This window comes from Mytilus trossulus, chromosome 10 (genome assembly GCF_036588685.1).
Source record: "Mytilus trossulus isolate FHL-02 chromosome 10, PNRI_Mtr1.1.1.hap1, whole genome shotgun sequence".
Lineage (NCBI taxonomy): Eukaryota > Metazoa > Mollusca > Bivalvia > Mytilida > Mytilidae > Mytilus > Mytilus trossulus.
The window spans coordinates 70,258,937-70,319,884 of record NC_086382.1 but is presented as its reverse complement, the minus strand read 5'-3'; the positions used below and the strand labels follow the sequence as shown (position 1 = coordinate 70,319,884).

The window sequence follows — 60,948 nt, the reverse complement described above, 5'->3', positions numbered from 1 at the left end:
ATGTATCTCCCTCGTGCAAAGCTCTGATTCCTTTCACGGATTTGGCTATACTTTTTGGACCTTTTGGATTATAGCTCTTCATCTTTTATATAAGCTTTGGATTTCAAATATTTTGGCAACGAGCATCACTGAAGAGACATGTATTGTCGAAATGCGCATCTGGTGCAAGAAAATTGGTACCGTTAATCTTATTACTACCACTGGGTCGATGCCTCTGCTGGTGGACTATTAGTCCCCGAGGGTATCACCAGCCCAGTAGCCAGTACTTCGGTACTGGCATGAAAATACGGATTTGTTGTGTTATTAAAATTTGCTGTAACAAAATGATAGAAATTATTATAAATTAAGGAATGTATCTCCCTCGTGCAAAGCTCTGATTCCTTTCACGGATTTGGCTATACTTTTTGGACCTTTTGGATTATAGCTCTTCATCTTTTATATAAGCTTTGGATTTCAAATATTTTGGCAACGAGCATCACTGAAGAGACATGTATTGTCGAAATGCGCATCTGGTGCAAGAAAATTGGTACCGTTGATCTTATTACTACCACTGGGTCGATGCCTCTGCTGGTGGACTATTAGTCCCCGAGGGTATCACCAGCCCAGTAGCCAGTACTTCGGTACTGGCATGAAAATACGGATTTGTTGTGTTATTAAAATTTGCTGTAACAAAATGATAGAAATTATTATAAATTAAGGAATGTATCTCCCTCGTGCAAAGCTCTGATTCCTTTCACGGATTTGGCTATACTTTTTGGACCTTTTGGATTATAGCTCTTCATCTTTTAAATAAGCTTTGGATTTCAAATATTTTGGCAACGAGCATCACTGAAGAGACATGTATTGTCGAAATGCGCATCTGGTGCAAGAAAATTGGTACCGTTAATCTTATTACTACCCCTGGGTCGATGCCTCTGCTGGTGGACTATTAGTCCCCGAGGGTATCACCAGCCCAGTAGCCAGTACTTCGGTACTGGCATGAAAATACGGATTTGTTGTGTTATTAAAATTTGCTGTAACAAAATGATAGAAATTATTATAAATTAAGGAATGTATCTCCCTCGTGCAAAGCTCTGATTCCTTTCACGGATTTGGCTATACTTTTTGGACCTTTTGGATTATAGCTCTTCATCTTTTATATAAGCTTTGGATTTCAAATATTTTGGCAACGAGCATCACTGAAGAGACATGTATTGTCGAAATGCGCATCTGGTGCAAGAAAATTGGTACCGTTAATCTTATTACTACCACTGGGTCGATGCCTCTGCTGGTGGACTATTAGTCCCCGAGGGTATCACCAGCCCAGTAGCCAGTACTTCGGTACTGGCATGAAAATACGGATTTGTTGTGTTATTAAAATTTGCTGTAACAAAATGATAGAAATTATTATAAATTAAGGAATGTATCTCCCTCGTGCAAAGCTCTGATTCCTTTCACGGATTTGGCTATACTTTTTGGACCTTTTGGATTATAGCTCTTCATCTTTTATATAAGCTTTGGATTTCAAATATTTTGGCAACGAGCATCACTGAAGAGACATGTATTGTCGAAATGCGCATCTGGTGCAAGAAAATTGGTACCGTTAATCTTATTACTACCACTGGGTCGATGCCTCTGCTGGTGGACTATTAGTCCCCGAGGGTATCACCAGCCCAGTAGCCAGTACTTCGGTACTGGCATGAAAATACGGATGTGTTGTGTTATTAAAATTTGCTGTAACAAAATGATAGAAATTATTATAAATTAAGGAATGTATCTCCCTCGTGCAAAGCTCTGATTCCTTTCACGGATTTGGCTATACATTTTGGACCTTTTGGATTATAGCTCTTCATCTTTTATATAAGCTTTGGATTTCAAATATTTTGGCAACGAGCATCACTGAAGAGACATGTATTGTCGAAATGCGCATCTGGTGCAAGAAAATTGGTACCGTTAATCTTATTATAGCATTTGATAGGAAACCAAATTATAGGGTGCACAGTTAATTGCATGCTCTTGGGCATCTTTTGCATGAATGTTATATCTATATAGGTACTTTTTTGATTTTGAAGATACAAAAAAAAAAATGCATATGAAGCCCGGATTTTTGGATATGATGTTGCGTTAATAAAGGATAAAGTTATGATATGATTTCCGTGTGTAAATATGGTTATAAAATGTTTGATTCGAGCGTCACTGGTGAGTGTTTTGTAGACAAAACGCTCGTCTGGCGTAAATATTAATTTTTTTTCCAGGTATTTATGATGAATTTATTTGTTTGTATTATTGAAGATATTTTAGTATCGATCGATACATTTATATGAATTTAACACAGCACGTAATTACTGAAATGTACTATAAAATAGTAATACATTTTCGCAGTAGAAATAAGCATTTGCTTTAGAAATGATACTTATATTTGATTTTTAATTCATATAAAGCTGTGCGAAAAGTCCAACAGATTGCCCAGACAGAACCCTTCCAAGAAATGGGTGCAACTCTGAACAGACTTGACCATGAAGGTGTGTGCGATAAGGAAGAGTTTGACACTGATGCCTACTGGGAATGCTTGATACGTCACTATGCAGTAACAGCATACCATCCAACGTGTACATGTCGCATCGGCAGCATCAATGACAAAAACGCAGTTGTTGATACAAAACTTAGGTATTGTCTGTTAATTGATATTCTAACATTCACATTAGTGCTTTTAAACTAATGTTCGTTTTCTTTCAAAGTATCTATAATTGATACGCTATACGTGGTGTTAATAAAACCTAATTTTTAGAATTCAGAAAACGCATTGACACAATTTTGGGTTTAAAGAAATATTTCAATACAACGAATCAATCAAACATGTCTTTTGATTCCAGTATATGAATTGTATATGGTTTCCAAAGTCATTGATAATAGACACGGATTAGTTGACAATAATCATAATCATTCTTAATAACAATTTATTTTGTGTTAGTATTTAAAACATTGTTGTTCATAGAATTGCATTTTCGGCTGCTTAACTCACACTTGCATGTTTCAGAAACATGTTGTTTTACATGCTGGAGCGTATTACCTCTGATTTACATTTTGTCGCTGGCCTACGTTCTGTTTCTTTAAATACATATAGATGTGCATATTCAAATGTAAATCAGATCAGGGTTTGCCAACATTCTAGTCCCCCCTTAAAATACTACACATTGGTAGCAGGTTGATGATTACAAACATATTTTCCTTGCATCGCACAATTTGGTTTGTATATCGTCATGACAGATAGTACGGTTACCAGCAGAAAAGGATAATTAAAAAATCAGAAACGATTAGTTTGATTATTTAAATATATCTGGTTTTTTTTTTCTAGAGTGAAAGGTATACAAAATTTACGAATTGCAGACGCATCAGTGATGAGGCATGTGACGTCTGGTAATACAAATGCACCAACAATCATGATCGGTGAAAAGGCTGCTGATCTTATACGTGGCAAGGATACGGTCGTCAAATTTAGAAAACAGATTAAACAGCTTAGACTATAGTTATTTATATTAATTATGATATAAAATTGAGAAAGGAAATGGTGAATATGTCAAAGCGACAACCACCCGACCATAGAGCAGATAACAGCCGAAGGCAACCAATGGGTCTTCAATGTAGCGAGAATTCCCGCACCCGTAGGTGTCCTTCAGCTGGCCCCTAAAAATATGCATAATAGTACAGTGATAATGGACGTCATACTAAACTCCGAATTATACACAAGAAACTAAAATTTAAAATCATACAAGACTAACAAAGGCCAGAGGCTCCTGACTTGGGACAGGCGTAAAATTGCGGCGGGGTTAAACAAGTTTATGAGATCTCAACCCTCCCCTATACCTCTAGCCAATGTAGAAAAGTAAAAGAATAACAATACGCACATTAAAATTCAGTTCAAGAGAAGTCCGAGTCCGATGTCAAAAGATGTAACAAAAGAAAATAAATAAAATGAAAAATAATACATAAATAATAACAGACTACTAGCAGTTAACTGACATGCCAGCTCCAGACCTCAATTAAACTGATTGAAAGATTATGTCTTCATGATATGAATATCAGGTACAATCCCTCCCATTAGGGGTTTAGTATCATACTATCATAAAATATATGAGAAGAACATATGCATACACATAAAAGAACGATGCTATTATTGGCTGAAATATGTCGGTGTTTGAATGATTCTAGTTTATGTAGTGAATGTTGAATATGAGATTCATGAAATAACCATGCATATCTTACTTTTCAATAATTTTAACATTATAAAAAGAAATAAACGACACATTCTGTTTGGAATTATGTCTTTAAAGTTGATATACGAGTAGTGTTAAAGAATATATGCTTTAACGACCATCGTGTGTGTCTTATGAAGAATGAGCGATATAGCTTTTATCTTATATAAGGGTTCGCAGGAGGGGTTGGGGTATACATGCACTATTATAGGAACGTTTTTATAAATAATTATGATGAGGGAGGTTTAAAATTCCCACTTATAGAAACATTTTTATTTCCTCAAAATGTCATGGCTTTATAAATTGCTCTTTCCCTTGAATGTTTCCCACTGGAAAATTCTATTATTGAGTTATATAGAAAAATATGGAGGGGTTAAAATATTGTACCAAAAGAGGGGATGGAAAAAATTGCAAAAAAGATGTTTTTTGGTCTGTGCGTCTGTTCGTCCCGCTTCAGGTTAAAGATTTTGGTCGAGGTGGTTTTTGATGAATTTGAAGTTTTATCCTATTTGCACGGTCCACTGAACATTTAAAATGATAATGCGGATGGGGCATCCGTGTACTGGGGACACATTGAAAGCTCTTTTGTTGAATATAATGGTCTTGTTAGTGCAATTCCATGTATTTGGAAGAAAAAAAAATTCAGACCATGGTAGATTAGATATTGTTGACAATGATATTGTAGAAAAACTCAAAAATGATAAAAAGAAACAATGTAAATATTCTTAAAGATCACAAAACAAATGGTCTGTTGATTTATGTGTTAAGATTGATGATTTTGGAAAATCTATTTGATGGCATTTCAAGCAACAAAAAACACTAAACTACAAAATGTTCAATTCAAGTTATTACATAGAATTGCATACACAAACTCATTTCTTGATAAAGATGGTTTAACAGAAGTACAGAAATGTGCACTTTTTGCACTAATACCATAGAAAGCTTATTAAATATATTTTGAGAATGTATGAACATCAAAAATATTTGGACAGTACTTCAAGATATATTAATAAAATGTGGATTTAGACTTAAACATATAGCGGCAACAGGTGTTATTGTTGGTATTGGGGACATTTATGACGCATATAATGTAGTACAACATATAATGTTCATTTGAAAATTTTATATTGATAGCTGTAAAAATTCAGGAGAAAAACCTTCTATGAAAGGTAGAATTGCATATTTGAAATACTGCATAGGAATAGAACAACATACAGTAAATTCCTTATCGCCTACATAAAAAAATATATAGATAAAAAATAGTTGCCATTACAATCTCTCCTATTTTATAACTGGTACGAAAATTATAGTTATATTTTGTTGTATGTCCTGCTGTTTAGAGTTGTTTTCATATAATAATAATATCTTCATGACCATACTTGAAACTGTACATGTGTGTAATTCTGCTTGATTGTTTTCTTTCTTTTTGTCAAAAATAAACCAATTACAAAAAAAATAAATGCACTTTTAGTTGAGATTGAGATAATAAGTTTATAATGTATAAAGATAACAATGCAGAATGAGTTATCAAATTGAGCAATGTCGATTGCTACGTCTGATACAAATTGAAAAAAAGGTAGCATGGATTTTGACATCTGTTGTTCATGTTGTTATTGTGTATTTCTTAACTGTTTGTTTAAGTCATAAGAAACGAGTGATCGATGAAAAATAATGTTCTTCCAATTCTTGAACCAACGTATACAAACATCATAAACTTAGTCTTCTGTACTCGAATTTATCATGTTTTTCGTGTAAATTTCGTAAAATCGTCATTTTTTTTTCAATCGGTCAGTGTTGTTGTGAAAATATGGCAGGTAATTAAAGTTCGTGTTTTGAAGCCGAAGTTTAACGATTGTCACCTGTTTGTCAACAATTGACGAAAAATAAACAAAAAATCATGGAAATTGAGCACGTGTTTAACATGTAAATACAGATAATAGTTAATTTAAAGGACATCCATGCGTATTGTGGTCACCGGATTTTTACGAGATGGGTCACACTGAGGTCACCTTGCATAAGGAAAATATGTCGGGGGAATTGCTTGCTGGAAGGAAGCAATTCAAATAAAGTAAACTTCTTCTAAATATGAATAAATTAAAGAATTTTCTTCAGAAAAAAGTATATGTACATAAATTTTATAATGAAAACTATCCATTGAGTTATAAAAAAACATATGCATTATTTTTTTTTGACTTGAGGTTTCTTATGACTTTAACCTTAATAAAACATCCAGATAAATTAATGGAATAGTAATGGACACACCGAACTAGTCTTTCACCGGATTTTGTAGTTGTAGCTTAATAGAACAGCCAGATTGATGGATTAAACAGTACTTAACACACCGAATTTTGTAGTTGTATTAACAACACCACAAGCTACGAATGTCCAGTAGAATATGATGTACGATAGAATATCTATAAGAAACGTTATTGCATAAAAAAACATAGTGAATGTAAAAGTACGACAAATTCTATAATAGTGAATCAGGTGAACATACTGGCTATCTGAATCAGATTTAAATGCTCCCCTCTTCCATATTGTATCCGAATTCGACATGTTTTCCCCTCAGTAAAACAGGACCAAAAATAAATTAATCGACAAAAAAAAATGACGTTAAAAAGTAAAATAATAAAAATATCGAATTCCGAGAAAAATTAAAAACAAAAAGTCCATAGTCAAATGGCAAAATGAAAGCTCAAACACATAAAATAAATAGATACCATAAGTCATGTTCCTGACAAAGTACAAGCATTTTCGAATTTCGAAAATTGGGGATTAAACGTGGTTTAATTGCTAGCCAAACCCCACAGTTTTTTGACAGTTACAAAGATTGATCTGGAAGGCGTCAACACTGTTCTTTTATCGATTTTCAAAATATTTTCTGCATTATAATTATGAAAAATAACTGTCTTACACCATGTCCATTCTTATGTTTGTCATTGCACAATATCATATCCCACACTGTGTGTAGTGCCAATAACTTAATCCATTGGATATATGATAGTGTAGTCCAGTAAACATTATTTACTTGTTTGTTCACATTTTAATCGTATTTGAATCAGCAAATCAAGTATCATGATTGTACATTTATTCTGAAGCCCCTTTTGTTTTTCCAATAATTTGTATTGATTAAACTAGCGATACACTATTTTACTTAATTTAACAATGAATTGGTTTTTTTTTTTATGTTAAATCACGGTCCCATGTTAGGAAAAAAATATGATTATGGTTTTAGTAAAGAGTCTGTAATTCAGTTGTTGTAGTTGTTGCTGTTTGGCATGATTAGATTTCGTGTATACCTGTGACGTTTCGTTTGAATTATATTGATTGTATTTTCAGGGTGTTTTAGTACGTTATAAGTTTTGTTTATTATTGTTGGCCCATCTGTGATATTTAAGTCTCTGAAATGTTATCGTTTAATTGGCATAAATATCCCAACTTCTTATTTATATATTACAACATCGACTTTGAAACCAGATGTTCGTGTTCGGTAGTTGAATATAACTAAGATATGTTTACTACAAGATAAAGACCATTGAATAAATTAAATAATACATACAAAGACAAGCCAAACAATTACTGATAATATATGTCTTTACTATATCAGTATCAAAGTACAATAGAACATTAGGATGTCATTCAAAACTACTTTTTACACTAAAATGTTAAAACAACATGCTATATTTTGTTTTGTTAAACGTTTTTGTTTTTCTACATAATATATCAAGTGGTTTGTTTTATGATTTTCACATCATAATTTTGAGACGCTGTTCTATCAAAATGATGCTTTTGTTATTTGCAATGATATGTATTTATATGCGTCTGTCCCGAATCAGGAGCAATCGTAAATATAACCGCACAGTACATAAAATCACACCAATCACTGACACCCAGAACATTTACCATAGTTGCGCCTGTCCCAAGGCAGGAGCCTCTGGCCTTTGTTAGTCTTGAGTATTTTCTAACTTTTGTTTATTTATATTTTTTTGAGGTCAGTGTGACGCATATTTTCACTGAACTAGTACACAATTCCGTTCTCAATTTTAGAAGGTGCGTTTAAGAATCAGATTTTGCATTAGATAAAGGCAACAGTAGTATACCGCTGTTCGAAAGTCGAAAATAGATTAAGAAAAACAAATTCTGGTTATCAACTAAAACTGAGGGAAACACATGTTAAAAGGAAGACAACGAAACAATAGAAACACTGCAACTAAAACCAAAAGACAGTGCAACACACTCAGAGACGAACTTTAAGACAAAAACTGCCTTTTTCTTGACTTGGTACTGAACATTTTTAAGAAAATATTGATTTCGTTTTTTCGAAAACACGTAGGACGTTTGTGACCAATAAAGTTTAAGGAAAACAGGGATTGTAAATATTTCTTCACAATACAACAAATAACACCAACATTGACACCTTGAACATAAACCATATATACACCTGTCCCAAATCAGAAGCCTTTGACCTTAAGTCTTGTATGATATCTAACTTAAGATCATTTATATGTTTTGGAGTTTTTTAAGATGACTCTAAGAATCAAACTTCGCATAAAACCAGTTGAACGTACAACTGTGCTAGGTGCAGCTACAGTTTGATGATTTCATTTTATAAATAAAAAAAAAAGCGTAGGGCGTATGTCACAACTATAGTTTATGAAAAAAATGTAATCGTAAATATAACTGCAGAGTACAACAAATCACACCAACCACTGACACTGTGAACATGAACCAGACAAGCAATGACAGATATAACAGCTAACAACAAATGATCCAGACAACATGATCTAGTACCTACACAAAAGACAGCAGTTTATATGAAAACATCACCATCAAACCTATAATTTATATTGTTTCCTTAAAAGAGTTCTTAAAAATCTCCGACTTTTTCTGTAGGTTTTTTTTTGCATTGTTATGTTTAAATTTGTTTCATTTGAATACTAGTATTTGAAAATGATATTTCAATAAGACTTAACGATGCGTACATTAACAAGAATAACATCATTTCGTGTCGAAATATGCAAAGTTCCATTGTCTAAATAATCCTACCGAGTTTAAAACTAAATATAACTTCTACCACTTTTTTAGTTGTCACAACGACATATTTTGTTTTGTGAAAATCAGACCATCAATTAAAACAATGCTATTCTTTTTTTTTTATTTGAATCCTATAATAAAATATGTCTTCACTGTTCTTTCCTCTTTGAATAACTGAAAACAAAACAAAAACAAAAAAACAAATTTACTATGCATGATGTTTTCGATTGTTTGTCTTTTTCTAAAACGAAATGTCGATAGTTCTAATTTATCATTTTACCTTTTTTAACAGACATGATTGATAATGTTTAAGAACTGATTAAACAATGTCAAACCAACTAATGATGTTTTATAATAGTTATTTTTGGCTTTGAACTATCTTTCAGTAACTGCGTGTACTCTCAGATATGTACATGTACTAAGTGTTTTTTTGTTGTTGGGATGAACAAGTACTTGAACCCTGTCACGTCCACATATAGCATGTATGTCCATGAGTGTCAATCTGATGAGTTATGCATTTTTAACTGGTTTTTATAGTTCGTTCTTGTGTTAGAATGTTACACCACTGTCCAATGTTTATGGGTTGATTGGGCACCCACTAATTTGTTAAAACCGCCACATTCTGTAGGTTTGTGACTGTCTAAAGTCAGTGGTTATCGTTTGTTGCTGTATAAGATATTTGTTTTTCGTCCATGAGTTGTCTTATTGGCAATCATACCACATCTTCTTTTTCTTATAATTTGGTTATCAAAATGCGAGTTTGTACAAAAGACAATGGAAAAATTTCATTTAACAGAATGAGGAAGTACCTACCGCTGACAGACAAATTTGAAGTTAGACTTGCAGGAACCATCATGCCAAAAATATCCGTTACTGTTATACCAAATCATACAATTCTGCGCCAATCCTCCGGATGGTTCATGACTACTTGTATACCAGTGGTTGTATGAGATTGGCTCTAAATTCTCTACCCATACCCATCTTCCTTCCGCAAACATGTCTGTACCGCCCAACCAAACCGTGTTAGGATGTACTGTGGATGGATTTTTTGTTGAAAATAAATGAATAAATGTATGTTCAAACATGGAACTTAGAGAAGTGTAAACAATGTTTACAATGTTTAAGCCAAAAAAAAAGATACAACGAAAATGAAAATACTAAATCCGAAACTATAATATTTATTACATGTAGGTGATATTAATATATAAGGGCTATCTATACACATGACTGAATAACTGAATTCGCTTTTAAGAGTAAAACAAAAGTGATGCAAAATGTTCCATTAATCACCAAATCCAGACATGTACTGTTTCCATCGATCTAAACCACTTGGTCACCTATACTTAACTAATAATTCAGATTTCGGTGGTTTAATGTAACAGTATATTCTCAGTTTAAAAAATATAACCAAGAAAGAGGTCGGCTAATAAATGCAAAGGTAGAATCCAATACGAAAATAAAGAATTGAACTTACCGTTTGTCATTGACTTGATAAACATCATTTCATCAGAATTTGATACAGTTGCAAGAAAACCGCCAAGTGAATAACATACACTCTAAAATTGTAAAGCTATGATAATTAACGTGTTGGTATTTAGTTTCACATAATAATCTTATCTATGCTATTTCTGAAATGACAGAATAAAACCAAACTGATGGAAAAGCTAATTCACGATCGCCATTACAAGTAGAGTTCAGTCGTAAAAAAAATCAACATAGAGCATAAGTTAAATGTTTGTATTATTGCCACTTGTATTTTCATATTTTGAATAGAGTTTTATCCCAGCATACTGAATGAACACAAAAGTATATCAAAGCTTATCAATCACAATAGTGGTTACGAAAAAAATAAGTGTACTCCGAATACATACACCTGTCATTGACTAAGTCACTATTGATTAATATTATACCTGAGCTTCCATCCATGTCATTTGTTGATGGACTAGCATAAAGTCCTTGTTTCTATACTTCACCCACATGTGGTCATTATGCCCGTCTGTAATAAAATATCATGATAAAAAATGTACGACAAAAACAAATAACTTCAATGGGCGACCTTTAGAGAAACATTTAGCAGCATCTTAAATTGATGGCTTAGATATATCTGTCTCCTAGACATCTGAAACTAAAAAAAGTAACTTTTGTTTATTACTCAAAAGAATTTTCCATATGCTTTTTTGCAAAATTGCATTGACAAGTATGGTTGCCTCTATTTGGATTATATATATAAAGGCCTCAATAAAAACTCATGTCGCTCATCAAATTTCTCTCACGACTTGAAATAATTCAAATCTCTAAAGAAGCAATATACTGTAAACCAACTTATTTTCGCGGATACGTTATTTCGCGTTTAGTCCTATTTAGTCCATTTCGCAGATGTTAATATCGCAAATTCCCAATTTACTAGAGGTGTTTAGATAAGTTAAGATCCAAGTTATGAAGATTCGCGACGATTTAAATTCGCGTCATTTTTCTTTTCGAGAAAGGCGCGAAAATAAATCGCTCGCGAAATTAAGTTGGTTTACAGTATTGCTGATATTTCCTGAATATCTTGAATAATAATATATAATTTGACACAAAACTAGAAATCATATTTTAAAATAGTCTTAGAGATTCACAACAAAGTATTATAAAAAGTTGTGCATACCTATTAAACAAATGTTCAGCAGGTAAACAGCAAATATCCATTGGCAAAAATAAACAACCATCGTAGTATCAATGTTGAAAATTAATAATTCAAATAAAAATATTGTAGTCGTATCGATATTCAAAACATTAAAACGAAATCTGATATCTTCTATCATAGCATGTGTTGATTTAGGATAACAGTGGTTGACATTTAAAAGATTTTAGTAGAAAACAATTATAAAACATTTCGGCTAGTATAGCAGACGCGCATCACGTCGACATCAGCCTTTTTTAAAACTTGGATAGGCATGCGACATGTGAGCTAACTGGTCATTTGTATGGAGAAAAAAAAAACGTTTGAGTTCCAATGTATTGGGCTATTCGAGTGAAAATAGAAATGAGCATAGGAAATGAATGTAAACTATTAAGACTATGACGAAGGAGTACCTTGTCTTTTCGACACCTATAATATGTTACCTTCCTCTTCACGGAGAAGCGGACGTAAGATTTCGAGTAGGAAATAAACATTAAAGAGATTATAACGAACAAATGAATATTATAACATAAGATTTTTAAGGCGAAAGTTTTTCTCGTACATTTCAAGGGGATATCTTCTTCTTTTAGTTTGTTGTCAACTCTATAAGTAAATGGCAACTGTCACAAAAAGACTTTATTTCTCCCTCATTAGTATCGCCTAAATTTATTTTCATTTTAAAATGTACATATATTTGTTTTAAGATCCCAAGTGGCAAGAGACATAAGATATAAAAGTATCGCCGGAAACTTCGCTCAAACTTGTTTTTTTCAAAATCAGGGTAAGCTCAATATTACGGCGCTAAAATGTCAGGTTTGATGTCTGCGACCAAATTATACTTATAACCATACTTGGATCTTTTTTTTAGGTCTTCAAATTGTTCGGAATACTAAGTATATTAAACCTAGTATAGATTACCTACACAAAGAAACCCTGAAAGATGGCACATAGCTTGAAAAGGTTTCCTTCATTCGTGTGCACCCTAAAATACGGCACATGGTGTGAAAATTTGTATATACTTTTGTTCAATCATAAAGACTGCACATATTGTGGAAAGATTACTATTCGTAGTGTGCAGTTACAGAATTTAGTTGCAATTAGTTGGAAACCGGTATTGGTCACTACAACATTCCCGTACAGATATGAAAATATGCAGCATCGAAATACAAATACAAAAAACAACTACACCCCTATTCATAAACTCATAAATGACAGGACTTGGTTTACATTCTTCGGCAAATCTTAATTTTAGTATCGGCAATATATTGCCCTTACTTGTAGGTTTTATATATGAAAAGGTATCTTTAAAAGACTGTCTCAATTCTCGACCGACATAATGAATCATTCCGTTTGCTTGAACCACGAAATAATGAGAATTCTTTTGAAAACTTTGTAAACCGGCATATTTGCAGAATTTGCTATTTTGTTTTCATTTTATTTATTTTTCTAGAAATTGGATTGTAAAATTTTAATCATTTGAAGATAGCTTTAAATCTTGATATGAAGACCCCGTTGTCAATCCAACTTTTAACAAAAACGTATATTTGCTTTGACATTTTATTTAGTACGGTAACTAAAATGACCTTCAAACTGGACACTGGACGAGTCAATATTATGTTTTATTAATGAAAGTTAAGGTATAAAAGGTAAGAGTTCCCACTTCTTCTATTTTCACATAATTTTCCGAATACAGGGATGATAGATTATTTTTAAAAAGCCTATTGTGGAGATAAAGGAGAAAGTCAACCAATAAGACGTTTTGTTCTATTAAAAAGTAATTTTCTTAAGAGAAATGCCGAAATACATTTTACGCACGGGTTCGGCAGGTCATAACAAAAAAACATGTTTCAATCTCATTAGAATATGTTAAAATAACAATTAATTCTAAACTTAAGTAAATATGTCCGATCTGCCTATTTTTTGACATCAAATGTCAATATGATTCTGTAACGCTGTTGTTGTAATTTGTTGCTGCTTAGCATGTTTTGTTTTATTTATGCGTTTGAATTCTACTATTTGTCCACCTTGTGTCTTTTTGTACGATATAGATTATGCCCATTGTTAAAGGTTGTTTTGTGATCATTAAGTCTATAGTGTGCATTCGTCTAAATGACATCAATACCACATCTTTTATATATATATTGCAATATCGACGTTGAGACCGCATTTTTGAATTTTGCAGTGATTTTGTTTTATGTTTATACAAGATATAGGTTATTACAAGATTGAGGTCATTCAAGGGAAATTCCGCGATTTTTTACTTATCATCTAATTATGTTCATCTTAACATAAAAAACACATTTGCAAAGTTTTAAATTTATATTCCTTCTAATAACGGAGAAAATCAAGTATTTGTAACTTTTTTGGTTGAATTCTCGAGTGGGTCGTGACGTATTAGCCCGATTTGTTGAATTCTGGGAAAAAATAAAATCTGTTTAACTCTTATAGCTTATCGACAATATACGTAATTAAAAGCGCACAGCTGACAAATGGTCGTAGTTATTAACCACAATATGAGAATGAACGAAAATGAATATGCATATACCGTTTTGTATTGATTGAATAAAACTCCTATAAAATTATCTCTAGTAAATGTTTTCGAAAAAATTTCATTAATTATTGTTGAGATTTTTTTCATAAAATATTTATTAAACATTTTTACTGATATTGAACTGAAAATATTTCAGTTTTATTTACCGTTATTGTTTTGATTATCATTTCAATGCAACTAATGTGTGAGCAGCGTGTGTATATTATTTTGTAAAGGTCACTGTATATTTCTCGGCTTGTATTGAGGTCAATTCGTTTACCTTGTAGCTATTTAGCCGCAGGTGTGAGTTCAAGCGTACACAGGTATGAATGTTGTTATTTGGAAAGGATAAACAGAAAGGATTAGAAAGAGTATGATGTGGTAATCCACTAAGATTTAATACACGATGAGAATAAAGATACAATAATTAAATTGTGTAAATTAATTGAAAATAAAATTCAGATTCGTAATTCCGAAAGTGTATAAAAATAACAGGAAACAATTTTGATTACTTTATGAAGTAAAAAATAGTAGTTTTAATCTTTAATAAAACTGAATGCAATATTACCCAATTTGATATACCATTGCACATCTGTTTGATATCATTGACTTTACCGGAATTTCTTAACTTGTTTTCAAATCTTAAGCTAAGGCAATTATTTTGCGGATTTTTGTACATTTTTAAAAAATTCTATGATTATACTTGTGCATTGTTGAACATGATAGCCGTCATTAATCCAAATAAGTAATACAGTAGTTGTAATAAAACTTATATTTTAGACATGCATAACTGATATTGACGAATTTAGAATAGTTCTTCCCTACATCGTTGTTCTTAAAACAATCATTATTAGTATACATGTAAGTTTCCTGACGTATAAGCGCCATTGAGGATGAGCTCCAGAGAAAGCAGACTAGTAGCGTTTCGTTAGTTTGTTTGCTTGCTTGTATAGATAAACGATAGAATTATCATACAAACATTTATAGTCAACACAACCAGAAAGAGTTCCCATCGTTGGACGGGGAAATATGCAGGCTTCCAAAAAGGAACAAGTGACATGTCTAACTCTGAATAGTTAGAAAACGGACTATCGACATCGACCGCATGTTCTGAAACTTCATGCATATATACGTATACGTTTATGATAGTGATGAGTTCTTGCGTCTGACAAACACAATTCATTTTTTTACATAAATAAGGCCGTTAGTTTTCTCGCTTGAATTGTTTTACATTGTCTTATCGGGGCCTTTTATAGCTGACTATATGCGGTATGGGCTTTGCTCATTGTTGAAGGCCGTACGGTGACCTATAATTGTTAATGTTTGTGTCATTTTGGTCTTTTGTGGATAGTTGTCTCATTGGCAATCATACCACATCTCCTTTTTTTTTTATAAATTCCTTCATGGTTATATCTTGCCTTACGTTTATATTCATTTGTAAGGAAATTACTCAAAATAGTTATTTGAAAATTCTGATTGTAAGATGTACATTCATTTTAATACAGAAATTTCGTCTATATATTAAGTTTCACAAGTGTATAACACGGATAAGCTCTGAAGGTACATTACTCCCATTTTGTTTGGGTGTGAACCATCGATGTTAATTTACAGCAATATCAAAGAATAAGATGATGATGGTAGAAAGAACTATGGGCGTCATGTGGCAAATATTACATGCATATCGGACTATGAGTTGTCAATCTGTATGAAAAGATTTCCAATACAACCATATTATTGAGAAGGAATGTTTACATGCTACACTCTCGTACTAGTATTACAGGGTTCTTGTGGCGTTCACCTTACACACACAACTTTTTAAGGATTTAAAAAAAACAAAAACAGAACCAATTAAATGTCATATTTTTTTTTTTAATATAACCAAAAGTCTTTTATCTGACAAGAATACCCCTTTTTAGCGGACAAGTAATTTATTCTTTTTTCTGTTATTGAATACCAAGAAAGAAAATAAATCCCAAAATTAATTCGAAACTTTGATACTCAATAGTTTCCCAGCAAAATATTCCCATCCTTTGGTTATAATTAGTGTTCGTCCAGTGGCATATACAACAAATGTGATGACGAATTCATTCCTTTGTTCGAGAACAATCTTATTGAAATATAAATCTGTGATTTTACTATGTCCACAACTTCGATGAACCAAAGCAAGTTATACATCGACCTGTATTTAAATCAAATTGGTTCTCTTCTTCTTCTTCTTCTTCTTCTGGTATACAATAGTCTATCGACATTCGATGATTACATACTGTTGGCATACGTGGACTAGTCTATTTACAAAACTTTTACCCCAATTTATTCGAAATAATTTTTTTTCTTGTGTTCAATGTATACATGTATATATTTTAAATTGCGCTATAATTTTCTACCCAGTCGTATAAACGAACCGTCGACAAGTGCGTACATTTTTTTAAATCATTTTTCTGGTATGTTCCAATCTGTTCTTCACTATTGACAATGAGTATATTTTACATTTTCCAAAATTCACCCTTGGAAAAAATATTTATTAGATTTTAATTTCATCAAATGTTATTTTTTTGGTATTATTTTTATTTTTATGAACAATATTCTTTACACCAGATATTTTATTTATAAACAAGCGTATGAGTTTAGTAATGACAAGTATGACAGTTGTATATTATACATCTGATAATTCAAAATGGAAAGTTATAAGTTATCGGCCGTGTACACTGATCAATACCTTCAGAAGTGAAACAATGCATGAACTTGCAAGTCCGACAGGAAATCGCTTCAATACCTGGACGTGTCAACTCACATCCCTCACAATACCTTTGGAAGTAATAGCTTTAGTCATGCTGGTGATCAGATCTGAGGGAAGATCCGAATTTATTTGAATAAAAATTATTACTTTAAAGAATTATGAACAAATAAGATTTTCGAAAACAATTTTCACGTAACATTTATTTATGATTTCAACTTTGACTTTATACCTAATTCCAATATTAACAGTTTAAAAACAACAGACCACGGTAATTTAAAAAAAAAAATAAGAATATGTTCCGTATCAAGTTAGTTAGTCAGATAAAACAACCGTACGATTGACAAGATATCGACACGCAATTACGACTACATCGGTTACTGTAGTTTTGTTTCTTTGTGGTTTATAGACATATCGATGTTAAAAATCGGGAAAGAAAACAAAATGGCTGAACGAAGAGAATTGATACTCTAAATTTAAAATCGATGGTGATCGCTTATCTAGCGGAATAAAACTTTAATATCTATGAATTTGAGCATTTTTATACAGAATGAACATAATATCAATTTTTGATTTTTTTTCGAAGTTTCCCTTTCAACAGACCAGATGAAGGTCATTGAACAGACAAGATAAAGGGACAGTCAACAGCTACTGATACAATTTCACCTTACTTTGTCAGTTCCGAAGGTACAATAGGACAGATCAAGATGTTTAATTTTTCAAAACAAGAGTTTTCAAACTAAAATGTCGAAAATGTTTTATATTTTGTTGATTTAAGATGCACATATTGTTTTGTTTGTTTTATACCTCTCTTAAAAAAGAAATTAAGTAAACTTTTTTACGTCTGAATTTTTCAGACGCTGTTCAATTTGCAGTTCAAGGTCATATTAAAGTTTTATTAAATAAAAGTTCTATTTATTTCATCCACAAAGTTTATTGACAATAAAGAGCAAAGAATAACAGCAATCGTGAAAATTACTACACATTACAACATCAAGTTTAACCCTCCGAACAGAAATGAGACAAACAAAGAAAGAAATAACAACACATAATCCAGCTTGCAGAAAATGTAGCAGTGTTACTGGGAATACATTTATGTCTTCCCGGCTATTATCATTACTTTTCACAGAATTTGTATTTGCAGTGACTTACCTGATCATGAGTTCGTATATGCTTTGAACTCATCCGTTTGTTCATTTTTTTATGTTTTGAATATGTTTAAGTTGAATATTTGACTTGGATATTTGAAGTAGACACTACTTTGCATAAATCAACAAGAAAACAATCGTTTAGTGTTTAGACAAATTTGTCGTTTAATTGGTCAAAATTCTACTGGCTGTGTTTTCCTACCAAATTTCAAACTCACCGCGATGTGTCACAAAACTGACTTCAGTCACTTTCAGTTTCTAACAAAATGTTTTGATTTTCATAAATCATATCACAGTTTCGACACTTGGATCTACTTCAGTTAAATATTGAACAAAAAAACTATTAAAGTTTTTCTGGACCACTGATTTACGATGTTTATGATACAAAACACGTTCAGCAACGACATAGCTTATTGTTTAAACCGTACCCTAATTCAAACATTGTTGTTCTTATATTTTATTTGCATCACGTAATTTAATCTTTAATCACTGTTTACTGATCTTTTTTCTTTGTATGACTGAAAAAAATATTAAACAGATGTATTATTAAAATAAATTATGGTCTCGATTATGTGTCCTTTTTATTTTTTTACCGGAAGGTCAAACTTTCAAATTCATTGCCAAACCGTTTTTAACAGATATGAAAAATGCGAAATAAAGAACGTTAACAAGAGCTCTTTTCCTGTGCTTTGTGTTTGTAGTTTTTTGCTGCTTATGTACAGATATTATGCCTTTGGTGGATATTTCATTTTTCTATTATCTTAAAATGTATTGAACAAATTAATATTTGGATAACAAACTGGAAGCCAGTTATTTCATAAAAATAATGTAAATATAAATTCAAGACGATGAGTTAGTACCTACCGCTGACAAATAAATTTGTAGTTAGCCTTGCAGTTAACATCTTGCCAAAAATATCCATTATGGTTGTGCCAAATCAAACAGTTATCGGCTGATCCCCCGCTAGGTTCATGACTTCCCATATACCAATAGTTATATGATATTGGCTCTAAATTCTCTATCCAAACCCATCTTCCTTCCGCAAACATGTCTGTACCGCCCAACCAAACCGTGTTAGGGTATACTGTGCATAGTGAAAATTATAAAAACATAATAATATATAATCAATGTTGAAACTTAGAAATGTGATGAGTGTATACTTGAAAATGATCCCATTATAAAACAGAAAGCTTTAATTGTTTGTTGTTCCTTGCTTTAAACAATTTTAAGCCATTAAAAAAGATAATCAGATACAAAGAAGTTTTAAATATTCAATCCAAAAATAAGATAGTTATTACATGCATATGATATATTAAGTGCCATACACATGATTGAATAACTGAATTCGGACTTCTTAAACAAAGGTTCCTGATTCGATCACCGTTCTTGGTTGAAAATGTTACTACCTCGACACCATTTGCGAGTATTGCCTTGAAAAACGATGATAGTCGGTCGGAAAGGGACGATAAATGGCTGACTCGTGTTAAGAGAGAGAGAGAGCAATATCATTTGCACGTTAAAGATAAGGCTAATGCCGGTACAAGACAGCACTCGCACCTGCAAAGTGGAGAGGGATTCATATAAGTTGCTCAAATCCATATATGTCTAAACTTACTGCTTTTAAGAGTAAAACTAAAGTGTTGCAAAATGTTCAATTTACAGAAATATTCACCAAATTCTGCCTCTTCTTAAATTTAGAATTTTAACTGTTGTAAATGTATTTAAACTTAGTATATATACCATTTTCACGATCGCCAATACATTTTGTCTGTATTCCTGTACCAAGTCAGGAATATGACAGTTGTTATCCATTCGTTTGATGTGTTTGGACTTTTAATTTTGCCTTTTGATTTTTGATTTTCCTTTTTGAATTTTCCTCGGAGTTCAGTATTTTTGTGTTTTTAATTTTTAAAGGGGGCGTAGTTCTATATTCATATCAGGAGATTCTTACATACAGCTGATGAATGTATTGAATAATCGCACGAAAAGTAAATATTGGTACTGGGGGAAATAAAAGCAGCCTGATATTTATATCTTATTTGTGATAAAGTATTGTGTCTTGACTTTTTGTTGAATCATTTTTCAGACGATCCGATAATTTTTGATATTCTTGTTTGGTGGAATTGTTTACGCAATACATAAATATCACTGTGGTATACCTCCATTTGATGAAATGTCAGCAAAACGAACACTGATGTACACGCTTGCTGTTACAGTTAAGATTTAGGAAAAAAACGACATGGTTAGAAAAAGGAAACAATTACACCATTATAAATTTAAACTCAATTTTATACACTTGTACGTGTTTATTTCAAAACAAATGTATTCTATTTATAAAATAAATAAACGTCGTAAAAATAATGCACTATATATTTTATTGTTCTTCCCTAGCTAGTCGGGATTCGAACTAATGATTAACATGATACTTGGATATCGAGACAACTCCGCCTGCACTAAAATCATCGCTCTAGAACACGCTGCCACCTATACTGAACTTATAATTCAGCTTTTGGTGGCCTAGTCTTACCTTTTTTCGTCAACAGAATCTAGATTTTTAACACAGACTTATCTTAAACTGACTTTTAATATGCGTTTTGTTATGCGTTAACTTTTCTTCATTGGCTAGAGTGATAGGGGGAGGGTTGAGATCTCATAAACATTTTTAACCTCGCCGCATTTTTGAGCCGGTCCTAAGTCAGGAGCCTCTGGCTTTATTAGCCTTGTATTATTTTTACTTTTAGTTTCTTGTGTATAATTATGAGATAAGATAAACATTTAAGTTAAAGAAAAGTAAGATACATTAACAGAAATAATCATTTTGATTGGTGATATTAAACTGTGCAACACATCCATTTTTGGGGTCACCAGTGAAGGTGAGACACAGTTGAAACACAATTTAGATTCAGAACTAGTCTAAATATCAGCACAACAATGTTAAATCTAAAACATTGCGGAAGCAAATTCGGATTCTTCCGTCGCTGGGATTCAAACTCGTGATATTGGGATATTGAGGCAACACTGCAACACTACATTGTTTCCATCAATCTAAACAACTCGGTCACACATACTGAATTTATAATTCAGATTTCGGTGGTTTAATGTTACCTAACCTTCTCAGTTTAAAAGAGTATAAAAAAGATAGAGATCGGCTTACAAATTTAAAGGTAAAAACTAATATGAAAAAGGAGAAAATAACTTACCGCTTGTCATTGACTTGATAAACTTCATGTCATCAGAATTTGATACAGTTGCTAGACAATCGCCAAGTGAATTATATACGCCCTACAATTATAAAGCTATAACAAGTAACGTGTTGGCATTTAGTTAAACATTATTATCTTATCTATGTGCTTTCGAAACTGATAGAATATAAACTATAATTTTCAAAATATACTGCTTTTTTGACACCATAAAAATGTAAGGAAAAGCTATTTTTTTTTATCGTGTCACGATATCAAAATATAGCCCATACAAATAAGTTTCATTCGTAAAAACAAATCAACATAGAAAATAAGCAAAATGTTGGTATATTGTAATATGGGTTTACAAATTTTGACAAAAGTTAAATATGGCATCCCCACCATACTGAGAGAACACAAAATCATATTTAAGTTTATTTATCTAAGTAGTGGAATAAGGAATATAATAATGTTAACAAATAAGTTTATTCCGATCGGGGTCATATGCTGTAAATTCATTATTATTTTTTGGGTACCAATTTTCGTGGATTTCGAACCACGAAATAAAATGTTCAACAATAACAAATTTTTCATAGGCTTGTATGCATCTTTCGGCAAGACTTCGAAATTGAATATCCACGAGCCTGTAAGTTTTACTCAATTCACGAAAAAGTTTTCCCAAGAAATGATATGAACCCACAGTAGCACCTTTTCCACAGATTCCAATAACTATTGAACATTATTATACCTGAGCTTCCATCCATGTCATTTTTTGATGGACTAGCATGAAGTCTTTGTTTCGATATTTCACCCACATGTAGTCATTATGACCAGCTGCAATAAAATATCATAATGCAATTTACGACAAATATACAAATAACTTCATCGGGCGATCTTTCTAGGAACATTTATTAACTATTATTTTAAGATTTGAGATGACCTAGATATAAACTTGTTGTTAGACATCTGATACTACAAAAAGTAACTTTTGTTCATTACTCAAAAGAATTATTCCAGATGCCTTCTTTCAAAATGGCTACATTTGTATGGTTACCTTAAGTATGATTTTATATATGAAGGACTTTATTACATTTACATAAAATTGAGAATAGAAATGGGGAATGTGACAAAGAGACAACAACCCGACCATATAAAAAAAACATCAGCAGAAGGTCACCAACAGGTCTTCAATGTAGCGAGAAATTCCCGCACCCGGAGGCGTCCTTCAGCTAGCCCACAAACAAATATATACTAGTTCAGTGATAATGAACGCCATACTAATTTCTAAATTGTACACAAGAAACTAAATTAAATTACACAAGACTAACAGAGGCCAGAGACTCCTGACTTGAGACAGGCGCAAAAATACGGCGGGATTAAACATTTGTACGAGATCTAAACCCTCCACATATATCTCTAGCCAATGTAGAAAAGTAAACGCATAATAATACGTACATTTAAAATTCAATTCAAGAGAAATCCGAGTCTGATGTCAAAAGATGTAACCAAAGAAAATAAACAAAATGACAGTTATACATAAATAATAACAGACTACTAGCAGTTAACTGACATGCCAGCTCAAGACTTCAATTAAACTGATTGAATGATTATGATTTCATCATATGAATATCAGGCACAATCCTTCCCGTGAGGGGTTTAGTATCATATCATCATAACATATAATATATGAGAGAGGAATATAACCCGTGTCATGCCAACAACAGGTTTTTGAATAAATGTGTTTAGTTCCGATGCAAAGACCCTATAAGTGAATCAATATTAACGCCAAAATATGCAATCTTTGATGACCTGACAACGGTATCGTAACTATACTCCTTCTTAATAAGCCTATTTAAAGGTTTTGTTAGTTTCTGCGGTGAATACATACATTTTTGTTCTTTATAATGAATTTTTCTATAAAAAATTGATGTGAAATACCTAAACGTATAAGAAGTCTGCATGTTGAGCTATATTTACGAATGATGTCCTTATACCGATGATAAAATTTAGTAAAGGTTTTGCCTAGTTTGTGATATCTAAAACCCTAATGTAATAATTGACCACATATGATATGTTACACTCCTCATCACGGGGAACTGTACGTAAGATTCGAGTAGGAAATACACATTAAAGAGTTTATAACGAACAAATTATAACATTAGATATTGAAGGCGAAATTTTTTCTCGTATATCTCAAGAGGATATCTTCTCATAAGTGTTTTTTAAGTTTCGCTCAAATGTCCATGCCCATCTTGATATTGTCAAATCATATATCATTTGATTACAAGTCTTTATATTGACTTTTGAAATTCAGTTTGTGTTTTGTCGGATTAAGCCGTTCAGTAAAGCTTATGTCCCTCCTTGATTGCGACTTGATAACATTGGATATATCATACCTATCTTAGTGGGAAAATAATCAAAGATATTTGGCTGTTATTGAGGCCAATCATACATGCGATTAGTTTGCATATCACAATGGTACTGAGATAAAATGTTTTTGTACAAATATTAAATAAGTTAAGTTAAAAACGCTTGTGGACATTTTTTTTCTCTCCATAGATGAGAAAATTCTCATAAATATGACTCCATGTCTCTTACGAATATATAACAAACAGTTGTTTTGTGTAGTTGATGTGTATACATTACAGATGTTTCTTAAAATGGTATTTGAGTATTTCATAATATGCCCGCCCCCCCCCCCCACAATAATGCAAATTTTCTCTAAAGACAACACAGTACAATTATCGCGGTATTGTATTGCCTATATTATCATTCAGCACGACATCGTCAATCTGAGCAGTCGAATTTTCTTGGTAAATTTTAATTCTGGTTAAATTTAAATTTAATTAAGCTTTTTATTTGGAGAGTTTTTTGTTTGATACTGATGTTTGAATTATATATGATATGTGTAGATATATATGTATGAATTGTATAAAAAAAGAAGATTTGGTATGATTGCAAATGAGACAACTATCCACAAAAGACCAAAATGACAAAAAAAATAACATCTATAGGTAACCGTACGGCCTTCAACAATGAGCAAAGCCCATACCGCATAGTCAGCTACAAAAGGCTCCGATAAGACTTACCAACTATAGGTCACCGTACGGTCTTCAACAATGAGCAAAGCCCATACCGCATAGTCAGCTATAAAAGGCCCCGATAAGACCCGATGAATTGTGTTTATTTCTTATTAAATATGGAAAATCGGCGTTGTCGTACGACTATCCACTTTACAAAGTATTTGGTATTTATTATAGCCCTTTATGGCGTGTATATTCAGAGTATTTATGTATACTTGGATATTTGGTACAAGTATTTGTTATACTAGGATATTTGTTACACTTATTGATTATACTTGGTTATTTGGTGCAAGTATTTGTTTTATGTCTACATCGATGGGTGTTTTATACCAGGAGAATACAAAAACAATATTGATATGGACTGAAGATCGACATCCTATTGAAAAATGGAGACAATATATCTAGGGGGCAATACAATTACAGATCACACAAAGATCAAAATGAAAGAAAGAAGTAAAACAAAACCACTACAAACATAAAGATAAATATATATAACAATGGATGCACTGAAAAAAAAACACCTAAGGGAACTGAAGTGCTCTGGAAGAATAAACAGGTTTTGCTGAACTTATGGAACCAGTCATATTTATAAATGCAGGTATAATTCGATGAAAGTTCGCATTTGATAATAATTTCATTATCGAAAAACACAGAAGGGATTATGGTAACGACATATCTTACATATCCATGGTTATATGAGAAATAGATTCATACAGTAGTTTATAGTAAGTCAGGTTTGTTTTCGTGTATTGTATTTTACTTAAACGACTTTCTGGTTTTAATTGATTTGCATTTCGTCATGTCGGGGTCTTGTATTGCTTGTTATACTGTATGATATTTGCTCATTGTTGAAGCCAGTTCACTGACGTATAGTTGATATAACGTACTAATTTTGTCACTGTAAGATAGTGGTCATATTGGCAAAACGTACGGAGGAATGTGTTATTATCTTTTATTATACCTCAGTTATCATTTTCTATATAATATAAGTACAAAATATTTTCACTATTTTTATAGCGTTGAAATATAAAATATAGTTGGATACTATCATGACTATTGGACCTCTGAAAAATCATTTGAGGGCAAGCATCATTATTATTAGAGTGAACGAATAATTCAGTGTTAATTACTCGTCGGTAAAATAATCTAGATTTGTAACACAGTATATGATATGTAAGGCATAATGATTGAATTAATAACTGTAACAGATTAGCTTATATCGTTAATGATTGTAGGATGCAGTCAGAGAAATTGTTTTACGAACGTCTTAACAATTGACACCCCTATAACAGATACATCCGTCGGATCACCGGTGAAGGTGGTACATGGCTTTACACACATGTTATATTCATATAGGTAGCAATGTCGATCATTGAAGGAAATCATATTTTTACATTATATCATCTGTTTTTTTTCTATGTACGATAAATTCGTCCGTATACTATGGCAACAACATGTAAACGTTGATTGTAATAACAATAATGAAGCAAAATGACTGGAAACAGCAGCGACAATATACGTTTCAAAACTTATAATCATTCATGGAGATTAAGGTTTCAAGGCAAGAAGCCGTAACCTATCAGTGTTGTAAAAATACAAATGAAACATCAAGCGTAGAGATTTAAACATTAGTTTATACATCCTCTAAATGTCATAGAAGGAAATAGTTATCAAAGGTACCAGGATTATAATTAAGTACGCCAGACGCGGAAAGTCTGTTATCAAATCCCATTTTTTAATATGGCAATGTCAATCAGTTAAGATGGACGACAAAGCTACACGTTAACCAGTTTTGAACAAGGCTACAGAAAAAACCCATGTCGAACGAGGACAAAGCTACATGTAAAACCAAAATTGGACGACAAAGCTACGTGTAAAACTAAGTTTGAACAAAGCTACATGAAAATCCAAGTTGACGACAAAGCTACGTGTAAAATAAATTTTGAACAAAGCTACAGGAAAACCCACGTTGGACAAGGACAAAGCTACACGTTTAATCCATATTGAACGACAACGCTAAATGTAAAACCCTATGTTGGACGTCAAAGCTACATGTAAAACCCTATGTTGGTTGACAAAGCTACATATAAAACCCTATGTTGGACAAAGCTAAATGTGAACCCTATGTTGGACGACAAAGCTACATGTAAAACCCTATGTTGGACAAAGCTAAATGTAAACCCTATGTTGGACGACAAAGCTGCATGTAAAACCTTATGTTGGACAATGCTAAATGTAAACCCTATGTTGGACAAAGCTACATGTAAACCCTATGTCGGACGACAAAGCTACATGTAAACCCTATGTTGGACAAAGCTAAATGTAAACCCTATGTTGGACAAGGCGTATGAAAACCCAATGTTGGACAAAGCTACATGTAAACCCTATGTCGGACGACAAAGCTACATGTAAACCCTATGTTGGACAAAGCTAAATGAAAACCCTATGTTGGACAAAGCGTCTGAAACCCCAATGTTGGACAAAGCTACATGTAAACCCTATGTTGGACAAAGCTACATGTAAACCCTATGTTGGACAAAGCGTATGAAAACCCAATGTTGTACAAAGCTAAATGTAAACCATATGTTGGACAGAGCTAAATGTAAACCATATGTTGGACAGAGCTAAATGTAAACCGTATGTTGGACAAAGTTAAATGTAAACCGTATGTTGGACAAAACTAAATGTAAACCCTATGTTGGACAAAGCTAAATGTAAAACCCTATGTTGGACAAGGACATTGCTACATGTAAAACCCGAGTTGGGCAACAACGCTACATGTAAAACTAATGGTGGACAAACCTACAGGAAAACCCATGTTGGACAAGGACAAAGCTTCATGTAAAACCTCTGTTGGACAAAACTACATGTTAAACCCATATCGGACGAGAAAGCTACGTATAAACCCATGCAGGACGACAAAATAACATATAAAACTTCGCAAAACCCATGTAAGAGAAAGTAACATGTAAAACCCACAATGGACGGAACCACTACATATAAAACCCATGTTGGACGACAACGCTACATGAAAAACCCATGTTGGACGACACGCTACATGTAAAACCCATGTTGGACAACAACGCTACATGTAAAACCCATGTTGGACAAAGCTAAATGTAAACCCTATGTTGGACAAAGCTAAATGTAAACCCTATATTGGACAAAGCTAAATGTAAACCCTATGTTTGACGACAAAGCTGCATGTAAAACCTTATGTTGGACACTGCTAAATGTAAACCCTATGTTGGACAAAGCTACATGTAAACCCTATGTCGGACGACAAAGCTACATGTAAACCCTATGTCGGACGACAAAGCTACATGTAAACCCTATGTTGGACAAAGCTAAATGTAAACCCTATGTTGGACAAAGCGTATGAAAACCCAATGTTGGACAAAGCTACATGTAAACCCTATGTCGGACGACAAAGCTACATGTAAACCTTATGTTGGACATAGCTAAATGTAAACCCTATGTTGGACAAAGTGTATGAAAACCCAATGTTGGACAAAGCTAAATGTAAACCATATGTTGGACAGAGCTAAATGTAAACCCTATGTTGGACAAAGTTAAATGTAAAACATATGTTGGACAAAACTAAATGTAAACCCTATGTTGGACAAAGCTAAATGTAAAAACCTATGTTGGACAAGGACAACGCTAAATGTAAAACCCGAGTTGGACGACAACGCTACATGTAAAACTAATGTTGGACAAACCTACAGGAAAACCCATGTTGGACGACAAGGACAAAGCTACATGTTAAACCCCTGTTGGACAAAACTACATGTTAAACCCATATCGGACGAGAAAGCTACGTATAAACTCATGCAAGACGACAAAATACCATATAAAACCTCAAGCAAAACCCATGTTAGAAAAAGTAACATGTAAAACCCACAATGGACGGAACCACTACATATAAAACCCATGTTGGACGACAACGCTACACGAAAAACCCATGTTGGACGACAACGCTACATGTAAAACCTATGTTGGATGACAACGCTACACATAAAACCCATATTTGAAAAAAACACATTTAACACCATGTTGAAGAAAGATGCAAGTAAAACCCATGTTTAGGTAAAATGCAAGTAAAACAATTATTGGAGAAAGATGCATGTATATCCTTATTGCAGAAATCTACATGAAAAATCCAAGTAGGATTTCAGTTAATCATTTTAAACAGATGGACAAATGTCTGGCTACTAAATTATAATCCTGGTACCTTTGATAACTATTTACACCACTGGGTAGATGCCACTGCTGGTGGACGTTTCGTCCCCGAGGGTATCACCAGCCCAGAAGTCAACACTTCGGTGTTGACATGAATATCAATAATGTGGTATTTTTTATAAATTTCCTGTTAACAAAACTTTGAAGTTTTCGAAAAACTAAGGATTTTTTTATTCCAAGCATAGATATTAGCCGTATTTGGCACAATTTTTTGGAATTTTGGATCCTCAATGTTCTCCAACTTTTTTACATGTTTGGCTTTAAAAATATTTTGAAATGAGCGTCACTGGTGAGTCTTATGTAGACGAAACACGCGTCTGGCGTACTAAATTATACTCCTGGTAACTTTGATAACTATTGACACTTAAAAGACAACAAACGCAAGTATACGTTATTCGCAAATTTATCTTTTTGCATTGTGTATTTTTATTTACTAAAGAACTTATTTATGTGTCATTGCATGGCAATATCATTATTATGCATTTGTTTCAGACTATTATATCATAAATACAAATCATAGAATAAAATAAACAGTATAACATACACAAACAAATGTAGAGTTGAAGAAGTCAACATATAGTTTGATTTTTGCTTAGAATAAACCTTACACACGGAGGAATATTCTGAATTGTTTTTTCCTATTTGATTTTAACAATTCGAAAACAAAGAGATGGTTAATCAATAATATAAACGGTATGCTAACAAACATTCTACGGCTCACCGATTTACCATAACAATAAGCACATACTTACAACTTCTCGCCCAATCAAATTGCTTGACTTTGCCCTCTAATTTTCATAGTACGTACTTTTTCCGTGTACCAAGTAACTACGCATAAAAGACCACAAGCTTAGATTCCATTGTATTGTATTCACGATATAAGAACACAAATTGCTACTGGCTTTTTTGAAATAAATTCTGTGTTCCGAATTAAATGTATAACTACTGTTTCGAATAATCAAAATCTGCATTAAAAAAAATACCAACATAATTACAGTCATTGTTTATACATTTATTTTGTTTGTGATATATTGAATTTACATAAAAAATATACAGAGTGATATGACAATGTCAGAGTTCATGTATGCATTATTTGTTCTCCTGTCTCACACATCTGTTTTTGTTTTGATTTCAAGTGATTCAGCAAATTGACAAATACATTTTGCTTTTGTTGCATGCCTTGTATTGTCTACATCATTGTCTAGTTTTTCATTCATATAGTCCATTAGGTAGGCGCTGGATAAATCCAACAGTCTATAGGTAGCCATCTCCTACAAACACGAAATAAAAAGTTAAGTCGGACATAAGTAAAACAAACACACAAGGACATATGTAACACAATTATACTGTCGTACATATGTAATGAACTATACAGTTGTTCGTATGCAATCCCTCCCTCCCTTTCATCCATTCATCCCTTCTTTTCTTCCGTCCTTCTTCCTTCCTTCATTTAATCATCATTCATTCATTCATTCATTTATTCAAATATACAGTCGTTGATTTGTCAAACAATCAGCCATTCGTACACATGTCAAACAACTATACCGTCGTGCATGTGTCAAACCATTATACAGTTATGCATATGTCAAACAACTATACAGCCGTAAATATGTCAAATAACTATACAGATGCGCATATGCCAAACAAATTCAGTCGTATAAAATAAACAATGACACAGACGTAAGAAAACAAACTTTAGGATTTTAAACATTTGGTAAAAACATGGAGAAAATGTCGTCAGAAGCTTTCCGATTTCAGATATTAATTACATATTTATTCAAAAATTATAAACTGGGCGTTTGAGACAATGAACTGGCATCTATATTGTACGATTGCATTAGAAGTTTAACTGTTTTATTTTCTAAAACATATGTCCTTATGTAAATAGATCAGTTTGTTTCCAACACGCGTGGAAATTAAAGCCAATGCGGAGGACATTGTTGCATTTAGATTTTAATAAAAGTGGTTGAATTATATATGTTTACGTATTACACTGTAAATACAAAGACGCTATAAAAAAATGCAAAACACAAACTTTTGTTTATTTTACAAACAGAATGTGAACACTTATTTGATCATATTTGTAATTAGTCTGAAATGATTTGTCAAAAGCACAAATCTTTGACTTTGCGCACAAAACACTTAGTATGTAAACTAATAAATTGACTGGTCACTTTTGTATACATGATAGCATCGGACCAATTCTTAATACCTGGTCCACGTGAAGTTTTTTTTTCTAGAATAATCTTCCACTGCTGGTCATTTTACGATAAACATTCATACCTGTTCATTATATGCTTCTGAATCTCCAGGTATATTATCTACAAGTGCCTCATCATCATCGTCATTCATATTAAGAGCAACCATTTCACGGGTTTGACTCTCTCGGATTCTTTTGTTGTGAAGTTCTGACGCCATATGATTCTACAAAATGTTTACTCTTTAACAGATTTTAATCGAAATTGCCAGTTTAGATGAACTGCTCCCATAAGATTTTACAATACTTTTTTATTATTTAGATATATTGTATTGAATACTTGTTTTTTAAGAAATCAATATTTATTTGTAGATCCGCTTTATAAAAACCATTGCAGTAAATTCAGCACTAATCAGATACTAACTTTGTTATCTATTAGTATCTGCTCGACCACTTTTCATAATGTTCAGTAATGATTACGGCTACTATAATTATTATAGAAATGTCATTTAGAAGTATGTCTAAGTGCAAAATAACAAACAAAGAGTTGCCATGAATGTGAATTAATGGTATTGAATTACCGACCGAAAAATAAAATCAACTCTTTTGTTTCGATTCAATAATTTCAATTGCCGATTTAGACTTTAACTTCATTAAACAATTGTTGAAAGAACATACATGTGAGCTGGCCAAAAAAACACATCTATATATTGATTTGGTGCCCCAATATCTCTGTAGCATGAGTTTGAATCCCGGCTGGGAAAGAAAAAAAACATTTGCTTCCGCAAATTTACAAATCTTACATTGTTGGAATGATACTTAGACGAATAAAAATGTGTTTTCAGTCTTGTATCACCATTAATGGTGATCCGATGGATACAATCTGTCGCAGAGTTGTTATTCGTTAAGACGTACTTATAACATAATTATGAATGTGATTGCATCATACATTTATTAGTAACATCCCCTACAGTAGAGAGTTCAGATGATCTGTAAAAATACCATCTTCATGCCTTATATTTTATGTGCTGTGTTACGACTCTAGATAAAATCTAACAAGGAGAGGTAACACCCGGCCACCGTAAGCTTTATTATTATTGTAGTGCCTAGATGGTCGAGTTGTCTAGCAAGTCGGGAAAAGTGCTAGGCGAATTGGTGCCACAAAATATTAGTAGCATGAGTTCAAATTCCGGCCAGGGAAGAACAAATCATTTGCTTCCGCATAATAACTAATCTGACATAATTGGGCTGAAGCATGTACTTAGACGAATTATATATTAGTAAATAAATATATGATACAAATCAAATTCAAAATGTGGAAGCAATGTTTGTGTAGGACGAGGCCCCTTCTAATGATGAAAATTCTGAATCAATGCATTTTAAAATCATAAGGAGATATAAATAAACATTTTCTATGTTTATTAAATTCGCGCAGAGTCAATACATAAAGTATAATACTCACTACGCATGTTGTCATGTCGAAGAAAACAAAACAAATCTGATATCAAGTTAAGGAATGTTATATGCATTGATATGTAATTTTTGTACATCACTTTCTTGTAGAGTTGGGTACCATTCTATCTTTCTCTGTTATGGTGGAAAACGTATAACAAGTTTTGAATAATGAGGTCTAGACAAATCCTTTTATCTCTCCGTTCCTTCGGGTAACAAACTATTATAATAACTGAGGGAAACACATTACTATAACAGGGATAAACCTTTATGACCCTGTTTATTGTAACTGTTAGTGGTCGAGTTATTATATATTGGTTTAGCACATGTTTAACATTTTATGCGGTTAATATACATTTAAAAATAGAAAAAAATTAAACTTATCATTAGAATCTAAAATTTCTAAAAGTTGAACAGTACAAGGACAAATATAAATGGATTTTTATAGTGCAACGAGATTTCACGAGACTGCATATGTTTCATTTTTATTACATCATTTGAGATGATCCTGGGGACACCTTATACAATCGGTGTTGTTGTAACATTATCAACATCTGATAGACACCTTTCATACTGGGCGACGTGTCATCCAGTGTAATATTGTTTATTTTACTAGTATTAATATTCATACTGTTAGGGTACATGACTAGTAGAAACCTGATATTGTTTTTCGTTAATTCATCTGTTAGATATTGAAAAAAAATTGAGGGCACACACAATTTTTGTGTTTGGAATGTTTTACAATTACGTTCGAATAAATATTTATTATGATAAAGAAATATACAAAACCGAAATTACTTTTAGCCTAAAAACTCATCGAAGATACCAGGGCGTAGTGTTTTAAAGCCAGACGCAGGTTGTGGCTAAAGTTATACAGTCTTCATCATTGACGCTCGAACCAAAAAGTTCGTTATGAAATATGTTAAAAGTTAAAAAATCAGAGAAAGAAAACAGATTTGCCCTTTAGGTACATGATGTAACTTCTATTGCAATATTCTATGTGTTTTATTTTTATTTTGTGTTAATATCTTAACCCTCTCTTTGAGTGTGTTTTTGTCATTTGCAGTTTTTGAATTGCAGTGGATACAGTAAATGTAGCTGTAGTTCTTTGTCTTTTATAAGTGACCATGACCTTATTTGGTAGAAGTCTTCTGTTTACCTCGCGCAAAGTGATTTTCATCTCACGTCGTCCCTGGGAATAAAAAAGATAATGAGTATATATAATATATATATCAGTATGGTACGACCAGAATAAATTACTTAAATGTTCCTGATAATGTGTTTGGCTTTATAATTATTTTTTTTGAGTGTCATTGATGGGTCTTATGTAGACGAAACGCGTGTCTGGCGTATTAAATTATAAGCCTGGTACCTTTGATAACTATTTATATTCATAGTGCACATCTCTTTCAAATTATATCATAATGTGTTAACATGCATAAATATTTTTTTAATAGTCTGTGAGTAGTTTTTTCCGTCTTGTCATATAGATACTTTCGTCTGATTTTCTTCTCAATATGCTATCTTGCCATGTTATGATATCTAGGCATCGTCTAGCCCAGCGCAAATACTCCTCATAAGTATTCCCGTATTAATCAGTATTAGTTTTAATCTTTAATAACTGATTTGGTTTTATCCGTTTTACTCTGCGGGATTGAGACATTTTTATTGGGTTCGAATTGCCCCAACCAATCAACATACGTTTACTATAGTTAGTAATATCTTCCAATCAGGTTGTAAGAAAACATTCAGTCCAAAGACTGTCCATCGTTCAACTATTACAAGACCGCTTTAGTGTCTCAACCTTCTTATTATACCTATTCCTTCAACAAAACAATATAAAATCATAGGTATGTTATAGGTCACCCAAAGATAAACACTTGATCTTTTTACACTACTGACTATCAAAATTAAACAATCGCACATTCAACCAATTTATATTGCTAGGTCCGCGAAATATCCCGCACTAAAGTTATAGAACTAATAAAAAAACATTGTGGTATTATTTTAGTGTTAAATAAGTCAAAAAAATAAATTCTGCCTCATGTATATTTTTGAGTGTTGATAAAATAAAACACAATACAGAACTAGTGTTGAGCATTCAAACATTTCAAAATGTCAACACGTAGTAGTTTGTGTTTTGTTTTGTTGTATAAATGTAGGTGCATAATTATATATATATATTTAAAGTTGGGGATCCTAAACAATAAATATGATAATACAAAACATATTGATAAGATGTACCATGTGGTAGTGGGCTGGGTATATATTAAACGTCTTGTCGTATTCTAATATTCAGTGAACGTTATATGTACCTTAACAATGATATCTTGACATGATGTTACAGATATCATACGCTCCAGAGAATACCATTTATGCAAAATGAATAATACCCACTCTTAACTAACGGCTGCACACTAATATATATCTATCAATACATTGAGATATATATTTTAACTCCTATCATGTAATATATAACTATAAATTCATTGACCTACCGTTTAATGAAAGCAATCCCTTCCCATTGTCCCACGACTATGGAAATAGGAACATTCATTTTGTGAATATCAAGATTGCTAGTAGAGCTGTCGAGATAGTTATTTGTCGACTGCACACATAAGCTTATCAATAATACTGTAAGTTGCTTAATAGTTATATTCAAGCAAGTAATTCTCTTCCAACCGTTTTTCAGGGCAGCCTTGAACTTTTACTTTATGCCGAGGGCCCCTCTGTGGCTTTACTTTATGCCGAGGGCCCCTCTGTGACTTTACAATGCTCCTTTACTTTTGGTTTCGACAGGTGCGTGTAGGGATTTTGTGTCATTTTTCATAGAGCATATCCCTTATATGCAATTTTGCCATATTTGGGGATACATAAACAAAAATAAATAATAACTTTTCATAAGATGACACTAAAATTATTAACTATAGGTTATCGCACGGCCTTCAACAATGAGCAAAGCCGATACCGCATAGTAAGCTATAAAAGCCCCGAAATGACATAACACAGTTGAAATTTTGTAAAAGTTGTTATTCATAAATAATACATACCCAATAATCCGAGCATCCACACATAGCTAACCACAGCACTACTAATGCAGGGATTGCCAACAGTATACAATGAGCCGTATAAAAAGAGCCTCCATTAAAAAAAGTAAATAAAATTCCGAAGGATAGTGTTGGGATGACAATAGTAAAAGCGAAACATATTGTCGGCCACCAAAGATTTCTACAATGTCGTCCTATAACCAGATGTTTTGACGAAATTGTCTTGATTACTTCGTTATACTGCTCAGAATTAACCTGTGGAGAGATTGGCATTTAGTTGTAACATGAAGTGTAATTTTTCATTGATCTTCGAGTTAGTTAACTTTGGTTATTTTAAGAGGAGTGCTATAGCTGGATGATTTTTAGTAATTACACTCGCCAGTCCCGACGAGTACATCACTTGTAATAGGGAAGGCAAATAATAGGAGCAAAGTCTAGACTTTAGCTCCAACTTCCATCTCTATCTTTAGTAAACAATGAAATCAATGACCATAAAATTTCATAATATTTTTATAAAAACAAAACGCATACACAAAGTAAATAAATTTAGTATTCACCTCAGAAACTAACAAAACTTTTGAATAGACTTATTAAGAAGGGATATATTTACGATACTGTTGTCAGTTCATTAAAGATTGCATATTTTGCCGTTAATTTTGATTCACTTATATGGTCTTTGCATCGGAACTAAACACATTTATTAAAAAAAAACAATTGTTGGCATGACACGGGTTATGTTCTTCTCATATATGTTATGATGGTATGATACTCAACCCCTAATGGGAACGATTGTGCCTGATGTTCATATGATGAAATCATCATCTTTCAGTCAGTTTTATTGAGGTCTGGAGCTGGCATGTCAGTTAACTGCTAGTAGTCTGTTGTTATTTATGTATTATTATTGTCATTTTGTTTATTTTCTTTAGTTACATCTTCTCTCATCAGACTCAGACTTCTCTTGAACTGCATTTTAATGTGCGTACTGTTATGCGTTTACTTTTCTACATTGGCTAGACGTATGGGGGAGGGTTGAGATCTCACAAACATGTTTAACCACGCCGCGTTTTTGCGCCTGTCCTAAGTCAGGAGTCTCTGGCCTTAGTTGGTCTTGTATTATTTTAATTTTGGTTTCTTGTGTGCAATTTGGAAATTAGTATGGCGTTCATTATCACTGAACTAGTATATATTTGTTTGTGGGCCAGCTGAAGGACGCCTCCGGGTGCGGGAATTTCTCGCTACATTGAAGACCTGTTGGTGACCTTCTGCTGTTGTTTTTCTTTGGTCGTGTTGTTGTCTCTTTGACCATCAGTTAAAGATATACCTGCACATAAGTGGGCTTGGGAGCTTAAGATAAATTAAGAAATCTCCCACAGCTTTGTTAGAGGTAAAATAAAAGGGCAAATGCGAAGACAGAAACACTATCACGACCTCAAACTGTCATGAAAAGATGATGAGGTATACGTCTATTTCCCAGTAAAGAAACCTGTGATGTCTCCAAAACTGACTAGCTTCTGGAAAGGTACTTTTAAAATTCTCGACAAGTATGGTGACCTTACATACAAAGTTGATTGTGGATACAGAGGGAAACCACAAGTCATACATGTTGACAGACTTAAAAAAAGAACAAACATACATTAAGGACAGAATCGGATTATAACACTTTTGTTCCGTTAGATACTGAAAATGATACAGCTGAAAACGACCAAATAGAGGCTCCTTATTCGCAAGACATTGCTGTTCGTGAGTCAACATTGCCTGAGGAAGAAACGCAAGAAAGTAGTCATGAAGGGCGCCGTCCAAGGCGAAAACCAGCTTGGATGGCAGATTACAATATTGTTAAATAGATTTTGTATATTTAACTGAATTAAAATGTGTATATTGTATTTCTATGTTGTAAAGTTAGTTTTAGACATGCGGGACGCATGTGTTTTTTGAGGCGTGGGTTATGTGATGATTTTGTATCTATAGTTAAATCGTTTATATTGGTTACAGTTCGACAGAAGCCTTATTGTATATATTTGTATAATACTTTAATAAACATAGAAAAGAGTAAGATGTCTTGCGGGTAAACTTTGGGTCAGATTATATGTAAAGGGGTGTTCCTTAGGAAACTCAGATACGAGTAGTGAGGCACTTTGTTAGAACTCCCCTCCCTCAAGAATGGTACAGCTACCATCTGGCTATATAAGCAGGAGAGAATCCTAGCTCAGGGTCGATTGTTAAAAGTCTTTGCAGATATAAGACCACGGTACGTTGATATTCGAGATCGCTCGCTCGTATATATTTAAATATGATTACTAAGTGTAATAAAGAACAGGATGGTGCCTGTTAGAAATACGGACTTGTACATTTACAAGTTGAACCGTATTGAACCGTAAAGGACAAGTGTGAGTCTGTGTGACCACCTTGTAAATTACATAATTGTACCGACGGAATAAAGACAAGTGTGTAAACTTGTAGGGTGCATTATTGTACCAGTAGGACAAGATTGTTCCTGACTCAGGACAAATTTGTAAGAGTACAAATTTGTACCAGTGTATATATTTTGAGTAGAATAGTTTATAGATAGTTTATTAAAGATTGCAAAGATCAGTTGTACATATTTTGGTTCATTGACGTTAATATTTAAATAAGGATTATTTGTTATATGTTTTGTAAATAGAGCAGTTTTTGATCCAGTAGCAAACTGATAACGGACACATTCTAAATTGAAATAGACACGCTTACCCTGTGTACACGTTACACATACTTTTGATTTTTAACCCTGTATGATAACATTGCCTATTTAAAATTTTAAAATTGTTTGTATGCACAGTAAACGACAAAGTTATGTGACGTATAAAAACTTCTGACGTCAGACACTCGAATCAATCAATGTATTCGTAGGTAGTAGATGTGTTTTTGTTTTGTTAAATTGTTCCTTTTGAAATTGTTATACGATGATGACTGATGTACCCATGTTTTGAATATTTTGTTTAACGCATCAATGTAAATAAACGGAATTTGATGAGACTGTCATAAAAGTGAGAGGGTTAGCGCTATATTAATCCACCATTTTCTACATTTGAAAATGCCTGTACCAAGTCCGGAATATGACAGTTCTAGTCCACTCGTTTTGTTATTTGATTTTGCCATGTGAATATGGACTTTCCGAATTGATTTTCCTCTAAGTTCAGTATTTTTGTGATTTTACTTTTTTTATAAGTCTTTCCACTTTTCGTGGAAAGACCTTTTGTTTTTCTTCTGATTATTTTTTTTTTGTCTGCCGTCTGAGATGCCTTTTTGTTTTACAACATATCAAATGAATGTTTGGTCGATGATGTTGTACAGAAATGGGGGTTTCAAAACTCACCCTGTGTGACCGAACACTTACTCTTATATAAGTTGTCTCCCCGCATTCCCTTTTTCTTGTTATCGCTATATCTCTAAAACCGTATAAGAGTTTTACAAACTGTTTTCGCCAAATTGTTTGTATAGTCTTGAGAATGATTTGTTTTATTTTGACTGGAGTGATCGGAAGACATCTTATGGGAGTTGTTTCCCTTTGAAAATTTAAGATAGACTATATCTTGGATCAATTCATATGGTATAAATCGTAGAGGACTACAGTCTTTTAATATGAAGTCCTTGGTTCATTTGAAGGAAATTGAGGTCAAGGTCAAAGGTCAATGTCATGTTATAAACTTTGAATTTTGCTTGTTACTGTTATTTAAAAGAAACTGTTTCAGTTAATGATATGATGTGTTTGCCAAATTGCAGTTTACAATAAGGCGCAACTTCAACCTATTTCAGTCAAAGTGTTTTGGTAAACCCTTATAGGAGTTTTCTCCCCTTATATATTTGAAATCATTATTTCTTTAAACCATACAAGTGATTGACCTCGGGCCCTCCGATTTGAGTTCGCTGACCTATGACCCTGAATTTGAGGTCAAGGTTGAATGTCAAGGTCATATTCTAAATTTTGGATTTTGCTTGTAATCGTTATTCAAAAGAAATTGTAACAGTTAATATGATGTGTTTGCCAAATTACTGTTTACAATAAGGGACAACTTCAACCCATTTCAGTCGAAGTGTTTCGGTCAATCCTTATGTGAGTTTTCTCCCCTTTTGTATTTGAAATCGGTATTTCTCCACAACCATACAAGTGATTGACCTGGGGTCTTTTGATTTGAGATCCCTGACCTATGTCCTTGAAATTAAGGTCAAGGTCAAATGTCAACTTGACGTTCTAGATTTTGACGTTTGCTTTAAATTCTTTCTTGTTCATTGTAGACAATTAAGTCTTCTGCATATACCTATTAACCTTATTTTTTTTATATCAGTTTGAGGTACCAAATTACAAAGAGTGACATTTTCTAACATCTTTTTTTTTAAAATTCATTCTTAATATCGAGGTGGAAAGACCTTCAATTGTTCTCTGAAGAATTGGTTTTTAATCTATTTATTAATGTGTTCATTATGTCATATACATTATAAATCACATATTACCCCTGGAGTGTTTTAATTTAGGCATGTGATGAAATGTAGGAAATGACTTTTTAGTGCCTCATACTTACACTTTGTGCCAAATGAGCTACAAAGGTCAAAGTCAGGTCAAATGTTTGGGCAGAAACATCAGGGGTAAAAGGAAAACGACAAACAGAAAATGTCATATAACAGTTCACAATATACTGCAAGGAAATCACATTGATTAAACAGAGTAATCACTGCTCAAAACAAAATGTGATCTCAGAGTAAGCGTCCCTAGTTGCACCTATTTCGTCGATCATGACAAGAACAAATCATTGTCAATAACGTATATGTTCAAAAACAGAACGGGAATGGTTATGCAGGTTTTGTTTTACAGATATATACCTTCATTGGTGCTATACTAAGAGATTCTGGCACATACTTCCACCTAAAAACCGGTCCTCTACAACTGATATGACTTGTCTCTTCGTGAAGGAGGTCTAGGTTTCGATTTCGGTTCACTGTAAGTATAGAAATACATATGCAAATGAGAAATAAAGAACGTTCAAAAGAGATTATCATTATATTTAGTAGATCATTAAGTTTAATTTGATTTTTGTTTTCATGTTATTTATTCACTTTTGTATACCTTATTTACATCAAAATGACTAAAAAAACGGCTAAGAAAAAATTCGCCAACTTTGCAATTTTATTTGTTTAAAGCTATGACGTAATACTAGTATAAACAATAGCTGGTTCAATTCAGTTAAGTATTTCAGGCACAAGAATGATGGTTTTATGGGAATTCATGTTAAGCGCTTTAAAACATTTCGGTTTTAATGAATCATTTATATCATGGGTGGAAACTTTAAATAAGGGAATACAAACATGTGTAATAAATAATGGATGGGTATCTGAGATTTTTGAAAACTCCAGAGGAATCCGTCAAGGATGCACTTTATCTGCTTTACTTTTTTTTTGTCAGTAGAAATTATGACTTTGACGACAAAACCCCGACATCAAAGGTATTCGAATTACAGTAACTATTGATAAAAAAACACATAACATAAAAATATCTCAATTGGCGGATGATACAACTCTTTTTTGTAGTTCAAAAACCGACATATCAAATGCTATGAATATAATAGAAACGTTTGGTTCTTTCTCAGGCCTGAGATTAAATCGTAGTAAAACAGAAGGAATATGGATAGGGGCGCTTAAACATAGTAAAGATAAAATTGGGGGAATACGCTGGACAGACAAACCAGTTAAAGCCTTAGGGATTTATTTTGGTCACAACACAAACGAATATGAGAAGTTAAATTGGGAACCTAAAATTGATAAAATGAAATCCTTACTGAAGGCATGGAAAAAAAGAAAATTAACAACAATTGGAAATTTTTTAATTATAAAATCTTTGATCTTACCTAAATTTACATTTTTAGCTACTTCGTGTATTGTTCCAAACAAATACATAAAAGAGATTGAAAGCTGCTGTTTTAAATATATTTGGGAAGGAAAAAATGACAAAGTAAAAAGAAATACACTTATTGGCGATTATCAAAAAGGGGGGGGGGGGGTAAAAATGGTTGATTTTGATAGCTATTTTACATCACTGAAAGCTTCATGGGTTTCCTAATTTAATTCAACCACTATGCCGAACTGGAAGATTATTCCTACCAAATATTTCAACAATCTGGGAAAAAATTGTCTTGTCTTTAACATGAATTTAGATAATATTAAATCACTAAAAGAATTTGAAAATATACCAGACTTTTATTTACACGTCATTTCAAGCTGGGTGAAAATAGGGGGAGGTTTTACAAAATGTAAAGATCATTTTTTCAAATATAAGATAACAGAGTATTTGGTGAAATAGTTACGTGAAACATTATAACAAAAGTTTGTTCTTTCAAAACTGGGTAGCAAGTGGTTTGATTTATATCAACGACATACTTGATCGTGAGGGAAAGTTATCAGAGGGTTTTATTTTAGAAAAATTAAGCAATAAGTCTAATTGGATTGCAGAGTTAACAATATTAAAATCTTCCATCCCAAAGGAATGGCAGCAAGTTCTAATTAAAGAAAACTCTATAAAGAGTAAAATCAGTATTAATAAGGATAATTTGAGATGGGGAAATAAACAAATACAAGCACAAGATATCTATAATAAAATGTTATATAATAGTCTAGTAGATCAAAAAAATACACAGCCGATTGGTATCAATATTTGGACAAGCAATTTAAAGCTAGATAGCAAGCCAAATATGTCATTCGTAAACGATTTTATATTTAAATTTTTAAAAGAGAATAAGATGAAAATGTTTAGATGGAAACTGCTAAATTATATTATTACCACAAAGCAATTACTATTTAAATGGAAAATTTCTACTAATAGTAAATGTAATTTTTGTCAAACAGAAGAGGAAGATTACTTTCATTTCTTTATAACATGTTCTTTTTTAAAAGAATTTTGGGATAAAGTGGAACATCTTCTTGCACAACTCAATTTTAAAAGTAAGATATCAGTTAAACAATTAATATTTGGATACAAAATACATGTATCAGATAAGGGTTATTATGGTTTTAACTATTTTTTGACAGTTTTAGGTTTTTGCGTTTTTTTCAAGTCATACTATGTTTCAGAGCAAAAATTGAAATATATAGATGTGTATGAATTGTTTATTAAGGAATTAAGAAGGATTATGAATGAAAGCAAAATAATTTCTCAAAATGTATTTTTCATAAATTTGAAGAAATTGATTTAATAGAATAAGTTAAATATATTGTAATAGTTTATGTAATATTGTTTATTATATTCTGAGTATGTTCCTGGCAACTTTGAAGTTTTTTCACAGGAATACTCCACTGGCGCTTGGACAGTGAAGTTTAATTGTAACAAGATATCTTTAGAATAAATAATTTATTTGTTGTTAAAAAAAAAAGAATGATGGTTTTATTATTTTTAACATTTTAAAAACAAATTTCGTGGCTTCATTAAACAATTATAAATACTGTTGCAAAAATGTACAACTATAATTACGTTCATGTTTGTTTTCCGATATGCAACTCCATTTTTTCAATTTCGCCAAACAAACAAAAAACTGTTGATAACCATTAGCGTCATGGTCAGTAATGGAAAATAAAAGTAACATTACAATCAAATATGATGTTTCAAAGTTTTGATATTAGAAAAACATACAAAATTCATCACAATTGAAACATGGCAGCTTCCAAAATCAGTTTGGCAATTAATTTCGAACAAATTTTACCGGGGCTGATTTAGTGGCACCATTACTATGTCCCTTTCGTTGTCTTTAAAAAAAAATCCTTTCAAAACTGAACTATTAAAAAAAAGCAGGCATTTTATAAGATTTAAAAAAACTACATGCAATGAAATTTTGATATGAAAAGCGGGCAAAAATGTTATGGACAGTACATGGGTATATCTAGATGATTCCGAATATCTGACAAGTGTAGCGAACATTCTTATGAGAACGACCCGACAGTAATATAGGTAGCATATTAAACTGCATTTTCATTGGTCAATTACAATTATATTACCTGCATTTTTTACTCGGTTTAATGCTAATTCATGGTTATATTGCTCCCCTGAAATACATATATGTTCATAAAATATTGCTTCCCTGAAATACATATATGTTCATAAAATTAATATATAAATTAGTCACATAAAAAATATACGTTCAATAATTTCCATCATAGATAGTGTACCCTGTATATATATATGTACTGGTAGATTTAAAATGTTATTCGAAACACCCATAGAGAGCTGCGAGTCAAGATACAGTGGACTCAATAGAGATGTGAAGGTTCGTGGTGTAGTTGTTAAGGTCAATGGTTGTACTGCTGCAGGGCCTATGTTCAATTCAGACTCGTGGCGCTTGAAATTTCATTACATCGTTTTAAACGAACCATGAAGTCGCACCACCCTTCCCCTGGAAATTGAAACGTTTTCTGACGTACTGGACGTATTGATATGTTTTGGGGTTTTTTCTTTTGTAGTTGATAATATATACAACGTGTCTTATGAATTGGTGTTGGTAGTTGTCTCATAATATAGACCCTTAAACTAATGTATCTAGAAGATAAAACAGCAAAATCTACTAGCAATTCTAACATTTATATTGTGTGCATCTTTGATCAGTATTCATGATAACATTTAAATATTGTGTGTTTCTTTGATCAGTATTCATGATATTTCTTTTGTTTTCCTATTATATAATGATATTAAAATAGTTTATGTTTTTGTAAAAAAAAAGAGAAGGGAAACAGGAGTATGTACTACCTACAGTTTTGTACTGCAGTTAAGATATAATACCTTCTAACTCAATGGCTGATGCAAGCTTAGGAAGCCATACGTTCATATCTCCAGTGCCATTTATGTAGGTAAATGGTTTAAGATAGCCAGGTATCTCACATTCCTCCTTTAAAACTGGGATGATGACATTTTCTTTCATTTCAGCTAGCAACTTTAGTATAGCAAACTCTACTTCAAATTGACACCAAAAACTCTGATTATAGTCTTCCGTTATAACACATAGTGTTTTCACAGAATTCAATATTGCATATTCTATGTTTTCTCTTATTTTTCTTCCTGGTATAAAATCAGTTGAATGTTCAAAACACTTAAAATTGTAATCATTTTGTAAGTGTTGTATTACTGTTTCTACCCAGGATCTGTCACTTTCACTGTAGGATATAAACACGTGGAACTTCTTGCCATCAGGAAGTGGTCTGCTATCGATTGGGCGTTGTTCTTTTTCCTGAAGTTCTGCAGCCATTTTGTTCGAACTATATTAGAAAATTATGAGGAGATATATTGGTTATACTGCATCAATATCTGATTAAAGGGTAGAACATAACATTTTTTTGTTGACCTTATATGGGAAACCCTTTTACTACAAACACAAACTATACTTTTTACATGGCAAATCATGAAGTTTAAGTTGAAGTCGTATGATCCTTCAATTCTAACGAAAGAGATGAATTATTGTATATACTTGAACCTGTTGAATATACTTTAACTTAAAAATACACGTGTACAAAGACTTAATTTCAGAAGAAAATCCCTTTTTATAAGACGATCTTTGGACCTGTACTGCTAAGGAAAAGTTAAATCACAAAAATACTGAACTCCGAGATAAATTCAAAACAGAAAGTCTCTAATCAAATGGCAAAATCAAAAGCTCAAACACATCAAACGAATGGATAACAACTAAATCATTGTCTTCTCGTTCTCGTATTCGTAAACAGCTTTTCCGTATGCAGTGACCTCAAAAACGACATCCTTCGTTACACATCTGGAAATCACATAGCTCAAGTTCGAAGGGAATAAAATGCTATGCAGAGTGCAGTATGATACGACCGCAGAGGTCGTAACCAGAACATTTGTAGCAAGCAGGGACAACAATCAAGCTTGGTTCAACTCTGAATTTGGATTGTGATTAAGTATTTGACACATCATAGGTTTCTGACAAAGAGTGAATGTAGTCTTAGAACTTAAACACTTGAATTTGGAGATATTCTTATTATGGTCCAATATCCAATTTCCAAAATCACAGTTAGATTCAGTATAGCGAATTAAGAACCCCAAGAATTCAGTTTTTGATGAAATAAAACAAAGTGTAATTTTGGACTCTTTAAACCTTAATGTAGACCGATTTGATATCGCTCTGCCAAAAAATATATTCTAAAAATCCTTGATCCGCCCCTGAAGCTTGCATTTAAATTGTTTTTCTATACAAACTACCTTTGCACAACTCGGAACTATAACTAAAATACTTAAAGTAACCCCAATTTTGACTCTGAGTCGAGTCTAATTTTACTTGAAGCTTTACTAACAATACATCTCGAATTGTAACATGAACTTTGACACTAGCTCTTTGACAATCCTCGAAGCCTCGCTCGATTTTTTACTCAAACATGAATTCTAACTGTAATTCAACATACAACTAGAGGCTTTCAAGAACCTCTGTCGCTCACCTGTATCTACTAAGGTTTTGAAAATCATGTAAAATAAGGTTAAAATCATAATAAATAGTATTACATGTAGATACCCACATAATGAATTATGCAACGGTTTGGTTTAAAATGGTCCAGTAATTATATTTAAAACAGGTTATCCCATTGTAGTCTTGCAATAGTTTCTAAAGACCCTTATCCTTATTTACATTAGTTTTCAAGTTGTGAACATTTGAAATCGCTTTTTTATTACAATTTTACAATTTTCCCGCTCTTAAGTACACCCCCCCCCCCCCCCCCCCCCATTTTTCGTTTTTTAGCAGTGACAACCATCTTGGTTGGATGACTGGTTTATCGTATCAATTTTTAATTAAAATACTCTATTGAAAGTTGTGACTAAGGCCGTGTTTCTCATCAAACGCCGTGTACAGTAAACACGTTTACATTTGGTTATTTGGTTTAATGAAACAGTACACTAGTTTCACATTAAATTTGTTCACATAACTGCACCTTGTTTAGTTACCTGTACATAAAATTTGTTCACACTTGTAAACTATATCTATCTATCTTCTATAATACTAAAATTACGAGGTCCAATTTGTCAGCCGTCATCACGTAAAAACGACGAATCACAGAATTCAACTTTATATATAACTAATATAGTACAAAGGTGTAGATTAAAAATTACACCACTCCAGGCCCTTTTGTTTTCCACGTAATTACCGTATCACCATGCGGTCTGATTAGTCAGAGGCTAAACGTCAGGTTCGGGTAAAAATGTTAACGGTATTTCATTGGTTATAAATACTATTTAATGGCTGCTACGTGGCTGCTTCCGGAATGATTCTGGGGGAAATGAAGGTCATATTAACGTCTGATTGGCTATAAATGAGTGGCATGCATTATGTGTTCAACGCGTCCGTAAGTGGGGTCGGATTGAAAACATGATACTATGTTATAGGTACATATTATGATAAAGTGTTCATTTGCCATTGTGATTAGTTATGATGATTATTCACGCAACACTGTCAATTTGGTGCATATTATATAACCATGTGATAATGTGATGATTTAATCTTGAAATAATGTTGCTTTTTTGGTAAGAAGCTGTACATTTGTGTATTATTGATATTCTCTAAAAATAGAACAGTTATGTGTATAATTAACACTTTAAACTGCGTATTAAAACGGTTGAATGATTGAGATACTTTTCATTTTGTGTTAGATTTCTTCGTAAGCTTAGCTATTAAATAGTAAATACACAAAACGTATTCTCTATGTATAAAATTAATAACCATGAATTTTTCATTGCTTGGACATATTGATTAGAAAATATTTAAATCACGGAATTTACCGAAGATGTAATTTCGTTTCCCACGCTTTCATCGCTTCAATGATTTCTGATGTAAATAAACAAACCCGACGATACTGAATAGAAGAATACAAAACTTACAAGGTAGGCAATATGGTTTCTTATGTGCAAAGAACCCTACACCAAGCATCACGGTATTGTTATTGGTATGGGTTTCAGTGCACTATAGGATACTATAGTGTCAGCTGTTGAAAATTATATAATTAAGCTTTTTACAATGCACAGCTCTACCTCTATATTTGACAATGACCCCTAAGGCAATCATTTATACGATCCTTCAAACCCAAAAAACATGCACACAGTGAACTCCCAAAAAGATGTTCGCATGTGGGGTAGTCCAAATAATTATGACGTCTTGAAAGAAAGCTATTATAATGTTTTTCTTTGACGCCTTACTTGGTAGTCAAATAATTTAGACTAGCTAGCATGTGGGGTAGACAGTTTGATGATCTTTGACTTTGATGTACCCGGCCACGTCCACTTGTATTTTTTGTCCATCTGATGAGTTAAGCCTTTTTCAACTGATTTTTATAGTTCGTTCTTATGTTGTACTGTTATACCACTGTCCCAGGTTAGGGGAGGGTTGGGGTCCCGCTAACATGTTTAACCCCGCCACATTATTCATGTATGTGCCTGTCCCAAGTCAGGAGCCTGTAATTCCGTGTTGGTCGTTTGTTTATGTGTTACATATTTTGTTTTTACATAAATCAGAATCTGGGTCTGTTCGCGCACATTCATGTTCGCATCCACTCATGTTCGCCCCTTCTCACTATAGCACCCTACATGTTGGTACCCAAAAGTCTGTTCGCACCTGACATGTTCGCGTCCAATTTTAATTGGTTTTGGGTTTAATAACTTTGTAATCTAGTTTTGGCAAGTAGTATTCTTATAAGTATAGTTGTTTTCGTTGTCTCAAAATAAAGTGAGACAGCATTTTTTATTGTGTTGAATAAATCGGAATTATGTTTAAGATAGTGTATTGGCAATTTTTTTTTTATTCCTTTCTAAATAAAGTGTGATTCTGTCAACCTTTTGTTTTGTGTTGAATAACTCTTAATCATGTTTTAATCAGTGTATTGCTATCACTTTGTTTCATTGACTTGTTTCAAAATGGAGTAAGATTCTGACTACTTCTTTTTTGTGTGTTGAATAAATTTTAACATGTTTGATCATGTTTTGGTTATAATCATGATAATAGTGTATTGCTATATTTTATTGTTTCATTGTTTCAGATCAAAGGGACCAAGCTGGTAATAACAATTATCTTTTGTGTTTTTCATTTAAAATCTACAATCTTTTAAAATTTACTCATACCAAGCTATAAATACATGAAATACAAATTGTTCAGTATTTACACGAAAAAAATTAAAAACAACAATCATGATTTTCCAATTATTCAACTGGGTTGAATTAAAATTTGGCGCGAACGGACCTTGGGTGCGGGGTGCGAAAGTATATTGGGCACGAACGGACCTGAAACCCATAAATAAGGCCGTTAGTTTTCTCGTTTGAATTGTTTTACATTGTCTTACATGTACATGTATCTGGGCCTTTTATAGCTGACTATGGGGTATGGGCTTTGCTCATTGTTGAAGGCCATGCGGTGCCCTATAGTTGTTAATTTTTGTATCATTTTGGTCTTTTGTGGATAGTTGTCTCATTGGCAATCATACCACACCTTCTTTTTTATAATATCGTACATGATGATTTATTCTCTGGAGTTGTCAGAGGCCGATTTAGACAGGTTGGGCTCAAGTCATGAAACATGGGGTGGTCCCAGGTTTATGGGAAAAACACGTTTTACTGGGGTCGAAAAAAAACACAAAATGGGAATCACTTGTAGTAGGCCCCCCTTACCCCCCCCACCCCAAGTCTGATTTCAATTTATTCACATCATCAGGTCTTACACTAAGAATTTTTTTTGTAATTTACATTACTATTTGGTTGATTATTTAGGGAATCACTGAAGCATAACATGGAATATTTGTGATGTACATGTACAATTTGTAATGGCGGACATTTACATATTGTAGCAATAGGTTTATTCAAAGAAAAATAATAAAAAACCAACTCAATGGATAAAAGCATACTAGTAAGTCAATTTTTTTTTTGCGTTTCACACAGCATCTGCCATGTCTGCATAGAGTGATGAGATATAAATGAGGAGATCAATCATTGGTTTTAGAAGTCAAGAATTTTTATGTCTACAGTACTTATTTAGGGAGATACATGTAACATAACATTTATCTTGTCATTATACCTGTACGCACAGTGTTCTTCATCAAAACTATCACACTGATTTTAAATCATTTTAGGAAAGCACTGTGTAAGCAAACATTTCAGAAGGGAAAAACTCTTTTATAGGCTGACCGTAATAGTCTGTATATTATCTGAAAAAGCTTAGTTCTTGTCAACTTTCTTATTATTTCAAACATTTTAATAGATGTCTCCCAAATTTTGTGTATTTCTATTGTTGTTTTTTTTCAAAGTCATTTTCATTAATTTTACAACCAGGCCCAGAAATACATGTATGTGGTTACCTTTAATACAGCTGATTTAGAGAAAGGCAACCTGGCTTTACCTCTATCAAAGGCTATATTTATTGTTAATGCAGACATTTTACCTGTTCAACACCAAATGCTGTCAAGTTTGGGGCCCCGGGCCATGGTTCTTTTTTTCATAATTCATCTTACTTGTACATATTCTTTGAATTTGTTTGCTTATTTGTTATATGATCTATCTATGCATATCTATCTATATACCACATTTTCATGGTCCCACAAAAATGTTTAAAATGTATACATTTTACTTTTTTCTAGCTTCTCTCATGTGATAGCAGTACCTTTTTGGTCACTATTTATGTGTTGCGTTTAAATATGAATTGTAACACTTTACAGTGACTGAACAGGTAAAACAAATACTTCTCAAGAAATAGAAAAAAGAAGACTACTGGGAACAGCACCAGACTACATGTATGTATGAATAAAAACTCAGATTGGAATAGCATGGAGGACATGTTACTTCCTTGTGAATAAGCAAGGAAAGCTTTGATAATAAGTGTAGTGCCTTTTTTTTTTTAATTTACTAGATTTTTCATTCGTTTTCTATGCAAATTTCGACATGATTTGTCATAAATGCTAATCTAACTTTTCTGAAACTTTCAGTGGTGGAACCAGAAATGTTCATAAGCGGGCGCCCACTGATTGCCTAAGAAGGAGCCAACTCCAGTCATGCTTCAGTGATTCCCCATAAAAAAAAAGCAAATTTTTCCTACAAAATGGGGTGGCCCAGGCACCCTGAAAAGAACCCTCTAAACCCCACCTCTGACTTTAATTTAATATTACAAGTGTTTCATTCACCAAAATACAGGTGTGTTTCTGTCATAAATATCATGCACAATTTTATGAATTAAAAGGAAAGATGAACCACATGTGCATACCTAGCAAGTTTTCAAAATGCCCATGGCTGGTATACTCCTAAAAAAACCTCAAATACAATGTAATGTTGTCTTTTGGCTTCTTCATACTACTATAAGCCTCAAGTCATTGTAAAATTAATTGGTTTTTTTTTAATTGTGGACATGATTGCTCTTTAAAGATTTCAATTTGAGAGCCTTCATGAAAGAAATCCTCCAAAAATAATGACAGTTGGCAGGAATGCATGTGGTGTACCTGCACATGACAATTGCAAACTGATCCATTTATTTTATCACAACCAATCAACTGATCATGCTGATACTGATTATCAGAGAGTACACATCAAATGAAAAATCACAAATAACTGATATATATTATCAGATATTACAGAATTAATTATATTTTAAATTTGGAGTTAGTTCGGTAAGGGCCATATTTGGCCCCAATTATAAAGTTCATAGTTTCAAGACAATAAATGTTTTAAATTGCCTTAAAGACGTGTTAGAAAGTTAAACAGAACTGTTTTTGTCAAAGTTTCGTTCTAACACGTTGATTTTTACATTAAAAACAGGTCTAAATAAGGGATTTTGTGAAATTTGACAAAATCAGCTAGATTTCAACCAAATTAAGGACCAGGAAACATAGAGTGCAGGCCTCGACAAGCTTAAGATTCAAATAAGACATGTAAAATGTCTTCACAAACATTAGTTTAAAAGATCTTTGATGTCGACGTATGCGCTCTATGTTTCCTGTCCAATAATTGATGGAAATTCACCCATTTTCATTGATTTTTTCTTGAAAAATCAATATGAGTACAACTTGTGACGTCATAATGAAACGCAGAAACGTAAAATTTTCAACAAAATGGTTTATATCCTAGCTTGTCAATGTATCAGCTATAATTCATCGTGATATTGTTTGATAAATCCGAATTTGAAATTTTGCTAAAAAAGGGGGCCATTTTAGGACCTTATCGAACATACTCCTTTATTACAAAAAAATGTGTTCTCAATGTTGTAGAAAGATATAACTGGATCTCATATAAGTACCAAAGACAATTGTCTATCAAAGTCACAATTTATAAAAGTAAACTATTAAAGGTTGTAGTTTGGTCTTCAACGCAAAGCCTAGTTCACACCAAACAGCAATTTTATATAGTCCATATCAATAATGACAATAAACATGAACAGGTATAGCTTACTTATAATCCTGACTATATGTATTACATGAACTGGTTGCCATCAGAAATGAAAATATAAATATTCAAACTAACAAAATCCTGATTACATGTGCAACCATAAATAGAGCGCTAAAGGCTAATACTAATATGAAGCTCTCATCTATAGAATTTCAAAACACAATTGTCAAGATTACAAACAACAGCGCGATATATAAAAAAAAATATAAGAAGACAGGTGACAACATGTTAAAGAAAATTATTTGCATTTAATATTTCATTCATATTTCCATTACCACAAAACATCTTTTTCCAGTATTACTATATCTGGAAATTAGTAAAAACAACACGTAAAGTGTACCGTCAAAACTAATTGCTTCTTCAAAGACAAAAGTCGGATAAGATATTAATCAGTGATTCACTTCTATATGTATAAGATGTAACATTCTCAAATTTGAAAGGGAAGGGCTTCTGTTGTAGTCCATTTCGTGAAGTAGTAATCCTCAAAAGTACATGTGGGTTATATGCTATTTTTATCAAGTTGATTATAGGCACAAAATGCATTTTATTATTATATAATTCCCCATTTCCATTCTCAATTTTATTAAGTCTCCTTCCATTATAAGGCAATATAGGAAAGGTGTACTGACATAAGTAGTCTCTAAACACATTAGCTCCATGGAGCTTTCGTTAGTAGAAGCCATATTAACTATGTGTATCAGTGAGAAAAATGTAAAAGCATAAAAATATAGTATATACCAATACACATAATTAACAGCGCCTGGTGATGTTTGATAGCCTGACCGGTTTCGGTCCATAAAGGACCTTCATCAGAGGCAGAATGGTGGATTAATGTTTGCACCCTATTTATATAGATATGGTAACCGGCGGTTGAGTTAACCGGCGGTTGGGTTAACCGGCGGTTGCGTTAACCGGCGGTTGAGTTAACCGGCGGTTGAGTTAACCGGTGGTTGAGTTAACCGGCGGTTGAGTTTACCGGCGGTTGAGTTTACCGGCGGTTGAGTTTACCGGCGGTTGAGTTAACCGGCGGTTGAGTTTACCGGCGGTTGAGTTAACCGGTGAAAAATCCCAGTGGGATTTTCCATGGTTACAATTATCTATATTTAGCTAATGTTCATGTTACAGTAAACTTTTTGACATGTTACGGTAAACATTTTTACACTATACGGTAAGCATGTGACCTGATGATATAACCATATTTGGGCTTTAGCATTGGATAAAGGGTGTTTTAATAATTTAAGAAGTACATAGTAATCATTTAGTCTTGATCTTTGGCTTATGATCCACCTAAATATCAAGTCTTGGAATAGTATTTCATGGTAGTTATGTGATCTTAATATTTGGCTTATGATACACCTAAATATCAAGTCTTGAAATAGTACTTCCTAGTAGTCATGCAGTCTTGACCTCAGGCTTATGATACACCTGTATATCAAGTCTTGAAATAGTAATTCATGGTAGTCATGCAGTCTTGATCTTTGGCTTATGATACACCTAAATATCAAGTCTAATAATAGTATTTCATGGTAGTCATGCAGTCTTGACGTTTTAGCTTGTGATACACCAAAACATCAAGTCAAAACTATTACCCCCCCCCCCCCTAACCAAACAAAATTTGGTTTAGGGGGGGGGGGTTCTTATTGAGAATGCTTCATTTAAGCCTTTAGTACTCCTTTCAAGATCAAAGGTAGATGAATATTAATCCTCAGTGTTAGAAAGTTTTCAACACCTTAAGTTTGTAATGTAGGTATTACATATATACATCAATTTCAGGTAATCGCTAGGCTTACGCTTAGAGGTCCTATGCCAGTGAAAAATCAATAGGCAATATAGGAAAGGTGTACTGACATAAGTAGTCTCTAAACACATTAGCTCCATGGAGCTTTCGTTAGTAGAAGCCATATTAACTATGTGTATCAGTGAGAAAAATGTAAAAGCATAAAAATATAGTATATACCAATACACATAATTAACAGCGCCTGGTGATGTTTGATAGCCTGACCGGTTTCGGTCCATAAAGGACCTTCATCAGAGGCAGAATGGTGGATTAATGTTTGCACCCTATTTATATAGATATGGTAACCGGCGGTTGAGTTAACCGGCGGTTGGGTTAACCGGCGGTTGCGTTAACCGGCGGTTGAGTTAACCGGCGGTTGAGTTAACCGGTGGTTGAGTTAACCGGCGGTTGAGTTTACCGGCGGTTGAGTTTACCGGCGGTTGAGTTAACCGGCGGTTGAGTTAACCGGTGAAAAATCCCAGTGGGATTTTCCATGGTTACAATTATCTATATTTAGCTAATGTTCATGTTACAGTAAACTTTTTGACATGTTACGGTAAACATTTTTACACTATACGGTAAGCATGTGACCTGATGATATAACCATATTTGGGCTTTAGCATTGGATAAAGGGTGTTTTAATAATTTAAGAAGTACATAGTAATCATTTAGTCTTGATCTTTGGCTTATGATCCACCTAAATATCAAGTCTTGGAATAGTATTTCATGGTAGTTATGTGATCTTAATATTTGGCTTATGATACACCTAAATATCAAGTCTTGAAATAGTACTTCCTAGTAGTCATGCAGTCTTGACCTCAGGCTTATGATACACCTGTATATCAAGTCTTGAAATAGTAATTCATGGTAGTCATGCAGTCTTGATCTTTGGCTTATGATACACCTAAATATCAAGTCTAATAATAGTATTTCATGGTAGTCATGCAGTCTTGACGTTTTAGCTTGTGATACACCAAAACATCAAGTCAAAACTATTACCCCCCCCCCTAACCAAACAAAATTTGGTTTAGGGGGGGGGGGGGGTTCTTATTGAGAATGCTTCATTTAAGCCTTTAGTACTCCTTTCAAGATCAAAGGTAGATGAATATTAATCCTCAGTGTTAGAAAGTTTTCAACACCTTAAGTTTGTAATGTAGGTATTACATATATACATCAATTTCAGGTAATCGCTAGGCTTACGCTTAGAGGTCCTATGCCAGTGAAAAATCAATAGGCAATATAGGAAAGGTGTACTGACATAAGTAGTCTCTAAACACATTAGCTCCATGGAGCTTTCGTTAGTAGAAGCCATATTAACTATGTGTATCAGTGAGAAAAATGTAAAAGCATAAAAATATAGTATATACCAATACACATAATTAACAGCGCCTGGTGATGTTTGATAGCCTGACCGGTTTCGGTCCATAAAGGACCTTCATCAGAGGCAGAATGGTGGATTAATGTTTGCACCCTATTTATATAGATATGGTAACCGGCGGTTGAGTTAACCGGCGGTTGGGTTAACCGGCGGTTGCGTTAACCGGCGGTTGAGTTAACCGGTGGTTGAGTTAACCGGCGGTTGAGTTTACCGGCGGTTGAGTTTACCGGCGGTTGAGTTAACCGGCGGTTGAGTTTACCGGCGGTTGAGTTAACCGGTGAAAAATCCCAGTGGGATTTTCCATGGTTACAATTATCTATATTTAGCTAATGTTCATGTTACAGTAAACTTTTTGACATGTTACGGTAAACATTTTTACACTATACGGTAAGCATGTGACCTGATGATATAACCATATTTGGGCTTTAGCATTGGATAAAGGGTGTTTTAATAATTTAAGAAGTACATAGTAATCATTTAGTCTTGATCTTTGGCTTATGATCCACCTAAATATCAAGTCTTGGAATAGTATTTCATGGTAGTTATGTGATCTTAATATTTGGCTTATGATACACCTAAATATCAAGTCTTGAAATAGTACTTCCTAGTAGTCATGCAGTCTTGACCTCAGGCTTATGATACACCTGTATATCAAGTCTTGAAATAGTAATTCATGGTAGTCATGCAGTCTTGATCTTTGGCTTATGATACACCTAAATATCAAGTCTAATAATAGTATTTCATGGTAGTCATGCAGTCTTGACGTTTTAGCTTGTGATACACCAAAACATCAAGTCAAAACTATTACCCCCCCCCTAACCAAACAAAATTTGGTTTAGGGGGGGGGTTCTTATTGAGAATGCTTCATTTAAGCCTTTAGTACTCCTTTCAAGATCAAAGGTAGATGAATATTAATCCTCAGTGTTAGAAAGTTTTCAACACCTTAAGTTTGTAATGTAGGTATTACATATATACATCAATTTCAGGTAATCGCTAGGCTTACGCTTAGAGGTCCTATGCCAGTGAAAAATCAATAGGCAATATAGGAAAGGTGTACTGACATAAGTAGTCTCTAAACACATTAGCTCCATGGAGCTTTCGTTAGTAGAAGCCATATTAACTATGTGTATCAGTGAGAAAAATGTAAAAGCATAAAAATATAGTATATACCAATACACATAATTAACAGCGCCTGGTGATGTTTGATAGCCTGACCGGTTTCGGTCCATAAAGGACCTTCATCAGAGGCAGAATGGTGGATTAATGTTTGCACCCTATTTATATAGATATGGTAACCGGCGGTTGAGTTAACCGGCGGTTGGGTTAACCGGCGGTTGCGTTAACCGGCGGTTGAGTTAACCGGTGGTTGAGTTAACCGGCGGTTGAGTTTACCGGCGGTTGAGTTTACCGGCGGTTGAGTTTACCGGCGGTTGAGTTTCCACAATTTGATTTAAAAAAAAATCGGGCCATTCAGATGATTTTAAAATGAACAAATATTCTGAATCCAAAGTTTCTCCATACATTATAGTGTTAAATATTGAATTGGTACCATCGAAAAAGAACTAATTAAAAACTTTCGCACGAGAAAAATATCTGAGTCAGAACCCCCTCCCCTTTTTTGGGGGAAGTAAAGTGGTTGCTTCTTTAAGAAGTCATTTTGGATGATTTGCAGTAGTTTAACGATGTCTTGATTACGCATTAAAACGTAGGATCGCCATCAGCGTGCTTACAGATGAAGAGAAAGAATTGCGATGTTAAGGATCATTACATTTCTATCTCTTCTGTTTGTTTCAAATGCTATTTTTTCTCCAATGAGTATTTGGCAAAGGGAGGGGTAATGTTTTTAAAAAAAATCTATTTCTTATTGTATTTTAACGGGTTTCAGGTACTATACAAACAAACAATTAACCTCACCCTTTTTCAGTAATGCATTTATAAGTGAATCGTTGTTTGAATATACAGACCAGTGGCAAATATTTCTGTCAAATCGATTTGGGAAGACCTTTTCGAATGAATTATGTGTTCGGCAATGATGATGGGTGAGTCTTGATGAGGGGTTAATAAGGCTACGTAAAATGTTTTTATAACAAATAAATATATCAAGTTTAGACAAATATTTCGGTAAAGAACTTTATTAATAAGTGTTGTAAGTATCAATTTTATAGAAAAAAAATGTTTCTTTTTTAAATATACATGGGAAAATTAAAGTGATCAATGCTTTGAATAAGAACATACAGTTGAACTCCTCCCCCTTTATTTTGGATTGGAACCGCCTTCTTGATAATACAAATGAAGATAAATTATCCTGTATACTATATAAATTACTATACATTAATTATAACAATTATGGTATTGGAAATAAATGGATTTTATGTATTAAGAACATTTTTGATGAATGTGGCATGTCAAATATATGGCATTGCCAAGATTATTTTAACAAAAAATGGATAAAGTTAAGTATTGAGCAAAAGCTTAAAGACCAATTTCAACAAGAGTGGTGTGCAGATTTACACCAATCTTCAAAAGGTTTATGTTATAGAATTTTCAAGACTGAATTTAAATTTGAAAAGTATTTGTCGACCTTGCCTTTTAATTTTTTATATACTTTGTGTAAATTTAGATGCGGAAATCATCGTTTGCCAGTGGAGACAGGAAGGTGGCAAACTATTCCGAGATCCGAAAGGTCTTGTAATCTCTGTAGCTCTAAAGATATTGGCGATGAATTTCACTACATTATGTCATGCAATTGTTTTAACATAGAAAGAGAAAAATATTTACCACACTATTGTAACAAAAATGCAAACATTATTAAATTTAAAAATGTATTCTCATCTGAAAATGTTGTAAAACTAGAAAAATTGTGTAGATTTATACGATATATATCATTGAAAGTCTGTCCTCCTGGTTAGAGGAACTGTAATATTATTATAATGTTATTATTTTCACACATGCGAAACAAAGATATGTATTATATATGAACTGTTATTATCTCTGTAGCTATGTACTAGTTTATGAGAATAAAATCATTCATTCATTCACAAATGGATGGATCTGCCCCTGGTATGTTACCATAGGTAGTCTAGTGAATAGTTCACATGCATGAAATATCTGTCACTGGACATTAAGTAACCAATAACCAATTCATTCATGAAATATATCAAATTGCTTGTATTTCCCTTAACAAGGTTTCATGGTTCACTCTATTTTTGTGTACAAAGTAATTACATGGAAGATAATATAAATGATTACAATTTTAGATGGCATTGTACTCTAATCAAGTTATAATGAACTACAATGTATATTTGTTACTCTTTATTTAATTGAAAGAAACTTTTAATTGTCAAAAACATTTCTTGATCCAAAGATTAAATAGTGGGATGTTTAAAAATTAATTTGAAAACTAATTACAAACTATTTAGTTTAATTTGGAACACAACATTTTTTCCAAAATAGCCAGTAGCAATTTGTATTTCAATATCTTGATTACGATACAATGAAATCTAACCCTTGTGGTCATTCATGCGTAGTTACTTAGTACACGAACAAGTATGTACTACGAAAGTTAGAAGACAAATTCAAGCAATTTGATTGGACGAAAAGTTGTAAGTATGTGCTAAACTGCATGTAAACATTGAGTTTTATCAATGGGAACGCAATTATGTTTAGTTTATGTGTGAGTTTAGGTCAATGTGAACACGGCCTAAGTCGTTACAAATTTTTTAACCAGCCTTTTAATAACAACACAAAGTTCTGTTCAGTAGGAATACACTGATAGTACACCAACGGAACAACCTTGTTTATATAGTACCCGTAGAAAATATCCCATTAATCAAATAAAGTAATAATTAAACTTTTGCATCTTTGAAGTGACCGTTGAATTACTCTTAATAATTAAACTCTTAACTTCCCCAATACACTTAAAAGTAAAATGTGTAATGGGGTTTACGTTACATGGTCATTCAGTTATCTGAATGCAGTGTTTACTTACATCATAAACCCATCTGACTAAATTTGTACATTGTCTATAAAATTTTATACATGGTCATTTATTTCTTGACAAGTGCAACTAAACTTTGTATATATACATTATAACATGCATAAGGCAGAACCGAATAGAGTAAACAAAATTAAAAGACAGGACATAGAGTCAAAGATTTCAAGTAATAAAAAATGCAAAACAGCTGATCTTTGAAAATAAAAAAATAAAAATGCTACATAGAAAAAAAAAATCATATTCAATTCATGTATGTACTAATGTGAAATTGTGATTTAATCGACAAAAAGTGGGTCATGCCACGAAGAATAACAAGTTACGTAATCCTGAACTCAAAACATTTTTTCTTCTACTTTCTGTTTGCTGTTTTTACTAGGCCGCACCACTTCCACATGTTCCAGTAAACATGATATCCTTCCACTTTTCAGGATTGATATCCCCCGAAATATGCAAGATTTTTTAAAAATCTATATATATGTTTCAATTCAGCATAAACTTATAATCAAACAGAATAAATTGAGTTCAGAAAAAAAATCAGAAAAAATGCACTATTTTGTTTCCCTACATGTTTTGACATGCACGGAGAAACTGGAGTTGTAATACAAGACTGGTACCTATAGTACCTTATCGTGTAAACATTCTGTATAGATCATACATGTATATTGATATCAAAGCAATTGAAAAACTAAATATCAAATAATGTAACCAATCTTAAACAAACATTTTAACATGCAGTTATCATAAAAATTAATTTTGATGTACAAAATTATCATAAATAAAATTGAGAATGGAATAAAGCATTTCTGTGTACTTGCCTATTACCTGTGTTTGTACGATGTATATTAAGTGTATAACTTACTTTGTGAACATGTTGAAGCTCTGGTTTCCGTTGACCTAAATCTTTAACTGAACAGATTTCAGAAAATCAAAAGTCTTGTTGTCTACACAGGAAATTCAATGCTCTGTCTGATTAGATGAATGTATGAATTGAAAACTGTCATAACTAGAAACAACATAATTATATGTTTATAGAGGGGGACAAGGGGGGTCCCAATAACAGCAAAACAGCAAATTGATTTGGCTTATAACAGATAACAAGGAATTAAAATGGACAAAAAAAGATAACAGTAAATGAAATATTAAAAGAAGTCCGATCCTTGACAAATCCAATATTTTTTATTATGGGTATATATATATTCCTTTGTAATGAATTCCATTTTCTATGAACATGTTTTAAAATTGTGTATCTAGAATGTGTTTAATACTCAATATATTTGTATACGCTTCTTTACAGGACGTTTTATGGAATACTGTTGTCTGTCTGTCGTCAACATGTCGAACATTAGCTCCAACACTCTTTAACCAATTTGCATAAAACGTTAGGAAATTGTTTATACATTGTATCTAATGACGTGTGCTCCCCTTAGTTTTTTTTTATATAAATTTCAGATTTTAAGTTTCTGAGTAATATTAGGGGGTTTATTCAATATTTTTTTTCTTCAGTTTCTGATAATATCTCAAAAATCCTTTCACAAATTTGCAAGAATTTTTAAATTAGTGAATTGTTTATATCTATTGACATGAGCTCCCTTTCAATTTTTATAATTTTTAGATTTTACGTTTCAGAGTTAAGGGTTTTAATTAAATGAGGTGTGTGATTTTTTCTAAATAAGACTATGAGGCAAAGTAGTATATAGGGTAGAAAAATCAAACGCACCAACTATAAGCATGGTATTTATCAAGTACCTCGATTGACGAACCAATTTAAAGACTCCAACAGTAATTTATTCCACTATTTTCAAAGGCTCAATTTGAAATTTTTTTTCAGGCTTTTGATTG

At 32.8% G+C, this 60,948-nt stretch overlaps 3 protein-coding genes across 5 annotated transcripts; all 3 read right to left on the bottom strand.

Annotated features, from left to right (window-relative positions):
• Positions 1 to 9,379: 9,379 nt before the first annotated feature.
• LOC134686589 (perlucin-like protein) lies at positions 9,380 to 12,697 on the bottom strand. The gene is made up of 5 exons (XM_063546262.1): positions 11,914 to 12,697; positions 11,177 to 11,262; positions 10,741 to 10,822; positions 10,080 to 10,299; positions 9,380 to 9,440 (listed from the first exon to the last, which is right to left on the bottom strand). The coding sequence occupies exons 1-5, from the start codon at positions 12,068 to 12,070 to the stop codon at positions 9,416 to 9,418; spliced, it is 570 nt and encodes a 189-aa protein (XP_063402332.1). The 5' UTR covers positions 12,071 to 12,697; the 3' UTR covers positions 9,380 to 9,415.
• Positions 12,698 to 18,509: 5,812 nt separating this feature from the next.
• LOC134686588 (perlucin-like) lies at positions 18,510 to 21,618 on the bottom strand. The gene is made up of 3 exons (XM_063546261.1): positions 21,541 to 21,618; positions 19,205 to 19,424; positions 18,510 to 18,858 (listed from the first exon to the last, which is right to left on the bottom strand). The coding sequence occupies exons 1-3, from the start codon at positions 21,566 to 21,568 to the stop codon at positions 18,834 to 18,836; spliced, it is 273 nt and encodes a 90-aa protein (XP_063402331.1). The 5' UTR covers positions 21,569 to 21,618; the 3' UTR covers positions 18,510 to 18,833.
• An 8,222-nt stretch (positions 21,619 to 29,840) lies between these two features.
• On the bottom strand, positions 29,841 to 60,077 carry LOC134688447 (uncharacterized). Of its 3 annotated transcripts, none has more exons than XM_063549167.1 (9): positions 59,969 to 60,077; positions 44,332 to 44,804; positions 43,554 to 43,601; positions 40,395 to 40,510; positions 35,544 to 35,795; positions 33,581 to 33,685; positions 32,504 to 32,539; positions 31,128 to 31,268; positions 29,841 to 30,115 (listed from the first exon to the last, which is right to left on the bottom strand). In XM_063549167.1, the coding sequence occupies exons 1-9, from the start codon at positions 59,977 to 59,979 to the stop codon at positions 29,951 to 29,953; spliced, it is 1,347 nt and encodes a 448-aa protein (XP_063405237.1). In that variant the 5' UTR covers positions 59,980 to 60,077; the 3' UTR covers positions 29,841 to 29,950. The 3 variants fall into 3 exon arrangements, with proteins under 3 accessions (XP_063405237.1, XP_063405239.1, XP_063405238.1); XM_063549169.1 differs by lacking the exon at positions 59,969 to 60,077 and adding an exon at positions 59,932 to 59,964; XM_063549168.1 differs by lacking the exon at positions 59,969 to 60,077 and adding an exon at positions 59,925 to 59,963.
• Positions 60,078 to 60,948: the final 871 nt, after the last annotated feature.

Bases quoted from the DNA above. Each gene is read 5' to 3' on its own strand.
- LOC134686589 (XM_063546262.1), bottom strand. From the start codon at position 12,070: ATGATAGAAGATATCAGATTTCGTTTTAATGTTTTGAATATCGATACG. The intron at 11,263-11,913 runs GTATGCACAACT...ATTTTATTACAG, and splicing joins GCTGAACATTTGTTTAATAG to ACGGGCATAATGACCACATG. The intron at 10,300-10,740 runs GTAAGTTCAATT...ATCCATCCACAG, and splicing joins TATCAAGTCAATGACAAACG to TACATCCTAACACGGTTTGG.
- LOC134686588 (XM_063546261.1), bottom strand. From the start codon at position 21,568: ATGAAGTTTATCAAGTCAATGACAAGCG. The intron at 19,425-21,540 runs GTAAGTTATTTT...CACTATGCACAG, and splicing joins TATCAAGTCAATGACAAGCG to TATACCCTAACACGGTTTGG. The intron at 18,859-19,204 runs GTAGGTACTAAC...TATTTTTTTCAG, and splicing joins TACAAATTTATTTGTCAGCG to TCATACAAAGAAAAAAGATC.
- LOC134688447 (XM_063549167.1), bottom strand. The intron at 32,540-33,580 runs GTATCCACTGCA...ACTTGATATCAG, and splicing joins GAACTACAGCTACATTTACT to ATTTGTTTTGTTTTCTTCGA. The intron at 30,116-31,127 runs GTATGAATGTTT...TCGTGTTTGTAG, and splicing joins CAGAAGCATATAATGAACAG to GAGATGGCTACCTATAGACT.